Below are 72,089 nucleotides of genomic sequence, written 5' to 3'. Positions count from 1 at the left end.
GGAGTTCTGGTAACTGATGTGACTAGGGAGTTCTGGTAAGTGATGTGACTAGGGAGTTCTGGTAAGTGATGTGACTAGGGAGTTCTGGTAACTGTGATGTCCGATGTGACTAGGGAGTTCTTGTAAGTGATGTGACTAGGGAGTTCTGGTAACTGTGATGTCTGATGTGACTAGGGAATTCTGGTAAGTGATGTGACTAGGGAGTTCTGGTAACTGATGTGACTAGGAAGTTCTGGTAACTGTGATGTCTGATGTGACTAGGGAGTTCTGGTAACTGATGTGACTAGGGAGTTCTGGTAACTGATGTGACTAGGCAGTTCTGGTAACTGTGATGTCTGATGTGACTAGCGAGTTCTGGTAACTGATGTGACTAGGGAGTTCTGGTAACTGATGTGACTAGGGAGTTCTGGTAAGTGATGTGACTAGGGAGTTCTGGTAAGTGATGTGACTAGGGAGTTCTGGTAAGTGATGTGACTAGGGAGTTCTGGTAACTGTGATGTCCGATGTGACTAGGGAGTTCTGGTAAGTGATGTGACTAGGGATTTCTGGTAACTGTGATGTCTGATGTGACTAGGGAGTTCTGGTAAGTGATGTGACTAGGGAGTTCTGGTAACTGATGTGACTAGGAAGTTCTGGTAACTGTAATGTCTGATGTGACTAGGGAGTTCTGGTAAGTGATGTGACTAGAGAGTTCTGGTAAGTGATGTGACTAGGGAGTTCTGGTAACTGATGTGACTAGGGAGTTCTGGTAACTGTGATGTCTGATGTGACTAGGGAGTTCTGGTAACTGATGTGACTAGGGAGTTCTGGTAACTGATGTGACTAGGGAGTTCTGGTAAGTGATGTGACTAGGGAGTTCTGGTAAGTGATGTGACTAGGGAGTTCTGGTAACTGATGTGACTAGGGAGTTCTGGTAACTGTGATGTCTGATGTGACTAGGGAGTTCTGGTAAGTGTGATGTCTGATGTGACTAGGGAGTTCTGGTAACTGATGTGACTAGGGAGTTCTGGTAACTGTGATGTCTGATGTGACTAGGGAGTTCTGGTAACTGATGTGACTAGGGAGTTCTGGTAAGTGATGTGACTAGGGAGTTCTGGTAAGTGATGTGACTAGGGAGTTCTGGTAAGTGATGTGACTAGGGAGGTCTGGTAACTGTGATGTCCGATGTGACTAGGGAGTTCTTGTAAGTGATGTGACTAGGGAGTTCTGGTAACTGTGATGTCTGATGTGACTAGGGAATTCTGGTAAGTGATGTGACTAGGGAGTTCTGGTAACTGATGTGACTAGGAAGTTCTGGTAACTGTGATGTCTGATGTGACTAGGGAGTTCTGGTAACTGATGTGACTAGGGAGTTCTGGTAACTGATGTGACTAGGGAGTTCTGGTAACTGATGTGACTAGGGAGTTCTGGTAACTGATGTGACTAGGGAGTTCTGGTAACTGATGTGACTAGGGAGTTCTGGTAACTGATGTGACTAGGGAGTTCTGGTAAGTGATGTGACTAGGGAGTTCTGGTAAGTGATGTGACTAGGGAGTTCTGGTAAGTGATGTGACTAGGGAGTTCTGGTAAGTGATGTGACTAGGGAGTTCTGGTAACTGTGATGTCTGATGTGACTAGGGAGTTCTGGTAACTGTGATGTCTGATGTGACTAGGGAGTTCTGGTAAGTGATGTGACATGGGAGTTCTGGTAACTGTGATGTCTGATGTGACTAGGAAGTTCTGGTAACTGTGATGTCTGATGTGACTAGGAAGTTCTGGTAACTGTGATGTCTGATGTGACTAGGGAGTTCTGGTAAGTGATGTGACTAGGGAGTTCTGGTAAGTGATGTGACTAGGGAGTTCTGGTAAGTGATGTGACTAGGGAGTTCTGGTAAGTGATGTGACTAGGGAGTTCTGGTAAGTGATGTGACTAGGGAGTTCTGGTAAGTGATGTGACTAGGGAGTTCTGGTAAGTGATGTGACTAGGGAGTTCTGGTAAGTGATGTGACTAGGGAGTTCTGGTAAGTGATGTGACTAGGGAGTTCTGGTAAGTGATGTGACTAGGGAGTTCTGGTAAGTGATGTGACTAGGGAGTTCTGGTAAGTGATGTGACTAGGGAGTTCTGGTAAGTGATGTGACTAGGGAGTTCTGGTAACTGATGTGACTAGGGAGTTCTGGTAAATGATGTGACTAGGCAGTTCTGGTAACTGTGATGTCTGATGTGACTAGCGAGTTCTGGTAAGTGATGTGACTAGGGAGTTCTGGTAAGTGATGTGACATAGGGAGTTCTGGTAACTGTGATGTCCGATGTGACTAGGGAGTTCTGGTAAGTGATGTGACTAGGGAGTTCTGGTAACTGATGTGACTAGGAAGTTCTGGTAACTGTGATGTCTGATGTGACTAGGGAGTTCTGGTAACTGATGTGACTAGGGAGTTCTGGTAACTGATGTGACTAGGGAGTTCTGGTAACTGATGTGACTAGGGAGTTCTGGTAACTGATGTGACTAGGGAGTTCTGGTAACTGATGTGACTAGGGAGTTCTGGTAACTGATGTGACTAGGGAGTTCTGGTAACTGATGTGACTAGGGAGTTCTGGTAACTGATGTGACTAGGGAGTTCTGGTAAGTGATGTGACTAGGGAGTTCTGGTAAGTGATGTGACTAGGGAGTTCTGGTAAGTGATGTGACTAGGGAGTTCTGGTAACTGTGATGTCTGATGTGACTAGGGAGTTCTGGTAACTGTGATGTCTGATGTGACTAGGGAGTTCTGGTAAGTGATGTGACTAGGGAGTTCTGGTAAGTGATGTGACATGGGAGTTCTGGTAACTGTGATGTCTGATGTGACTAGGAAGTTCTGGTAACTGTGATGTCTGATGTGACTAGGAAGTTCTGGTAACTGTGATGTCTGATGTGACTAGGGAGTTCTGGTAAGTGATGTGACTAGGGAGTTCTGGTAAGTGATGTGACTAGGGAGTTCTGGTAAGTGATGTGACTAGGGAGTTCTGGTAAGTGATGTGACTAGGGAGTTCTGGTAAGTGATGTGACTAGGGAGTTCTGGTAAGTGATGTGACTAGGGAGTTCTGGTAAGTGATGTGACTAGGGAGTTCTGGTAAGTGATGTGACTAGGGAGTTCTGGTAAGTGATGTGACTAGGGAGTTCTGGTAAGTGATGTGACTAGGGAGTTCTGGTAAGTGATGTGACTAGGGAGTTCTGGTAAGTGATGTGACTAGGGAGTTCTGGTAAGTGATGTGACTAGGGAGTTCTGGTAAGTGATGTGACTAGGGAGTTCTGGTAACTGATGTGACTAGGGAGTTCTGGTAACTGATGTGACTAGGCAGTTCTGGTAACTGTGATGTCTGATGTGACTTGCGAGTTCTGGTAACTGATGTGACTAGGGAGTTCTGGTAAGTGATGTGACTAGGGAGTTCTGGTAAGTGATGTGACTAGGGAGTTCTGGTAAGTGATGTGACTAGGGAGTTCTGGTAACTGTGATGTCCGATGTGACTAGGGAGTTCTGGTAAGTGATGTGACTAGGGAGTTCTGGTAACTGTGATGTCTGATGTGACTAGGGAGTTCTGGTAAGTGATGTGACTAGGGAGTTCTGGTAACTGATGTGACTAGGAAGTTCTGGTAACTGTAATGTCTGATGTGACTAGGGAGTTCTGGTAAGTGATGTGATTTGAGAGTTCTGGTAACTGATGTGACTAGGGAGTTCTGGTAACTGTGATGTCTGATGTGACTAGGGAGTTCTGGTAACTGATGTGACTAGGGAGTTCTGGTAACTGATGTGACTAGGGAGTTCTGGTAACTGATGTGACTAGGGAGTTCTGGTAACTGATGTGACTAGGGAGTTCTGGTAACTGATGTGACTAGGGAGTTCTGGTAACTGATGTGACTAGGGAGTTCTGGTAACTGATGTGACTAGGGAGTTCTGGTAACTGATGTGACTAGGGAGTTCTGGTAACTGATGTGACTAGGGAGTTCTGGTAACTGATGTGACTAGGGAGTTCTGGTAAGTGATGTGACTAGGTAGTTCTTGTAACTGTGATGTCTGATGTGACTAGGGAGTTCTGGTAAGTGTGATGTGACTAGGGAGTTCTGGTAAGTGATGTGACTAGGGAGTTCTGGTAAGTGATGTGACTAGGGAGTTCTGGTAAGTGATGTGACTAGGGAGTTCTGGTAAGTGATGTGACTAGGGAGTTCTGGTAACTGTGATGTCTGATGTGACTAGGGAGTTCTGGTAACTGATGTGACTAGGGAGTTCTGGTAACTGATGTGACTAGGGAGTTCTGGTAAGTGATGTGACTAGGGAGTTCTGGTAAGTGATGTGACTAGGGAGTTCTGGTAAGTGATGTGACTAGGGAGTTCTGGTAAGTGATGTGACTAGGGAGTTCTGGTAACTGATGTGACTAGGGAGTTCTGGTAACTGATGTGACTAGGGAGTTCTGGTAACTGATGTGACTAGGGAGTTCTGGTAACTGATGTGACTAGGGAGTTCTGGTAAGTGATGTGACTAGGGAGTTCTGGTAACTGATGTGACTAGGGAGTTCTGGTAACTGATGTGACTAGGGAGTTCTGGTAAGTGATGTGACTAGGGAGTTCTGGTAAGTGATGTGACTAGGGAGTTCTGGTAAGTGATGTGACTAGGGAGTTCTGGTAACTGATGTGACAAGGGAGTTCTGGTAACTGATGTGACTAGGGAGTTCTGGTAAGTGATGTGACTAGGGAGTTCTGGTAAGTGATGTGACTAGGGAGTTCTGGTAACTGATGTGACTAGGGAGTTCTGGTAAGTGATGTGACTAGGGAGTTCTGGTAAGTGATGTGACTAGGGAGTTCTGGTAAGTGATGTGACTAGGGAGTTCTGGTAAGTGATGTGACTAGGGAGTTCTGGTAACTGTGATGTCTGATGTGACTAGGGAGTTCTGGTAAGTGATGTGACTAGGGAGTTCTGGTAACTGTGATGTCTGATGTGACTAGGGAGTTCTGTTAAGTGATGTGACTAGGGAGTTCTGGTAACTGTGATGTCTGATGTGACTAGGGAGTTCTGGCAACTGATGTGACTAGGGAGTTCTGGTAAGTGATGTGACTAGGGAGTTCTGGTAAGTGATGTGACTAGGGAGTTCTGGTAAGTGATGTGACTAGGGAGTTCTGGTAAGTGATGTGACTAGGGAGTTCTGGTAAGTGATGTGACTAGGGAGTTCTGGTAAGTGATGTGACTAGGGAGTTCTGGTAAGTGATGTGACTAGGGAGTTCTGGTAACTGTGATGTCCGATGTGACTAGGGAGTTCTGGTAAGTGATGTGACTAGGGAGTTCTGGTAACTGTGATGTCTGATGTGACTAGGGAGTTCTAGTAAGTGATGTGACTAGGGAGTTCTGGTAACTGATGTGACTAGGGAGTTCTGGTAACTGTGAGATCTGATGTGACTAGGGAGTTCTGGTAAGTGATGTGACTAGGGAGTTCTGGTAAGTGATGTGACTAGGTAGTTCTTGTAACTGTGATGTCTGATGTGACTAGGGAGTTCTGGTAAGTGATGTGACTAGGGAGTTCTGGTAAGTGATGTGACTAGGGAGTTCTGGTAAGTGATGTGACTAGGGAGTTCTGGTAAGTGATGTGACTAGGGAGTTCTGGTAAGTGATGTGACTAGGGAGTTCTGGTAAGTGATGTGACTAGGGAGTTCTGGTAACTGTGATGTCTGATGTGACTAGGGAGTTCTGGTAACTGATGTGACTAGGGAGTTCTGGTAACTGATGTGACTAGGGAGTTCTGGTAACTGATGTGACTAGGGAGTTCTGGTAACTGATGTGACTAGGGAGTTCTGGTAACTGATGTGACTAGGGAGTTCTGGTAACTGATGTGACAAGGGAGTTCTGGTAAGTGATGTGACTAGGGAGTTCTGGTAACTGATGTGACTAGGGAGTTCTGGTAACTGATGTGACTAGGGAGTTCTGGTAAGTGATGTGACTAGGGAGTTCTGGTAAGTGATGTGACTAGGGAGTTCTGGTAAGTGATGTGACTATGGAGTTCTGGTAACTGATGTGACAAGGGAGTTCTGGTAACTGATGTGACTAGGGAGTTCTGGTAAGTGATGTGACTAGGGTGTTCTGGTAAGTGATGTGACTAGGGAGTTCTGGTAAGTGATGTGACTAGGGAGTTCTGGTAACTGTGATGTCTGATGTGACTAGGGAGTTCTGGTAACTGATGTGACTAGGGAGTTCTGGTAACTGTGATGTCTGATGTGACTAGGGAGTTCTGGTAACTGATGTGACTAGGGAGTTCTGGTAACTGTGATGTCTGATGTGACTAGGGAGTTCTGGCAACTGATGTGACTAGGGAGTTCTGGTAACTGATGTGACTAGGGAGTTCTGGTAAGTGATGTGACTAGGGAGTTCTGGTAAGTGATGTGACTAGGGAGTTCTGGTAAGTGATGTGACTAGGGAGTTCTGGTAAGTGATGTGACTAGGGAGTTCTGGTAAGTGATGTGACTAGGGAGTTCTGGTAAGTGATGTGACTAGGGAGTTCTGGTAACTGATGTGACTAGGGAGTTCTGGTAACTGATGTGACTAGGGAGTTCTGGTAACTGATGTGACTAGGCAGTTCTGGTAACTGATGTGACTAGGCAGTTCTGGTAACTGATGTGACTAGGGAGTTCTGGTAACTGATGTGACTAGGGAGTTCTGGTAACTGATGTGACTAGGGAGTTCTGGTAACTGATGTGACTAGGGAGTTCTGGTAACTGATGTGACTAGGGAGTTCTGGTAACTGATGTGACTAGGGAGTTCTGGTAACTGATGTGACTAGGGAGTTCTGGTAACTGATGTGACTAGGGAGTTCTGGTAACTGATGTGACTAGGGAGTTCTGGTAACTGATGTGACTAGGGAGTTCTGGTAACTGATGTGACTAGGGAGTTCTGGTAACTGATGTGACTAGGGAGTTCTGGTAACTGATGTGACTAGGGAGTTCTGGTAACTGATGTGACTAGGGAGTTCTGGTAACTGATGTGACTAGGGAGTTCTGGTAACTGTGATGTCTGATGTGACTAGGGAGTTCTGGTAACTGATGTGATTAGGGAGTTCTGGTAACTGTGACGTCTGATGTGACTAGGGAGTTCTGGTAAGTGATGTGACTAGGGAGTTCTGGTAACTGATGTGACTAGGAAGTTCTGGTAACTGTGATGTCTGATGTGACTAGGGAGATCTGGTAAGTGATGTGACTAGGGAGTTATGGTAACTGATGTGACTAGGGAGTTCTGGTAAGTGATGTGACTAGGGAGTTCTGGTAAGTGTGATGTCTGATGTGACTAGGGAGTTCTGGTAAGTGATGGAGTTCTGGTAAGTGATGTGACTAGGGAGTTCTGGTAACTGTGATGTCTGATGTGACTAGGGAGTTCTGTTAAGTGATGTGACTAGGGAGTTCTGGTAACTGATGTGACTAGGGAGTTCTGGTAACTGTGATGTCTGATGTGACTAGGGAGTTCTGGCAACTGATGTGACTAGGGAGTTCTGGTAAGTGATGTGACTAGGGAGTTCTGGTAAGTGATGTGACTAGGGAGTTCTGGTAACTGATGTGACTAGGGAGTTCTGGTAACTGATGTGACTAGGGAGTTCTGGTAACTGATGTGACTAGGGAGTTCTGGTAACTGATGTGACTAGGGAGTTCTGGTAACTGATGTGACTAGGGAGTTCTGGTAACTGATGTGACTAGGGAGTTCTGGTAACTGATGTGACTAGGGAGTTCTGGTAACATATGTGACTAGGGAGTTCTGGTAACTGTGATGTCTATTGTGACTAGGGAGTTCTGGTAACTGATGTGACTAGGGAGTTCTGGTAACTGATGTGACTAGGGAGTTCTGGTAACTGATGTGACTAGGGAGTTCTGGTAACTGATGTGACTAGGGAGTTCTGGTAACTGATGTGACTAGGGAGTTCTGGTAACTGATGTGACTAGGGAGTTCTGGTAACTGATGTGACTAGGGAGTTCTGGTAACTGATGTGACTAGGGAGTTCTGGTAACTGATGTGACTAGGGAGTTCTGGTAACTGATGTGACTAGGGAGTTCTGGTAACTGATGTGACTAGGGAGTTCTGGTAACTGATGTGACTAGGGAGTTCTGGTAACTGTGATGTCTGATGTGACTAGGGAGTTCTGGTAACTGATGTGATTAGGGAGTTCTGGTAACTGTGACGTCTGATGTGACTAGGGAGTTCTGGTAAGTGATGTGACTAGGGAGTTCTGGTAACTGATGTGACTAGGAAGTTCTGGTAACTGTGATGTGACTAGGGAGTTCTGGTAAGTGATGTGACTAGGGAGTTCTGGTAAGTGATGTGACTAGGGAGTTCTGGTAACTGATGTGACTAGGGAGTTCTGGTAAGTGATGTGACTAGGGAGTTCTGGTAAGTGTGATGTCTGATGTGACTAGGGAGTTCTGGTAAGTGATGTGACTAGGGAGTTCTGGTAAGTGATGTGACTAGGGAGTTCTGGTAAGTGATGTGACTAGGGAGTTCTGGTAAGTGACGTGACTAGGGAGTTCTGGTAAGTGACGTGACTAGGGAGTTCTGTTAACTGATGTGACTAGGGAGTTCTGGTAACTGTGATGTCTGATGTGACTAGGGAGTTCTGGTAACTGATGTGACTAGGGAGTTCTGGTAACTGATGTGACTTGGGAGTTCTGGTAACTGATGTGACTTGGGAGTTCTGGAAAGTGATGTGACTAGGGAGTTCTGGTAAGTGATGTGACTAGGGAGTTCTGGTAACTGTGATGTCTGATGTGACTAGGGAGTTCTGGTAACTGATGTGACTAGGGAGTTCTGGTAACTGTGATGTCTGATATGACTAGGGAGTTCTGGTAACTGATGTGACTAGGGAGTTCTGGTAACTGATGTGACTAGGGAGTTCTGGTAACTGATGTGACTAGGGAGTTCTGGTAACTGTGATGTCTGATGTGACTAGGGAGTTCTGCTAAGTGATGTGACTAGGGAGTTCTGGTAACTGTGATGTCTGATGTGACTAGGGAGTTCTGCTAAGTGATGTGACTAGGGAGTTCTGGTAACTGTGATGTCTGATGTGACTAGGGAGTTCTGGTAAGTGATGTGACTAGGGAGTTCTGGTAAGTGATGTGACTAGGGAGTTCTGGTAAGTGATGTGACTAGGGAGTTCTGGTAACTGATGTGACTAGGGAGTTCTGGTAACTGATGTGACTAGGGAGTTCTGGTAACTGATGTGACTAGGGAGTTCTGGTAACTGATGTGACTAGGCAGTTCTGGTAACTGATGTGACTAGGCAGTTCTGGTAACATATGTGACTAGGCAGTTCTGGTAACTGATGTGACTAGGGAGTTCTGGTAACTGATGTGACTAGGGAGTTCTGGTAACTGATGTGACTAGGGAGTTCTGGTAACTGATGTGACTAGGGAGTTCTGGTAACTGATGTGACTAGGGAGTTCTGGTAACTGATGTGACTAGGGAGTTCTGGTAACTGATGTGACTAGGGAGTTCTGGTAACTGATGTGACTAGGGAGTTCTGGTAACTGATGTGACTAGGGAGTTCTGGTAACTGATGTGACTAGGGAGTTCTGGTAACTGATGTGACTAGGGAGTTCTGGTAAGTGATGTGACTAGGTAGTTCTTGTAACTGTGATGTCTGATGTGACTAGGGAGTTCTGGTAAGTGTGATGTGACTAGGGAGTTCTGGTAAGTGATGTGACTAGGGAGTTCTGGTAAGTGATGTGACTAGGGAGTTCTGGTAAGTGATGTGACTAGGGAGTTCTGGTAAGTGATGTGACTAGGGAGTTCTGGTAACTGTGATGTCTGATGTGACTAGGGAGTTCTGGTAACTGATGTGACTAGGGAGTTCTGGTAACTGATGTGACTAGGGAGTTCTGGTAACTGATGTGACTAGGGAGTTCTGGTAACTGATGTGACTAGGGAGTTCTGGTAACTGATGTGACTAGGGAGTTCTGGTAACTGATGTGACTAGGGAGTTCTGGTAACTGATGTGACTAGGGAGTTCTGGTAACTGATGTGACTAGGGAGTTCTGGTAACTGATGTGACAAGGGAGTTCTGGTAACTGATGTGACAAGGGAGTTCTGGTAAGTGATGTGACTAGGGAGTTCTGGTAACTGATGTGACTAGGGAGTTCTGGTAACTGATGTGACTAGGGAGTTCTGGTAAGTGATGTGACTAGGGAGTTCTGGTAAGTGATGTGACTAGGGAGTTCTGGTAAGTGATGTGACTATGGAGTTCTGGTAACTGATGTGACAAGGGAGTTCTGGTAACTGATGTGACTAGGGAGTTCTGGTAAGTGATGTGACTAGGGAGTTCTGGTAAGTGATGTGACTAGGGAGTTCTGGTAACTGATGTGACTAGGGAGTTCTGGTAAGTGATGTGACTAGGGAGTTCTGGTAACTGATGTGACTAGGGAGTTCTGGTAAGTGATGTGACTAGGGAGTTCTGGTAAGTGATGTGACTAGGGAGTTCTGGTAACTGTGATGTCTGATGTGACTAGGGAGTTCTGGTAAGTGATGTGACTAGGGAGTTCTGGTAACTGTGATGTCTGATGTGACTAGGGAGTTCTGTTAAGTGATGTGACTAGGGAGTTCTGGTAACTGATGTGACTAGGGAGTTCTGGTAACTGTGATGTCTGATGTGACTAGGGAGTTCTGGCAACTGATGTGACTAGGGAGTTCTGGTAAGTGATGTGACTAGGGAGTTCTGGTAAGTGATGTGACTAGGGAGTTCTGGTAACTGATGTGACTAGGGAGTTCTGGTAACTGATGTGACTAGGGAGTTCTGGTAACTGATGTGACTAGGGAGTTCTGGTAACTGATGTGACTAGGGAGTTCTGGTAACTGATGTGACTAGGGAGTTCTGGTAACTGATGTGACTAGGGAGTTCTGGTAACTGATGTGACTAGGGAGTTCTGGTAACATATGTGACTAGGGAGTTCTGGTAACTGTGATGTCTATTGTGACTAGGGAGTTCTGGTAACTGATGTGACTAGGGAGTTCTGGTAACTGATGTGACTAGGGAGTTCTGGTAACTGATGTGACTAGGGAGTTCTGGTAACTGATGTGACTAGGGAGTTCTGGTAACTGATGTGACTAGGGAGTTCTGGTAACTGATGTGACTAGGGAGTTCTGGTAACTGATGTGACTAGGGAGTTCTGGTAACTGATGTGACTAGGGAGTTCTGGTAACTGATGTGACTAGGGAGTTCTGGTAACTGATGTGACTAGGGAGTTCTGGTAACTGATGTGACTAGGGAGTTCTGGTAACTGATGTGACTAGGGAGTTCTGGTAACTGATGTGACTAGGGAGTTCTGGTAACTGTGATGTCTGATGTGACTAGGGAGTTCTGGTAACTGATGTGATTAGGGAGTTCTGGTAACTGTGACGTCTGATGTGACTAGGGAGTTCTGGTAAGTGATGTGACTAGGGAGTTCTGGTAACTGATGTGACTAGGAAGTTCTGGTAACTGTGATGTGACTAGGGAGTTCTGGTAAGTGATGTGACTAGGGAGTTCTGGTAAGTGATGTGACTAGGGAGTTCTGGTAACTGATGTGACTAGGGAGTTCTGGTAAGTGATGTGACTAGGGAGTTCTGGTAAGTGTGATGTCTGATGTGACTAGGGAGTTCTGGTAAGTGATGTGACTAGGGAGTTCTGGTAAGTGATGTGACTAGGGAGTTCTGGTAAGTGATGTGACTAGGGAGTTCTGGTAAGTGACGTGACTAGGGAGTTCTGGTAAGTGACGTGACTAGGGAGTTCTGTTAACTGATGTGACTAGGGAGTTCTGGTAACTGTGATGTCTGATGTGACTAGGGAGTTCTGGTAACTGATGTGACTAGGGAGTTCTGGTAACTGATGTGACTTGGGAGTTCTGGTAACTGATGTGACTTGGGAGTTCTGGAAAGTGATGTGACTAGGGAGTTCTGGTAAGTGATGTGACTAGGGAGTTCTGGTAACTGTGATGTCTGATGTGACTAGGGAGTTCTGGTAACTGATGTGACTAGGGAGTTCTGGTAACTGTGATGTCTGATATGACTAGGGAGTTCTGGTAACTGATGTGACTAGGGAGTTCTGGTAACTGATGTGACTAGGGAGTTCTGGTAACTGATGTGACTAGGGAGTTCTGGTAACTGTGATGTCTGATGTGACTAGGGAGTTCTGCTAAGTGATGTGACTAGGGAGTTCTGGTAACTGTGATGTCTGATGTGACTAGGGAGTTCTGCTAAGTGATGTGACTAGGGAGTTCTGGTAACTGTGATGTCTGATGTGACTAGGGAGTTCTGGTAAGTGATGTGACTAGGGAGTTCTGGTAAGTGATGTGACTAGGGAGTTCTGGTAACTGATGTGACTAGGGAGTTCTGGTAACTGATGTGACTAGGGAGTTCTGGTAACTGATGTGACTAGGGAGTTCTGGTAACTGATGTGAAGAGGGAGTTCTGGTAAGTGATGTGACTAGGGAGTTCTGGTAACTGATGTGACTAGGGAGTTCTGGTAAGTGATGTGACTAGGGAGTTCTGGTAAGTGATGTGACTAGGGAGTTCTGGTAACTGTGATGTCTGATGTGACTAGGGAGTTCTGGTAATTGATGTGACTAGGGAGTTCTGGTAACTGTGATGTCTGATGTGACCAGGGAGTTCTGGTAACTGATGTGACTAGGGAGTTCTGGTAACTGATGTGACTAGGGAGTTCTGGTAAGTGATGTGACTAGGGAGTTCTGGTAACTGTGATGTCTGATGTGACTAGGGAGTTCTGGTAACTGTGACGTCTGATGTGACTAGGGAGTTCTGGTAAGTGATGTGACTAGGGAGTTCTGGTAAGTGATGTGACTAGGGAGTTCTGGTAAGTGATGTGACTAGGGAGTTCTGGTAAGTGATGTGACTAGGGAGTTCTGGTAAGTGATGTGACTAGGGAGTTCTGGTAAGTGATGTGACTAGGGAGTTCTGGTAAGTGATGTGACTAGGGAGTTCTGGTAAGTGATGTGACTAGGGAGTTCTGGTAACTGTGATGTCTGATGTGACTAGGGAGTTCTGGTAAGTGATGTGACTAGGGAGTTCTGGTAACTGTGATGTCTGATGTGACTAGGGAGTTCTGGTAAGTGATGTGACTAGGGAGTTCTGGTAACTGATGTGATTAGGGAGTTCTGGTAACTGTGATGTCTGATGTGACTAGGGAGTTCTGGTAAGTGATGTGACTAGGGAGTTCTGGTAACTGATGTGACTAGGAAGTTCTGGTAACTGTGATGTCTGATGTGACTAGGGAATTCTGGTAAGTGATGTGACTAGGGAGTTCTGGTAACTGATGTGACTAGGGAGTTCTGGTAAGTGATGTGACTAGGGAGTTCTGGTAAGTGTGATGTCTGATGTGACTAGGGAGTTCTGGTAAGTGATGTGACTAGGGAGTTCTGGTAAGTGATGTGACTAGGGAGTTCTGGTAAGTGATGTGACTAGGGAGTTCTGGTAAGTGACGTGACTAGGGAGTTCTGGTAAGTGACGTGACTAGGGAGTTCTGGTAACTGATGTGACTAGGGAGTTCTGGTAACTGATGTGACTAGGGAGTTCTGGTAACTGTGATGTGACTAGGGAGTTCTGGTAACTGTGATGTCTGATGTGACTAGGGAGTTCTGGTAACTGATGTGACTAGGGAGTTCTGGTAACTGTGATGTCTGATATGACTAGGGAGTTCTGGTAACTGATGTGACTAGGGAGTTCTGGTAAGTGATGTGACTAGGGAGTTCTGGTAAGTGATGTGACTAGGGAGTTCTGGTAACTGATGTGACTAGGGAGTTCTGGTAACTGATGTGACTAGGGAGTTCTGGTAACTGTGATGTCTGATGTGACTAGGGAGTTCTGCTAAGTGATGTGACTAGGGAGTTCTGGTAACTGTGATGTCTGATGTGACTAGGGAGTTCTGCTAAGTGATGTGACTAGGGAGTTCTGGTAACTGTGATGTCTGATGTGACTAGGCAGTTCTGGTAAGTGATGTGACTAGGGAGTTCTGGTAAGTGATGTGACTAGGGAGTTCTGGTAAGTGATGTGACTAGGGAGTTCTGGTAACTGATGTGACTAGGGAGTTCTGGTAACTGATGTGACTAGGGAGTTCTGGTAACTGATGTGACTAGGGAGTTCTGGTAACTGATGTGAAGAGGGAGTTCTGGTAAGTATGTGACTAGGGAGTTCTGGTAACTGATGTGACTAGGGAGTTCTGGTAAGTGATGTGACTAGGGAGTTCTGGTAAGTGATGTGACTAGGGAGTTCTGGTAACTGTGATGTCTGATGTGACTAGGGAGTTCTGGTAATTGATGTGACTAGGGAGTTCTGGTAACTGTGATGTCTGATGTGACTAGGGAGTTCTGGTAACTGATGTGACTAGGGAGTTCTGGTAACTGATGTGACTAGGGAGTTCTGGTAACTGATGTGACTAGGGAGTTCTGGTAAGTGATGTGACTAGGGAGTTCTGGTAACTGATGTGACTAGGGAGTTCTGGTAACTGATGTGACTAGGGAGTTCTGGTAACTGTGATGTCTGATGTGACTAGGGAGTTCTGGTAACTGATGTGACTAGGGAGTTCTGGTAACTGTGACGTCTGATGTGACTAGGGAGTTCTGGCTAAGTGATGTGACTAGGGAGTTCTGGTAAGTGATGTGACTAGGGAGTTCTGGTAAGTGATGTGACTAGGGAGTTCTGGTAAGTGATGTGACTAGGGAGTTCTGGTAACTGATGTGACTAGGGAGTTCTGGTAAGTGATGTGACTAGGGAGTTCTGGTAACTGTGATGTGACTAGGGAGTTCTGGTAACTGATGTGACTAGGGAGTTCTGGTAAGTGATGTGACTAGGGAGTTCTGGTAAGTGATGTGACTAGGGAGTTCTGTTAAGTGATGTGACTAGGGAGTTCTGTTAAGTGATGTGACTAGGGAGTTCTGTTAAGTGATGTGACTAGGGAGTTCTGGTAACTGTGATGTCTGATGTGACTAGGGAGTTCTGGTAACTGATGTGACTAGGGAGTTCTGGTAACTGATGTGACTAGGGAGTTCTGGTAACTGTGATGTCTGATGTGACTAGGGAGTTCTGGTAACTGATGTGACTAGGGAGTTCTGGTAACTGATGTGACTAGGGAGTTCTGGTAAGTGATGTGACTAGGGAGTTCTGGTAAGTGATGTGACTAGGGAGTTCTGGTAAGTGATGTGACTAGGGAGTTCTGGTAAGTGACGTGACTAGGGAGTTCTGGTAAGTGACGTGACTAGGGAGTTCTGGTAACTGATGTGACTAGGGAGTTCTGGTAACTGTGATGTCTGATGTGACTAGGGAGTTCTGGTAAGTGATGTGACTAGGGAGTTCTGGTAACGTGATGTGACTAGGGAGTTCTGGTAACTGATGTGACTAGGGAGTTCTGGTAAGTGATGTGACTAGGGAGTTCTGGAAAGTGATGTGACTAGGGAGTTCTGGTAACTGTGATGTCTGATGTGACTAGGGAGTTCTGGTAACTGATGTGACTAGGGAGTTCTGGTAACTGTGATGTCTGATATGACTAGGGAGTTCTGGTAAGTGATGTGACTAGGGAGTTCTGGTAACTGATGTGACTAGGGAGTTCTGGTAACTGTGATGTCTGATGTGACTAGGGAGTTCTGGTAACTGATGTGACTAGGGAGTTCTGGTAAGTGATGTGACTAGGGAGTTCTGGTAAGTGATGTGACTAGGGAGTTCTGGTAAGTGATGTGACTAGGGAGTTCTGGTAACTGATGTGACTAGGGAGTTCTGGTAAGTGACTGTGACTAGGGAGTTCTGGTAAGTGACGTGACTAGGGAGTTCTGGTAACTGATGTGACTAGGGAGTTCTGGTAAGTGATGCTGACTGGAGTGTGGTCTGATGTGACTAGGGAGTTCTGGTAAGTGATGTGACTAGGGAGTTCTGGTAAGTGATGTGACTAGGGAGTTCTGGTAACTGATGTGACTAGGGAGTTCTGGTAACTGATGTGACTAGGGAGTTCTGGTAACGTGATGTGACTAGGGAGTTCTGGTAACTGTGATGTCTGATGTGACTAGGGAGTTCTGGTAACTGATGTGACTAGGGAGTTCTGGTAACTGTGATGTCTGATATGACTAGGGAGTTCTGGTAACTGATGTGACTAGGGAGTTCTGGTAAGTGATGTGACTAGGGAGTTCTGGTAAGTGATGTGACTAGGGAGTTCTGGTAACTGATGTGACTAGGGAGTTCTGGTAACTGATGTGACTAGGGAGTTCTGGTAACTGTGATGTCTGATGTGACTAGGGAGTTCTGCTAAGTGATGTGACTAGGGAGTTCTGGTAACTGTGATGTCTGATGTGACTAGGGAGTTCTGCTAAGTGATGTGACTAGGGAGTTCTGGTAACTGTGATGTCTGATGTGACTAGGGAGTTCTGGTAAGTGATGTGACTAGGGAGTTCTGGTAAGTGATGTGACTAGGGAGTTCTGGTAAGTGATGTGACTAGGGAGTTCTGGTAACTGATGTGACTAGGGAGTTCTGGTAACTGATGTGACTAGGGAGTTCTGGTAACTGATGTGACTAGGGAGTTCTGGTAAGTGATGTGACTAGGGAGTTCTGGTAAGTGATGTGACTAGGGAGTTCTGGTAAGTGATGTGACTAGGGAGTTCTGGTAAGTGATGTGACTAGGGAGTTCTGGTAACTGTGATGTCTGATGTGACTAGGGAGTTCTGGTAATGCTGATGTGACTAGGGAGTTCTGGTAACTGTTTTGTCTGATGTGACTAGGGAGTTCTGGTAACTGATGTGACTAGGGAGTTCTGGTAACTGATGTGACTAGGGAGTTCTGGTAACTGATGTGACTAGGGAGTTCTGGTAACTGATGTGACTAGGGAGTTCTGGTAACTGTGATGTCTGATGTGACTAGGGAGTTCTGGTAACTGATGTGACTAGGGAGTTCTGGTAACTGTGACGTCTGATGTGACTAGGGAGTTCTGGTAAGTGATGTGACTAGGGAGTTCTGGTAAGTGATGTGACTAGGGAGTTCTGGTAAGTGATGTGACTAGGGAGTTCTGGTAAGTGATGTGACTAGGGAGTTCTGGTAACTGTGATGTCTGATGTGACTAGGGAGTTCTGGTAAGTGATGTGACTAGGGAGTTCTGGTAACTGTGATGTGACTAGGGAGTTCTGGTAAGTGATGTGACTAGGGAGTTCTGGTAAGTGATGTGACTAGGGAGTTCTGTTAAGTGATGTGACTAGGGAGTTCTGTTAAGTGATGTGACTAGGGAGTTCTGTTAAGTGATGTGACTAGGGAGTTCTGGTAACTGTGATGTCTGATGTGACTAGGGAGTTCTGGTAACTGATGTGACTAGGGAGTTCTGGTAACTGATGTGACTAGGGAGTTCTGGTAACTGTGATGTCTGATGTGACTAGGGAGTTCTGGTAACTGATGTGACTAGGGAGTTCTGGTAACTGATGTGACTAGGGAGTTCTGGTAACTGATGTGACTAGGGAGTTCTGGTAACTGATGTGACTAGGGAGTTCTGGTAACTGATGTGACTAGGGAGTTCTGGTAACGTGACTGTGACTAGGGAGTTCTGGTAAGCTGACTGTGACTAGGGAGTTCTGGTAACTGATGTGACTAGGGAGTTCTGGTAACTGTGATGTCTGATATGACTAGGGAGTTCTGGTAACTGATGTGACTAGGGAGTTCTGGTAAGTGATGTGACTAGGGAGTTCTGGTAAGTGATGTGACTAGGGAGTTCTGGTAACTGATGTGACTAGGGAGTTCTGGTAACTGATGTGACTAGGGAGTTCTGGTAACTGTGATGTCTGATGTGACTAGGGAGTTCTGGTAAGTGATGTGACTAGGGAGTTCTGGTAACTGTGATGTCTGATGTGACTAGGGAGTTCTGGTAACTGATGTGACTAGGGAGTTCTGGTAAGTGATGTGACTAGGGAGTTCTGGTAACTGTGATGTCTGATGTGACTAGGGAGTTCTGGCTAAGCTGATGTGACTAGGAGAGTTCTGGTAAGTGATGTGACTAGGGAGTTCTGGCTAACGTGATGTGACTAGGGAGTTCTGGTAACTGATGTGACTAGGGAGTTCTGGTAAGTGATGTGACTAGGGAGTTCTGGTAAGTGATGTGACTAGGGAGTTCTGGTAACTGATGTGACTAGGGAGTTCTGGTAACTGATGTGACTAGGGAGTTCTGGTAAGTGATGTGACTAGGGAGTTCTGGTAAGTGATGTGACTAGGGAGTTCTGGTAAGTGATGTGACTAGGGAGTTCTGGTAAGTGATGTGACTAGGGAGTTCTGGTAAGTGATGTGACTAGGGAGTTCTGGTAAGTGATGTGACTAGGGAGTTCTGGTAACTGTGATGTCTGATGTGACTAGGGAGTTCTGGTAACTGATGTGACTAGGGAGTTCTGGTAACTGATGTGACTAGGGAGTTCTGGTAACTGATGTGACTAGGGAGTTCTGGTAACTGATGTGACTAGGGAGTTCTGGTAACTGATGTGACTAGGGAGGTCTGGTAACTGATGTGACTAGGGAGTTCTGGTAAGTGATGTGACTAGGGAGTTCTGGTAAGTGATGTGACTAGGGAGTTCTGGTAAGTGATGTGACTAGGGAGTTCTGGTAAGTGATGTGACTAGGGAGTTCTGGTAAGTGATGTGACTAGGGAGTTCTGGTAACTGTGATGTCTGATGTGACTAGGGAGTTCTGGTAACTGTGATGTCTGATGTGACTAGGGAGTTCTGGTAAGTGATGTGACTAGGGAGTTCTGGTAAGTGATGTGACTAGGGAGTTCTGGTAAGTGATGTGACTAGGGAGTTCTGGTAAGTGATGTGACTAGGGAGTTCTGGTAAGTGATGTGACTAGGGAGTTCTGGTAACTGATGTGACTAGGGAGTTCTGGTAACTGATGTGACTAGGGAGTTCTGGTAACTGATGTGACTAGGGAGTTCTGGTAACTGATGTGACTAGGGAGTTCTGGTAACTGATGTGACTAGGGAGTTCTGGTAACTGATGTGACTAGGGAGTTCTGGTAACTGATGTGACTAGGGAGTTCTGGTAACTGATGTGACTAGGGAGTTCTGGTAACTGATGTGACTAGGGAGTTCTGGTAACTGATGTGACTAGAGAGTTCTGGTAACTGTGATGTCTGATGTGACTAGGGAGTTCTGGTAACGTGATGTGACTAGGGAGTTCTGGTAACTGTGATGTCTGATGTGACTAGGGAGTTCTGGTAACTGTGATGTCTGATGTGACTAGGGAGTTCTGGTAAGTGATGTGACTAGGGAGTTCTGGTAAGTGATGTGACTAGGGAGTTCTGGTAACTGATGTGACTAGGGAGTTCTGGTAAGCTGATGTGACTAGGGAGTTCTGGTAAGTGATGTGACTAGGGAGTTCTGGTAAGTGATGTGACTAGGGAGTTCTGGTAAGTGATGTGACTAGGGAGTTCTGGTAAGTGATGTGACTAGGGAGTTCTGGTAAGTGATGTGACTAGGGAGTTCTGGTAAGTGATGTGACTAGGGAGTTCTGGTAAGTGATGTGACTAGGGAGTTCTGGTAAGTGATGTGACTAGGGAGTTCTGGTAAGTGATGTGACTAGGGAGTTCTGGTAAGTGATGTGACTAGGGAGTTCTGGTAACTGATGTGACTAGGGAGTTCTGGTAACTGATGTGACTAGGGAGTTCTGGTAACTGATGTGACTAGGGAGTTCTGGTAACTGATGTGACTAGGGAGTTCTGGTAAGTGATGTGACTAGGGAGTTCTGGTAAGTGATGTGACTAGGGAGTTCTGGTAAGTGATGTGACTAGGGAGTTCTGGTAAGTGATGTGACTAGGGAGTTCTGGTAAGTGATGTGACTAGGGAGTTCTGGTAACGTGATGTGACTAGGGAGTTCTGGTAAGTGATGTGACTAGGGAGTTCTGGTAACTGTGATGTCTGATGTGATTAGGGAGTTCTGGTAACTGATGTGACTAGGGAGTTCTGGTAACTGTGATGTCTGATATGACTAGGGAGTTCTGGTAACTGATGTGACTAGGGAGTTCTGGTAAGTGATGTGACTAGGGAGTTCTGGTAAGTGATGTGACTAGGGAGTTCTGGTAACTGTGATGTCTGATGTGACTAGGGAGTTCTGCTAAGTGATGTGACTAGGGAGTTCTGGTAACTGTGATGTCTGATGTGACTAGGGAGTTCTGCTAAGTGATGTGACTAGGGAGTTCTGGTAACTGTGATGTCTGATGTGACTAGGGAGTTCTGGTAAGTGATGTGACTAGGGAGTTCTGGTAAGTGATGTGACTAGGGAGTTCTGGTAAGTGATGTGACTAGGGAGTTCTGGTAACTGATGTGACTAGGGAGTTCTGGTAACTGATGTGACTAGGGAGTTCTGGTAACTGATGTGACTAGGGAGTTCTGGTAACTGATGTGAAGAGGGAGTTCTGGTAAGTTATGTGACTAGGGAGTTCTGGTAACTGATGTGACTAGGGAGTTCTGGTAAGTGATGTGACTAGGGAGTTCTGGTAAGTGATGTGACTAGGGAGTTCTGGTAACTGTGATGTCTGATGTGACTAGGGAGTTCTGGTAATTGATGTGACTAGGGAGTTCTGGTAACTGTTTTGTCTGATGTGACTAGGGAGTTCTGGTAACTGATGTGACTAGGGAGTTCTGGTAACTGATGTCACTAGGGAGTTCTGGTAACTGATGTGACTAGGGAGTTCTGGTAACTGTGATGTCTGATGTGACTAGGGAGTTCTGGTAACTGATGTGACTAGGGAGTTCTGGTAACTGTGACGTCTGATGTGACTAGGGAGTTCTGGTAAGTGATGTGACTAGGGAGTTCTGGTAAGTGATGTGACTAGGGAGTTCTGGTAAGTGATGTGACTAGGGAGTTCTGGTAAGTGATGTGACTAGGGAGTTCTGGTAACTGTGATGTCTGATGTGACTAGGGAGTTCTGGTAACTGATGTGACTAGGGAGTTCTGGTAACGTGATGTGACTAGGGAGTTCTGGTAAGTGATGTGACTAGGGAGTTCTGGTAAGTGCTGTGACTAGGGAGTTCTGTTAAGTGATGTGACTAGGGAGTTCTGGTAAGTGATGTGACTAGGGAGTTCTGGTAACGGCTGATGTGACTAGGGAGTTCTGGTAACTGTGATGTCTGATGTGACTAGGGAGTTCTGGTAACTGATGTGACTAGGGAGTTCTGGTAACTGATGTGACTAGGGAGTTCTGGTAACTGTGATGTCTGATGTGACTAGGGAGTTCTGGTAACTGATGTGACTAGGGAGTTCTGGTAACGTGACGTCGTGGACTAGGGAGTTCTGGTAAGTGATGTGACTAGGGAGTTCTGGTAAGTGATGTGACTAGGGAGTTCTGGTAACTGATGTGACTAGGGAGTTCTGGTAACTGATGTGACTAGGGAGTTCTGGTAACGTGATGTCGAGGCTAGGGAGTTCTGGTAAGTGATGTGACTAGGGAGTTCTGGTAACGTGATGTGACTAGGGAGTTCTGGTAAGTGATGTGACTAGGGAGTTCTGGTAAGTGATGTGACTAGGGAGTTCTGGTAAGGCTGTGACAGGGGTCTGAGTGTGGACTAGGGAGTTCTGTTAAGTGATGTGACTAGGGAGTTCTGGTAACTGTGATGTCTGATGTGACTAGGGAGTTCTGGTAACTGATGTGACTAGGGAGTTCTGGTAACTGATGTGACTAGGGAGTTCTGGTAACTGTGATGTCTGATGTGACTAGGGAGTTCTGGTAACTGATGTGACTAGGGAGTTCTGGTAACTGATGTGACTAGGGAGTTCTGGTAACTGATGTGACTAGGGAGTTCTGGTAAGTGATGTGACTAGGGAGTTCTGGTAACTGATGTGACTAGGGAGTTCTGGTAACTGATGTGACTAGGGAGTTCTGGTAACTGATGTGACTAGGGAGTTCTGGTAACTGATGGACTAGGGAGTTCTGGTAACTGATGTGACTAGGGAGTTCTGGTAACTGTGACGTCTGATGTGACTAGGGAGTTCTGGTAACTGATGTGATTAGGGAGTTCTGGTAACTGTGACGTCTGATGTGACTAGGGAGTTCTGGTAAGTGATGTGACTAGGGAGTTCTGGTAACTGTGATGTCTGATATGACTAGGGAGTTCTGGTAACTGATGTGACTAGGGAGTTCTGGTAAGTGATGTGACTAGGGAGTTCTGGTAACTGATGTGACTAGGGAGTTCTGGTAACTGATGTGACTAGGGAGTTCTGGTAACTGTGATGTCTGATGTGACTAGGGAGTTCTGGTAAGTGATGTGACTAGGAAGTTCTGGTAACTGTGATGTCTGATGTGACTAGGGAGTTCTGGTAACTGATGTGACTAGGGAGTTCTGGTAAGTGATGTGACTAGGGAGTTCTGGTAACTGTGATGTCTGATGTGACTAGGGAGTTCTGCTAAGTGATGTGACTAGGGAGTTCTGGTAACTGTGATGTCTGATGTGACTAGGGAGTTCTGGTAAGTGATGTGACTAGGGAGTTCTGGTAAGTGATGTGACTAGGGAGTTCTGGTAACTGATGTGACTAGGGAGTTCTGGTAACTGATGTGACTAGGGAGTTCTGGTAACTGATGTGACTAGGGAGTTCTGGTAACTGATGTGACTAGGGAGTTCTGGTAACTGATGTGACTAGGGAGTTCTGGTAACTGATGTGACTAGGGAGTTCTGGTAACTGATGTGACTAGGGAGTTCTGGTAAGTGATGTGACTAGGGAGTTCTGGTAAGTGATGTGACTAGGGAGTTCTGGTAAGTGATGTGACTAGGGAGTTCTGGTAAGTGATGTGACTAGGGAGTTCTGGTAACTGTGATGTCTGATGTGACTAGGGAGTTCTGGTAACTGATGTGACTAGGGAGTTCTGGTAACTGATGTGACTAGGGAGTTCTGGTAACTGATGTGACTAGGGAGTTCTGGTAAGTGATGTGACTAGGGAGTTCTGGTAAGTGATGTGACTAGGAGTTCTGGTAACTGTGATGTCTGATGTGACTAGGGAGTTCTGGTAACTGTGATGTCTGATGTGACTAGGGAGTTCTGGTAAGTGATGTGACTAGGGAGTTCTGGTAAGTGATGTGACTAGGGAGTTCTGGTAAGTGATGTGACTAGGGAGTTCTGGTAAGTGATGTGACTAGGGAGTTCTGGTAACTGATGTGACTAGGAAGTTCTGGTAACTGATGTCTGATGTGACTAGGGAGTTCTGGTAAGTGATGTGACTAGGGAGTTCTTGTAAGTGATGTGACTAGGGAGTTCTGGTAAGTGATGTGACTAGGGAGTTCTGGTAAGTGATGTGACTAGGGAGTTCTGGTAAGTGATGTGACTAGGGAGTTCTGGTAAGTGATGTGACTAGGGAGTTCTGGTAAGTGATGTGACTAGGGAGTTCTGGTAAGTGATGTGACTAGGGAGTTCTGGTAACTGATGTGACTAGGGAGTTTTGGTAACTGATGTGACTAGGGAGGTCTGGTAAGTGATGTGACTAGGGAGTTCTGGTAAGTGATGTGACTAGGGAGTTCTGGTAAGTGATGTGACTAGGGAGTTCTGGTAACTGATGTGACTAGGGAGTTCTGGTAAGTGATGTGACTAGGGAGTTCTGGTAAGTGATGTGACTAGGGAGTTCTGGTAACTGTGATGTCTGATGTGACTAGGGAGTTCTGGTAACTGTGATGTCTGATGTGACTAGGGAGTTCTGGTAAGTGATGTGACTAGGGAGTTCTGGTAAGTGATGTGACTAGGGAGTTCTGGTAAGTGATGTGACTAGGGAGTTCTGGTAAGTGATGTGACTAGGGAGTTCTGGTAACTGATGTGACTAGGGAGTTCTGGTAACTGATGTGACTAGGGAGTTCTGGTAACTGATGTGACTAGGGAGTTCTGGTAACTGATGTGACTAGGGAGTTCTGGTAACTGATGTGACTAGGGAGTTCTGGTAACTGATGTGACTAGGGAGTTCTGGTAACTGATGTGACTAGGGAGTTCTGGTAACTGATGTGACTAGAGAGTTCTGGTAAGTGATGTGACTAGGGAGTTCTGGTAAGTGATGTGACTAGGGAGTTCTGGTAACTGTGATGTCTGATGTGACTATGGAGTTCTGGTAACTGTGATGTCTGATGTGACTAGGGAGTTCTGGTAACTGTGATGTCTGATGTGACTAGGGAGTTCTGGTAAATGTGATGTCTGATGTGACTAGGGAGTTCTGGTAACTGATGTGACTAGGAAGTTCTGGTAACTGATGTCTGATGTGACTAGGGAGTTCTGGTAAGTGATGTGACTAGGGAGTTCTTGTAAGTGATGTGACTAGGGAGTTCTGGTAAGTGATGTGACTAGGGAGTTCTGGTAAGTGATGTGACTAGGGAGTTCTGGTAAGTGATGTGACTAGGGAGTTCTGGTAAGTGATGTGACTAGGGAGTTCTGGTAAGTGATGTGACTAGGGAGTTCTGGTAAGTGATGTGACTAGGGAGTTCTGGTAAGTGATGTGACTAGGGAGTTCTGGTAAGTGATGTGACTAGGGAGTTCTGGTAAGTGATGTGACTAGGGAGTTCTGGTAACTGATGTGACTAGGGAGTTCTGGTAACTGATGTGACTAGGGAGTTCTGGTAACTGATGTGACTAGGGAGTTCTGGTAACTGATGTGACTAGGGAGTTCTGGTAAGTGATGTGACTAGGGAGTTCTGGTAAGTGATGTGACTAGGGAGATCTGGTAAGTGATGTGACTAGGGAGTTCTGGTAAGTGATGTGACTAGGGAGATCTGGTAAGTGATGTGACTAGGGAGTTCTGGTAACTGTGATGTCCGATGTGACTAGGGAGTTCTGGTAAGTGATGTGACTAGGGAGTTCTGGTAACTGTGATGTCTGATGTGATTAGGGAGTTCTGGTAACTGATGTGACTAGGAAGTTCTGGTAACTGTGATGTCTGATGTGACTAGGGAGTTCTGGTAAGTGATGTGACTAGGGAGTTCTGGTAACTGATGTGACTAGGGAGTTCTGGTAACTGTGATGTCTGATGTGACTAGGGAGTTCTGGTAAGTGTGATGTCTGATGTGACTAGGGAGTTCTGGTAACTGATGTGACTAGGGAGTTCTGGTAACTGTGATGTCTGATGTGACTAGGGAGTTCTGGTAACTGATGTGACTAGGGAGTTCTGGTAACTGATGTGACTAGGGAGTTCTGGTAAGTGATGTGACTAGGGAGTTCTGGTAAGTGATGTGACTAGGGAGTTCTTGTAACTGTGATGTCCGATGTGACTAGGGAGTTCTGGTAAGTGATGTGACTAGGGAGTTCTGGTAACTGTGATGTCTGATGTGACTAGGGAGTTCTGGTAAGTGATGTGACTAGGGAGTTCTGGTAACTGATGTGACTAGGGAGTTCTGGTAAGTGTGATGTCTGATGTGACTAGGGAGTTCTGGTAAGTGATGTGACTAGGGATTTCTGGTAAGTGATGTGACTAGGGAGTTCTGGTAAGTGATGTGACTAGGGAGGTCTGGTAAGTGATGTGACTAGGGAGTTCTGGTAAGTGATGTGACTAGGGAGTTCTGGTAAGTGATGTGACTAGGGAGTTCTGGTAACTGATGTGACTAGGGAGTTCTGGTAACTGATGTGACTAGGGAGTTCTGGTAACTGATGTGACTAGGGAGTTCTGGTAACTGATGTGACTAGGGAGTTCTGGTAACTGATGTGACTAGGGAGTTCTGGTAACTGATGTGACTAGGAAGTTCTGGTAACTGATGTGACTAGGAAGTTCTGGTAACTGTGATGTCTGATGTGACTAGGGAGTTCTGGTAAGTGATGTGACTAGGGAGTTCTGGTAACTGATGTGACTAGGGAGTTCTGGTAAGTGTGATGTCTGATGTGACTAGGGAGTTCTGGTAACTGATGTGACTAGGGAGTTCTGGTAACTGTGATGTCTGATGTGACTAGGGAGTTCTGGTAACTGATGTGACTAGGGAGTTCTGGTAAGTGATGTGACTAGGGAGTTCTGGTAAGTGATGTGACTAGGGAGTTCTGGTAAGTGATGTGACTAGGGAGTTCTGGTAACTGTGATGTCCGATGTGACTAGGGAGTTCTGGTAAGTGATGTGACTAGGGAGTTCTGGTAACTGTGATGTCTGATGTGACTAGGGAGTTCTGGTAAGTGATGTGACTAGGGAGTTCTGGTAACTGATGTGACTAGGGAGTTCTGGTAAGTGATGTGACTAGGGAGTTCTGGTAAGTGATGTGACTAGGGAGGTCTGGTAAGTGATGTGACTAGGGAGTTCTGGTATGTGATGTGACTAGGGAGTTCTGGTAAGTGATGTGACTAGGGAGTTCTGGTAAGTGATGTGACTAGGGAGTTCTGGTAAGTGATGTGACTAGGGAGTTCTGGTAACTGATGTGACTAGGGAGTTCTGGTAAGTGTGATGTCTGATGTGACTAGGGAGTTCTGGTAACTGATGTGACTAGGGAGTTCTGGTAACTGTGATGTCTGATGTGACTAGGGAGTTCTGGTAACTGATGTGACTAGGGAGTTCTGGTAAGTGATGTGACTAGGGAGTTCTGGTAAGTGATGTGACTAGGGAGTTCTGGTAAGTGATGTGACTAGGGAGTTCTGGTAACTGTGATGTCCGATGTGACTAGGGAGTTCTGGTAAGTGATGTGACTAGGGAGTTCTGGTAACTGTGATGTCTGATGTGACTAGGGAGTTCTGGTAAGTGATGTGACTAGGGAGTTCTGGTAACTGATGTGACTAGGGAGTTCTGGTAAGTGATGTGACTAGGGAGTTCTGGTAAGTGATGTGACTAGGGAGGTCTGGTAAGTGATGTGACTAGGGAGTTCTGGTATGTGATGTGTCTAGGGAGTTCTGGTAAGTGATGTGACTAGGGAGTTCTGGTAAGTGATGTGACTAGGGAGTTCTGGTAAGTGATGTGACTAGGGAGTTGTGGTAACTGTGATGTCTGATGTGACTAGGGAGTTGTGGTAACTGATGTGACTAGGGAGTTCTGGTAACTGATGTGACTAGTGAGTTCTGGTAACTGATGTGACTAGGGAGTTCTGGTAACTGATGTGACTAGGGAGTTCTGGTAACTGATGTGACTAGGGAGTTCTGGTAAGTGATGTGACTAGAGAGTTCTGGTAAGTGATGTGACTAGAGAGTTCTGGTAAGTGATGTGACTAGGGAGTTCTGGTAAGTGATGTGACTAGGGAGTTCTGGTAACTGTGATGTCTGATGTGACTAGGGAGTTCTGGTAAGTGATGTGTCTAGGGAGTTCTGGTAAGTGATGTGACTAGGGAGTTCTGGTAAGTGATGTGACTAGGGAGTTCTGGTAAGTGATGTGACTATGGAGTTCTGGTAAGTGATGTGACTAGGGAGTTCTTGTAAGTGATGTGACTAGGGAGTTCTTGTAAGTGATGTGACTAGGGAGTTCTTGTAAGTGATGTGACTAGGGAGTTCTGGTAAGTGATGTGACTAGGGAGTTCTGGTAACTGATGTGACTAGGGAGTTCTGGTAACTGATGTGACTAGGGAGTTCTGGTAACTGTGATGTCTGATGTGACTAGGGAGTTCTGGTAACTGATGTGACTAGGGAGTTCTGGTAACTGATGTGACTAGGGAGTTCTGGTAACTGATGTGACTGGGGAGTTCTGGTAACTGATGTGACTAGGGAGTTCTGGTAAGTGATGTGACTAGAGAGTTCTGGTAAGTGATGTGACTAGGGAGTTCTGGTAAGTGATGTGACTAGGGAGTTCTGGTAAGTGATGTGACTAGGGAGTTCTGGTAAGTGATGTGACTAGGGAGTTCTGGTAACTGTGATGTCTGATGTGACTAGGGAGTTCTGGTAACTGTGATGTCTGATGTGACTAGGGAGTTCTTGTAAGTGATGTCTGATGTGACTAGGGAGTTCTGGTAAGTGATGTGACTAGGGAGTTCTGGTAACTGTGATGTCTGATGTGACTAGGGAGTTCTGGTAAGTGATGTGACTAGGGAGTTCTGGTAAGTGATGTGACTAGGGAGTTCTGGTAAGTGATGTGACTAGGGAGTTCTGGTAACTGATGTGACTAGGAAGTTCTGGTAACTGTGATGTCTGATGTGACTAGGGAGTTCTGGTAAGTGATGTGACTAGGTAGTTCTTGTAAGTGATGTGACTAGGGAGTTCTGGTAAGTGATGTGACTAGGGAGTTCTGGTAAGTGATGTGACTAGGGAGTTCTGGTAAGTGATGTGACTAGGGAGTTCTGGTAACTGATGTGACTAGGGAGTTCTGGTAACTGATGTGACTAGGGAGTTCTGGTAAGTGATGTGACTAGGGAGTTCTGGTAAGTGATGTGACTAGGGAGTTCTGGTAAGTGATGTGACTAGGGAGTTCTGGTAAGTGATGTGACTAGGGAGTTCTGGTAAGTGATGTGACTAGGGAGTTCTGGTAACTGTGATGTCCGATGTGACTAGGGAGTTCTGGTAAGTGATGTGACTAGGGAGTTCTGGTAACTGTGATGTCTGATGTGACTAGGGAGTTCTGGTAAGTGATGTGACTAGGGAGTTCTGGTAACTGATGTGACTAGGGAGTTCTGGTAAGTGATGTGACTAGGGAGTTCTGGTAAGTGATGTGACTAGGGAGGTCTGGTAAGTGATGTGACTAGGGAGGTCTGGTAAGTGATGTGACTAGGGAGTTCTGGTATGTGATGTGACTAGGGAGTTCTGGTAAGTGATGTGACTAGGGAGTTCTGGTAAGTGATGTGACTAGGGAGTTCTGGTAAGTGATGTGACTAGGGAGTTGTGGTAACTGTGATGTCTGATGTGACTAGGGAGTTGTGGTAACTGATGTGACTAGGGAGTTCTGGTAACTGATGTGACTAGGGAGTTCTGGTAACTGATGTGACTAGGGAGTTCTGGTAACTGATGTGACTAGGGAGTTCTGGTAACTGATGTGACTAGGGAGTTCTGGTAAGTGATGTGACTAGAGAGTTCTGGTAAGTGATGTGACTAGAGAGTTCTGGTAAGTGATGTGACTAGGGAGTTCTGGTAACTGTGATGTCTGATGTGACTAGGGAGTTCTGGTAAGTGATGTGTCTAGGGAGTTCTGGTAAGTGATGTGACTAGGGAGTTCTGGTAAGTGATGTGACTAGGGAGTTCTGGTAAGTGATGTGACTAGGGAGTTCTGGTAAGTGATGTGACTAGGGAGTTCTGGTAAGTGATGTGACTAGGGAGTTCTGGTAAGTGATGTGACTAGGGAGTTCTGGTAAGTGATGTGACTAGGGAGTTCTTGTAAGTGATGTGACTAGGGAGTTCTTGTAAGTGATGTGACTAGGGAGTTCTTGTAAGTGATGTGACTAGGGAGTTCTGGTAAGTGATGTGACTAGGGAGTTCTGGTAACTGATGTGACTAGGGAGTTCTGGTAACTGATGTGACTAGGGAGTTCTGGTAACTGTGATGTCTGATGTGACTAGGGAGTTCTGGTAACTGATGTGACTAGGGAGTTCTGGTAACTGATGTGACTAGGGAGTTCTGGTAACTGATGTGACTGGGGAGTTCTGGTAACTGATGTGACTAGGGAGTTCTGGTAAGTGATGTGACTAGAGAGTTCTGGTAAGTGATGTGACTAGGGAGTTCTGGTAAGTGATGTGACTAGGGAGTTCTGGTAAGTGATGTGACTAGGGAGTTCTGGTAAGTGATGTGACTAGGGAGTTCTGGTAACTGTGATGTCTGATGTGACTAGGGAGTTCTGGTAACTGTGATGTCTGATGTGACTAGGGAGTTCTGGTAAGTGATGTCTGATGTGACTAGGGAGTTCTGGTAAGTGATGTGACTAGGGAGTTCTGGTAACTGTGATGTCTGATGTGACTAGGGAGTTCTGGTAAGTGATGTGACTAGGGAGTTCTGGTAAGTGATGTGACTAGGGAGTTCTGGTAAGTGATGTGACTAGGAAGTTCTGGTAACTGTGATGTCTGATGTGACTAGGGAGTTCTGGTAAGTGATGTGACTAGGTAGTTCTTGTAAGTGATGTGACTAGGGAGTTCTGGTAAGTGATGTGACTAGGGAGTTCTGGTAAGTGATGTGACTAGGGAGTTCTGGTAAGTGATGTGACTAGGGAGTTCTGGTAAGTGATGTGACTAGGGAGTTCTGGTAAGTGATGTGACTAGGGAGTTCTGGTAACTGATGTGACTAGGGAGTTCTGGTAAGTGATGTGACTAGGGAGTTCTGGTAAGTGATGTGACTAGGGAGTTCTGGTAAGTGATGTGACTAGGGAGTTCTGGTAAGTGATGTGACTAGGGAGTTCTGGTAAGTGATGTGACTAGGGAGTTCTGGTAAGTGATGTGACTAGGGAGTTCTGGTAACTGTGATGTCTGATGTGACTAGGGAGTTCTGGTAAGTGATGTGACTAGGGAGTTCTGGTAACTGATGTGACTAGGGAGTTCTGGTAAGTGATGTGACTAGGGAGTTCTGGTAAGTGATGTGACTAGGGAGTTCTGGTAACTGATGTGACTAGGGAGTTCTGGTAACTGATGTGACTAGGGAGTTCTGGTAAGTGATGTGACTAGGGAGTTCTGGTAAGTGATGTGACTAGGGAGTTCTGGTAAGTGATGTGACTAGGGAGTTCTGGTAAGTGATGTGACTAGGGAGTTCTGGTAAGTGATGTGACTAGGGAGTTCTGGTAACTGTGATGTCTGATGTGACTAGGGAGTTCTGGTAAGTGATGTGACTAGGGAGTTCTGGTAACTGATGTGACTAGGGAGTTCTGGTAACTGTGATGTCTGATGTGACTAGGGAGTTCTGGTAAGTGATGTGACTAGGGAGTTCTGGTAACTGATGTGACTAGGGAGTTCTGGTAACTGATGTGACTAGGGAGTTCTGGTAACTGTGATGTCTGATGTGACTAGGGAGTTCTGGTAAGTGTGATGTCTGATGTGACTAGGGAGTTCTGGTAACTGATGTGACTAGGGAGTTCTGGTAACTGTGATGTCTGATGTGACTAGGGAGTTCTGGTAACTGATGTGACTAGGGAGTTCTGGTAAGTGATGTGACTAGGGAGTTCTGGTAAGTGATGTGACTAGGGAGTTCTGGTAAATGATGTGACTAGGGAGTTCTGGTAACTGTGATGTCCGATGTGACTAGGGAGTTCTGGTAAGTGATGTGACTAGGGAGTTCTGGTAACTGTGATGTCTGATGTGACTAGGGAGTTCTGGTAAGTGATGTGACTAGGGAGTTCTGGTAACTGATGTGACTAGGAAGTTCTGGTAACTGTGATGTCTGATGTGACTAGGGAGTTCTGGTAAGTGATGTGACTAGGGAGTTCTGGTAACTGATGTGACTAGGGAGTTCTTGTAACTGTGATGTCTGATGTGACTAGGGAGTTCTGGTAAGTGATGTGACTAGGGAGTTCTGGTAAGTGATGTGACTAGGGAGTTCTGGTAAGTGATGTGACTAGGGAGTTCTGGTAAGTGATGTGACTAGGGAGTTCTGGTAAGTGATGTGACTAGGGAGTTCTGGTAAGTGATGTGACTAGGGAGTTCTGGTAACTGATGTGACTAGGGAGTTCTGGTAACTGATGTGACTAGGGAGTTCTGGTAACTGATGTGACTAGGGAGTTCTGGTAACTGATGTGACTAGGGAGTTCTGGTAACTGATGTGACTAGGGAGTTCTGGTAAGTGATGTGACTAGGGAGTTCTGGTAAGTGATGTGACTAGAGAGTTCTGGTAAGTGATGTGACTAGGGAGTTCTGGTAAGTGATGTGACTAGAGAGTTCTGGTAAGTGATGTGACTAGGGAGTTCTGGTAACTGTGATGTCTGATGTGACTAGGGAGTTCTGGTAACTGTGATGTCTGATGTGACTAGGGAGTTCTGGTAAGTGATGTGACTAGGGAGTTCTGGTAACTGTGATGTCTGATGTGACTAGGAAGTTCTGGTAACTGTGATGTCTGATGTGACTAGGGAGTTCTGGTAAGTGATGTGACTAGGGAGTTCTGGTAAGTGATGTGACTAGGGAGTTCTGGTAACTGTGATGTCTGATGTGACTAGGAAGTTCTGGTAACTGTGATGTCTGATGTGACTAGGGAGTTCTGGTAAGTGATGTGACTAGGGAGTTCTGGTAAGTGATGTGACTAGGGAGTTCTGGTAAGTGATGTGACTAGGGAGTTCTGGTAAGTGATGTGACTAGGGAGTTCTGGTAAGTGATGTGACTAGGGAGTTCTGGTAAGTGATGTGACTAGGGAGTTCTGGTAAGTGATGTGACTAGGGAGTTCTGGTAAGTGATGTGACTAGGGAGTTCTGGTAAGTGATGTGACTAGGGAGTTCTGGTAAGTGATGTGACTAGGGAGTTCTGGTAAGTGATGTGACTAGGGAGTTCTGGTAAGTGATGTGACTAGGGAGTTCTGGTAAGTGATGTGACTAGGGAGTTCTGGTAAGTGATGTGACTAGGGAGTTCTGGTAAGTGATGTGACTAGGGAGTTCTGGTAAGTGATGTGACTAGGGAGTTCTGGTAACTGATGTGACTAGGGAGTTCTGGTAACTGATGTGACTAGGGAGTTCTGGTAACTGATGTGACTAGGGAGTTCTGGTAACTGATGTGACTAGGCAGTTCTGGTAACTGTGATGTCTGATGTGACTAGCGAGTTCTGGTAACTGATGTGACTAGGGAGTTCTGGTAACTGATGTGACTAGGGAGTTCTGGTAAGTGATGTGACTAGGGAGTTCTGGTAAGTGATGTGACTAGGGAGTTCTGGTAACTGTGATGTCCGATGTGACTAGGGAGTTCTGGTAAGTGATGTGACTAGGGAGTTCTGGTAACTGTGATGTCTGATGTGACTAGGGAGTTCTGGTAAGTGATGTGACTAGGGAGTTCTGGTAACTGATGTGACTAGGAAGTTCTGGTAACTGTAATGTCTGATGTGACTAGGGAGTTCTGGTAAGTGATGTGACTAGAGAGTTCTGGTAACTGATGTGACTAGGGAGTTCTGGTAACTGATGTGACTAGGGAGTTCTGGTAACTGTGATGTCTGATGTGACTAGGGAGTTCTGGTAACTGATGTGACTAGGGAGTTCTGGTAACTGATGTGACTAGGGAGTTCTGGTAACTGATGTGACTAGGGAGTTCTGGTAAGTGATGTGACTAGGGAGTTCTGGTAACTGATGTGACTAGGGAGTTCTGGTAACTGTGATGTCTGATGTGACTAGGGAGTTCTGGTAAGTGTGATGTCTGATGTGACTAGGGAGTTCTGGTAACTGATGTGACTAGGGAGTTCTGGTAACTGTGATGTCTGATGTGACTAGGGAGTTCTGGTAACTGATGTGACTAGGGAGTTCTGGTAAGTGATGTGACTAGGGAGTTCTGGTAAGTGATGTGACTAGGGAGTTCTGGTAACTGTGATGTCCGATGTGACTAGGGAGTTCTGGTAAGTGATGTGACTAGGGAGTTCTGGTAACTGTGATGTCTGATGTGACTAGGGAGTTCTGGTAAGTGATGTGACTAGGGAGTTCTGGTAACTGATGTGACTAGGAAGTTCTGGTAACTGTGATGTCTGATGTGACTAGGGAGTTCTGGTAAGTGATGTGACTAGGGAGTTCTGGTAAGTGATGTGACTAGGGAGTTCTGGTAACTGATGTGACTAGGGAGTTCTGGTAACTGATGTGACTAGGGAGTTCTGGTAACTGATGTGACTAGGGAGTTCTGGTAACTGATGTGACTAGGGAGTTCTGGTAACTGATGTGACTAGGGAGTTCTGGTAACTGATGTGACTAGGGAGTTCTGGTAACTGATGTGACTAGGGAGTTCTGGTAACTGATGTGACTAGGGAGTTCTGGTAAGTGATGTGACTAGGGAGTTCTGGTAAGTGATGTGACTAGAGAGTTCTGGTAAGTGATGTGACTAGGGAGTTCTGGTAAGTGATGTGACTAGAGAGTTCTGGTAAGTGATGTGACTAGGGAGTTCTGGTAACTGTGATGTCTGATGTGACTAGGGAGTTCTGGTAACTGTGATGTCTGATGTGACTAGGGAGTTCTGGTAACTGTGATGTCTGATGTGACTAGGGAGTTCTGGTAACTGTGATGTCTGATGTGACTAGGAAGTTCTGGTAACTGTGATGTCTGATGTGACTAGGAAGTTCTGGTAACTGTGATGTCTGATGTGACTAGGAAGTTCTGGTAACTGTGATGTCTGATGTGACTAGGGAGTTCTGGTAAGTGATGTGACTAGGGAGTTCTGGTAAGTGATGTGACTAGGGAGTTCTGGTAAGTGATGTGACTAGGGAGTTCTGGTAAGTGATGTGACTAGGGAGTTCTGGTAAGTGATGTGACTAGGGAGTTCTGGTAAGTGATGTGACTAGGGAGTTCTGGTAAGTGATGTGACTAGGGAGTTCTGGTAAGTGATGTGACTAGGGAGTTCTGGTAAGTGATGTGACTAGGGAGTTCTGGTAAGTGATGTGACTAGGGAGTTCTGGTAAGTGATGTGACTAGGGAGTTCTGGTAAGTGATGTGACTAGGGAGTTCTGGTAAGTGATGTGACTAGGGAGTTCTGGTAAGTGATGTGACTAGGGAGTTCTGGTAAGTGATGTGACTAGGGAGTTCTGGTAAGTGATGTGACTAGGGAGTTCTGGTAAGTGATGTGACTAGGGAGTTCTGGTAAGTGATGTGACTAGGGAGTTCTGGTAACTGATGTGACTAGGGAGTTCTGGTAACTGATGTGACTAGGGAGTTCTGGTAACTGATGTGACTAGGGAGTTCTGGTAAGTGATGTGACTAGGGAGTTCTGGTAAGTGATGTGACTAGGGAGTTCTGGTAAGTGATGTGACTAGGGAGTTCTGGTAACTGATGTGACTAGGGAGTTCTGGTAACTGATGTGACTAGGGAGTTCTGGTAACTGATGTGACTAGGCAGTTCTGGTAACTGTGATGTCTGATGTGACTAGCGAGTTCTGGTAACTGATGTGACTAGGGAGTTCTGGTAACTGATGTGACTAGGGAGTTCTGGTAAGTGATGTGACTAGGGAGTTCTGGTAAGTGATGTGACTAGGGAGTTCTGGTAACTGTGATGTCCGATGTGACTAGGGAGTTCTGGTAAGTGATGTGACTAGGGAGTTCTGGTAACTGTGATGTCTGATGTGACTAGGGAGTTCTGGTAAGTGATGTGACTAGGGAGTTCTGGTAACTGATGTGACTAGGAAGTTCTGGTAACTGTAATGTCTGATGTGACTAGGGAGTTCTGGTAAGTGATGTGACTAGAGAGTTCTGGTAACTGATGTGACTAGGGAGTTCTGGTAACTGATGTGACTAGGGAGTTCTGGTAACTGTGATGTCTGATGTGACTAGGGAGTTCTGGTAACTGATGTGACTAGGGAGTTCTGGTAACTGATGTGACTAGGGAGTTCTGGTAACTGATGTGACTAGGGAGTTCTGGTAAGTGATGTGACTAGGGAGTTCTGGTAACTGTGATGTCTGATGTGACTAGGGAGTTCTGGTAAGTGTGATGTCTGATGTGACTAGGGAGTTCTGGTAACTGATGTGACTAGGGAGTTCTGGTAACTGTGATGTCTGATGTGACTAGGGAGTTCTGGTAACTGATGTGACTAGGGAGTTCTGGTAACTGATGTGACTAGGGAGTTCTGGTAAGTGATGTGACTAGGGAGTTCTGGTAAGTGATGTGACTAGGGAGTTCTGGTAAGTGATGTGACTAGGGAGTTCTGGTAACTGTGATGTCCGATGTGACTAGGGAGTTCTGGTAAGTGATGTGACTAGGGAGTTCTGGTAACTGTGATGTCTGATGTGACTAGGGAGTTCTGGTAAGTGATGTGACTAGGGAGTTCTGGTAACTGATGTGACTAGGAAGTTCTGGTAACTGTGATGTCTGATGTGACTAGGGAGTTCTGGTAAGTGATGTGACTAGGGAGTTCTGGTAAGTGATGTGACTAGGGAGTTCTGGTAACTGATGTGACTAGGGAGTTCTGGTAACTGATGTGACTAGGGAGTTCTGGTAACTGATGTGACTAGGGAGTTCTGGTAACTGATGTGACTAGGGAGTTCTGGTAACTGATGTGACTAGGGAGTTCTGGTAACTGATGTGACTAGGGAGTTCTGGTAACTGATGTGACTAGGGAGTTCTGGTAACTGATGTGACTAGGGAGTTCTGGTAAGTGATGTGACTAGGGAGTTCTGGTAAGTGATGTGACTAGAGAGTTCTGGTAAGTGATGTGACTAGGGAGTTCTGGTAAGTGATGTGACTAGAGAGTTCTGGTAAGTGATGTGACTAGGGAGTTCTGGTAACTGTGATGTCTGATGTGACTAGGGAGTTCTGGTAACTGTGATGTCTGATGTGACTAGGGAGTTCTGGTAACTGTGATGTCTGATGTGACTAGGGAGTTCTGGTAAGTGCTGTGACTAGGGAGTTCTGGTAAGTGATGTGACTAGGGAGTTCTGGTAAGTGCTGTGACTAGGGAGTTCTGGTAAGTGATGTGACTAGGGAGTTCTGGTAAGTGCTGTGACTAGGGAGTTCTGGTAAGTGATGTGACTAGGGAGTTCTGGTAAGTGCTGTGACTAGGGAGTTCTGGTAAGTGATGTGACTAGGGAGTTCTGGTAAGTGATGTGACTAGGGAGTTCTGGTAAGTGATGTGACTAGGGAGTTCTGGTAAGTGATGTGACTAGGGAGTTCTGGTAAGTGATGTGACTAGGGAGTTCTGGTAACTGATGTGACTAGGGAGTTCTGGTAACTGATGTGACTAGGGAGTTCTGGTAACTGATGTGACTAGGGAGTTCTGGTAAGTGATGTGACTAGGGAGTTCTGGTAAGTGATGTGACTAGGGAGTTCTGGTAAGTGATGTGACTAGGGAGTTCTGGTAACTGATGTGACTAGGGAGTTCTGGTAACTGATGTGACTAGGGAGTTCTGGTAACTGATGTGACTAGGCGAGTTCTGGTAACTGTGATGTCTGATGTGACTAGCGAGTTCTGGTAACTGATGTGACTAGGGAGTTCTGGTAACTGATGTGACTAGGGAGTTCTGGTAAGTGATGTGACTAGGGAGTTCTGGTAAGTGATGTGACTAGGGAGTTCTGGTAACTGTGATGTCCGATGTGACTAGGGAGTTCTGGTAAGTGATGTGACTAGGGAGTTCTGGTAACTGTGATGTCTGATGTGACTAGGGAGTTCTGGTAAGTGATGTGACTAGGGAGTTCTGGTAACTGATGTGACTAGGAAGTTCTGGTAACTGTAATGTCTGATGTGACTAGGGAGTTCTGGTAAGTGATGTGACTAGAGAGTTCTGGTAACTGATGTGACTAGGGAGTTCTGGTAACTGATGTGACTAGGGAGTTCTGGTAACTGTGATGTCTGATGTGACTAGGGAGTTCTGGTAACTGATGTGACTAGGGAGTTCTGGTAACTGATGTGACTAGGGAGTTCTGGTAACTGATGTGACTAGGGAGTTCTGGTAAGTGATGTGACTAGGGAGTTCTGGTAACTGATGTGACTAGGGAGTTCTGGTAACTGTGATGTCTGATGTGACTAGGGAGTTCTGGTAAGTGTGATGTCTGATGTGACTAGGGAGTTCTGGTAACTGATGTGCACTAGGGAGTTCTGGTAACTGTGATGTCTGATGTGACTAGGGAGTTCTGGTAACTGATGTGACTAGGGAGTTCTGGTAAGTGATGTGACTAGGGAGTTCTGGTAAGTGATGTGACTAGGGAGTTCTGGTAAGTGATGTGACTAGGGAGTTCTGGTAACTGTGATGTCCGATGTGACTAGGGAGTTCTGGTAAGTGATGTGACTAGGGAGTTCTGGTAACTGTGATGTCTGATGTGACTAGGGAGTTCTGGTAAGTGATGTGACTAGGGAGTTCTGGTAACTGATGTGACTAGGAAGTTCTGGTAACTGTGATGTCTGATGTGACTAGGGAGTTCTGGTAAGTGATGTGACTAGGGAGTTCTGGTAAGTGATGTGACTAGGGAGTTCTTGTAACTGTGATGTCTGATGTGACTAGGGAGTTCTGGTAAGTGTGATGTCTGATGTGACTAGGGAGTTCTGGTAAGTGATGTGACTAGAGAGTTCTGGTAAGTGATGTGACTAGGGAGTTCTGGTAAGTGATGTGACTAGGGAGTTCTGGTAACTGTGATGTCCGATGTGACTAGGGAGTTCTGGTAAGTGATGTGACTAGGGAGTTCTGGTAACTGATGTGACTAGGGAGTTCTGGTAACTGTGATGTCTGATGTGACTAGGGAGTTCTGGTAAGTGTGATGTCTGATGTGACTAGGGAGTTCTGGTAACTGATGTGACTAGGGAGTTCTGGTAACTGTGATGTCTGATGTGACTAGGGAGTTCTGGTAACTGATGTGACTAGGGAGTTCTGGTAACTGATGTGACTAGGGAGTTCTGGTAAGTGATGTGACTAGGGAGTTCTGGTAAGTGATGTGACTAGGTAGTTCTGGTAACTGTGATGTCCGATGTGACTAGGGAGTTCTGGTAAGTGATGTGACTAGGGAGTTCTGGTAACTGTGATGTCTGATGTGACTAGGGAGTTCTGGTAAGTGATGTGACTAGGGAGTTCTGGTAACTGATGTGACTAGGAAGTTCTGGTAGACTGTGATGTCTGATGTGACTAGGGAGTTCTGGTAAGTGATGTGACTAGGGAGTTCTGGTAAGTGATGTGACTAGGTAGTTCTTGTAACTGTGATGTCTGATGTGACTAGGGGAGTTCTGGTAAGTGTGATGTCTGATGTGACTAGGGAGTTCTGGTAAGTGATGTGACTAGGGAGTTCTGGTAACTGATGTGACTAGGGAGTTCTGGTAACTGTGATGTCTGATGTGACTAGGGAGTTCTGGTAAGTGATGTGACTAGGGAGTTCTGGTAAGTGATGTGACTAGGGAGTTCTGGTAACTGTGATGTCTGATGTGACTAGGGGAGTTCTGGTAACTGATGTGACTAGGGAGTTCTGGTAACTGATGTGACTAGGGAGTTCTGGTAACTGGTGTGACTAGGGAGTTCTGGTAAGTGATGTGACTAGGGAGTTCTGGTAACTGTGATGTCTGATGTGACTAGGGAGTTCTGGTAACTGTGATGTCTGATGTGACTAGGGAGTTCTGGTAAGTGATGTGACTAGGGAGTTCTGGTAAGTGATGTGACTAGGGAGTTCTGGTAACTGTGATGTCTGATGTGACTAGGGAGTTCTGGTAAGTGATGTGACTAGGGAGTTCTGGTAAGTGATGTGACTAGGGAGTTCTGGTAAGTGATGTGACTAGGGAGTTCTGGTAACTGTGATGTCTGATGTGACTAGGGAGTTCTGGTAAGTGATGTGACTAGGGAGTTCTGGTAAGTGATGTGACTAGGGAGTTCTGGTAAGTGACTGTGACTAGGGAGTTCTGGTAAGTGATGTGACTAGGGAGTTCTGGTAACTGATGTGACTAGGGAGTTCTGGTAACTGATGTGACTAGGGAGTTCTGGTAACTGTGATGTCTGATGTGACTAGGGAGTTCTGGTAAGTGATGTGACTAGGGAGTTCTGGTAACTGATGTGACTAGGGAGTTCTGGTAACTGATGTGACTAGGGAGTTCTGGTAACTGATGTGACTAGGGAGTTCTGGTAACTGTGATGTCTGATGTGACTAGGGAGTTCTGGTAACTGATGTGACTAGGGAGTTCTGGTAACTGATGTGACTAGGGAGTTCTGGTAACTGATGTGACTAGGGAGTTCTTGTAACGTGAGGTCGTGGACTAGGGAGTTCTGGTAAGTGATGTGACTAGGGAGTTCTGGTAACTGTGAGGTCTGATGTGACTAGGGAGTTCTGGTAACTGATGTGACTAGGGAGTTCTGGTAACTGTGATGTCTGATGTGACTAGGGAGTTCTGGTAACTGATGTGACTAGGGAGTTCTGGTAACTGATGTGACTAGGGCGTTTTGGCACTGATGTGACTAGGGAGTTTTGGTAACTGTGATGTCTGATGTTACCAGGGTGTTTTGGTAACTGTGATGTCTGATGTTACCAGGGTGTTTTGGTAACTGTGAAATCTGATGTTACCAGGGAGTTTTGGTAACTATGATATCTGATGTTACCAGGGAGTTTTGGTAACTGTGAAATCTGATGTTACCAGGGTGTTTTGGTAACTGTGAAATCTGATGTTACCAGGGAGTTTTGGTAAATGTGATATCTGATGTTACCAGGGTGTTTTGGTAACTGTGAAATCTGATGTTACCAGGGAGTTTTGGTAACTACGATATCTGATGTTACCAGGGAGTTTTGGTAACTACGATATCTGATGTTACCAGGGAGTTTTGGTAACTGTGAAATCTGATGTTACCAGGGTGTTTTGGTAACTGTGAAATCTGATGTTACCAGGGAGTTTTGGTAAATGTGATATCTGATGTTACCAGGGTGTTTTGGTAACTGTGAAATCTGATGTTACCAGGGAGTTTTGGTAACTACGATATCTGATGTTACCAGGGAGTTTTGGTAACTACGATATCTGATGTTACCCGGGAGTTTTGGTAACTGTGATATCTGATGTGACCAGGGCGTTTTGGTAACTGTGATATCTGATGTGACCAGGGCGTTTTGGTAACTACGATATCTGATGTTACCAGGGAGTTTTGGTAACTACGATATCTGATGTGACCAGGGCGTTTTGGTAACTGTGATATCTGATGTGACCAGGGCGTTTTGGTAACTGTGAAATCTGATGTGACCAAGGTGTTTTGGTAACTGATATCTGATGTGACCAGGGCGTTTTGGTAACTGACGTGACTAGGGCGTTTTGGTAACTGTGATATCGGATGTGACCAGGGCGTTTTGGTAACTGACGTGACCAGGGCGTTTTGGTAACTGTGATATTTGATGTGACCAGGACATTTTGGTAACTCTGATGTCTGATGTGACCAGGTTGTTTAGGTATGTCTCTCTAATTCTCCCTCCCTCCCTCCCTCCCTCCCTCCCTCCCTCCCTCCCTCCCTCCCTCCCTCCCTCCCTCCCTCCCTCCCTCCCTCCCTCCCTCCCTCCCTCCCTCCCTCCCTCCCTATGATCACACAGGCGAGAAGCCCTGCACACTGTAATGCCTCTTATACCCGCTATGATTGTAAGATCAGAATCAAATGTTGCACTTCCATTTTATCAGAAGTGTGATTTGTGTTGTGTTAGTTTTGTATAATCAAGCAGTTGCCCCACTCTTTCCTACTGCAGCTATGACAGGCAGAAGATAACCCTAAATGAGATCCAAAACTCTCAGTATGTTGCCTGTATGAAACCTACCTCTGAGAGCTTCACCATCAACCCTTAGAGACTACAGGTACTGACCAGGACTAGCTCAACTCCACTGGTATATTCCAGCTTAGACTCCAGGTACTGATTAGGAATGCAACAATCCAGGTACTGACTTGGAATGCTAGACTCCAGGTACTGACTAGGAATGCCTAGTCTCCAGGTACCGACTAGGAATGCCTTGACTCCAGGTACTGAGTAGGAATGCCTAGACTCCAGGTACCGAGTAGGAATGCCTAGACTCCAGGTACCGACTAGGAATGCCTAGACTCCAGGTACCGACTAGGAATGCCTAGACTCCAGGTACCGAGTAGGAATGCCTAGTCTCCAGGTACCGACTAGGAATGCCTAGACTCCAGGTACCGACTAGGAATGCCTAGACTCCAGGTACCGAGTAGGAATGCCTAGACTCCAGGTACTGAGTAGGAATGCCTAGACTCCAGGTACTGACTAGGAATGCCTAGTCTCCAGGTACTGACTAGGAATGCTAGTCTCCAGGTACTGACTAGGAATGCCTAGTCTCCAGGTACTGACTAGGAATGCTAGTCTCCAGGTACTGACTAGGAATGCTAGTCTCCAGGTGCTGACTAGGAATGCCTAGTCTCCAGGTACTGACTAGGAATGCCTAGTCTCCAGGTACTGACTAGGAATGCCTAGACTCCAGGTACTGACTAGGAATGCCTAGACTCCAGGTACTGACTAGGAATGTTGGACTCCAGGTACTGACTAGGAATGTTGGACTCCAGGTATTGACTAGAAATGCTACACTCTAGGTACTGACTAGGTCCCTATCTGTTTTTAACCCTCCAAAAAATGTAATTATCGTTTCAAACTTTAAATGTTTGAGGCTGCTTTCCTGGACACAGGTCAGGTCTAGTCCTGGACTAAAAATGTCTTTCATTGGAGAATCTCCATTTAGCATGTGTTTGAGTCCAAGACTAGGCTTAACCTGTGTCCAGGAAACCAGCCCCTACAGTCAATCAATCAATTGAATCTATTTATAAAGCCCTTTTTACATCAGCAGTTGTCCCAAAGAAACCCAGCCTAAAACCCCAAACATCAAGCAATGCAGATGTAGAAGCACGGTGGCTAGGAAAAATTCTAGAATGGCAGCAGCCAGGAAGAAACCAGGATCTGAGGGGTGGCCAGTCCTCTTCTGGCTGTGCCAGGTGGAGATTATAAGAGTACATGGCCAGATCGCTCTTCAAGATTTTCAAACGTTCGTAGATGACCAGCAGGGTCAAATAATAACCAAAGTGGTTGTAGAGGGTGCAACAGGTCAGCACCTCACGAGTAAATGTCAGTTGTCTTTACATAGCTGATCATTCAGATCATGTCAGGGTTCCATAGCTGCAGGCAGAACAGCAGAGACTCGATCAGCACCACGCCAAGGTAGCATGTCTGGTGAACAGGTCAGGGTTCCATAGCTGCAGGCAGAACAGCAGAAACTGGATCAGCAGCACGACAAGGTACAGTAGCGTTGGAGTGTAGCCCAATAACAAGGCATAGCCTACAGTCGGGAACACGCAGCAAATATGTCAGTGCACAAACAGCATACAGACAAAAAGGCCTTTTGCAATATTTCAAATAGTCTGCAATCACAGGAAAACATACAGCAGCAAATGGCTGCTGCTGAAAAGAGAAGACTGTAATCTGTCTGCTGTAGGCTACCAAAATATTTTATCAACATCCAAATATTGTTTTACAAAGTAAAACAAGAGAGAGGCTTTTGGCACCAGCGCATATGCCATCACCAGCAATTGAGCTGCGCATCATTGGGTGAGTCAGTGAAACTGGAAAGCATTTTTAGGACTATAATTTCCTCCTCATACTGTAGCCTACAATATGTCTCCACACTCCTAGGCCTAGGCTGATGGATTCAAAGCAAGGTCGTTTTCATTGATCTCAGATTCCTCAGTTGTCAATGTCAAAGTAGCCTTTCATTTCTATCATTTGTGCGGTATTATGGTGCTTTCAAGACAACTGGGAACTCTGAAAAGAATCGAGGTCGAATCATGAATCACGGTTCGAAAGTCAGAGCTCTAGAAAGAGGCAAGAGTTCCTCACTTGGAATTCCGAGTTGGATGACCGTTCAATGCGAATGTTCCCAGTCGGAGTTCGTTTTTTCCCGATTTCCCAGTTGTCTTGAACACATTGAAGTTGGAGATTTCCCAGCTCAGTTCCCAGTTGTTTTGAACGTGGCATTAAAAAACATTATGCCAAAGTCTCCAGTCATGTAGAATTGCATGAAATACGTTCATAAAAGGCCCCAAACTTCCCAGACCCTAGGCCACCAAAACAAAAAATAATGTGCAACTTCTGTAAGTGCATCTACTCTACTGCTCTATGCCTCTAAGCAAATGTGATTATATGCAACGCTTTATTATAAACAAGAGCGGAAAAATATGATTTGTCCCCCCCAATATATCACTGAAACATAACTATGTAATTTAAATAATATTAATAATACGCAATGAAAGCAATTGTGCTGATTATAGACACTTAATAGCGCATTTTTAAGTTTCAAAAGATTGCGACCCCCCCGCCCTTTGCCTCACAATGGTTTGATCCACTGCCAGTTCCTTAGTTTGCACGTAACTGCCGTGAGGTTCATCCAGTCAATCGTGCACACACACACTAGCTGAATATGCAGAGCTAGCGTGCAAATATTAACTATTAAGCTAGCTAGTACCTATTCCATTTATGTGGCGTCATCAAAGATGGAATCAGCATGCAGATGATGTAAGTTAGTGCTTCAAAGTCCCTGTGATAAGGTTAGCGATAAACTGAAATCCAAACTGAACAGAACTACACTCTCTTCTACCATTGTCTTAAATATATTTAATGGTCTCGTTGCAAAAGCTAAATTGTCGCAAGGGAACTTTTATTTATTTATTTTATTTCACCTTTATTTAACCCGGGTAGCAAAGATTATAGCAAACACCACTGAAACTGAATTGGTGCTCGCTAGCTTTGCAAATTCAGCTATTGTTGGAAGCCAGCCAATATGAAACAAACTATTAAAATTACAAAAGGTTGCAGCATATGTTGTGTAAATGGTGAACTCATACAGCTGTCAACTCTTGTCATTTTAATCCGTTTCACATTTGCTAGCTACCTTTTAGATCGAAGCCCAAATAGAATGATAGAAGATAAGATGATAGAAGCCCATCTCCTACTGTAAATAACCTACACACTGTGTGTGTGTGTGTGGCCAGCCAGGTAGAAAAATGGCAGAAAAATAAAAGACGGACATCAGAGTATTTTTCAATACACCAAAACGCATAGTAAGAACCCTAGTAGCCTTATATCTCAAAGACTAGTTGATAAAATGTTCATAAGAAAGAAATGAAATTCTAATGGAAATGTTTCACAATGATGTCATTAGGCAGAGCAGGCAACAGATGGCACACAGACAGCAGAGCTGGGGACAGATATGCAGGGACAGACTGGCAGAGACAGGGAGTCTCAGGTAAGTTTGTTGAGTCTTTGTTTGGCAACATTATGAAAGGTTCTCCATTTTTTTGACTTGTAAAATAGGAACATAATTGGAAAATGCCATGGATACCCCCACTCTCAACTTAAACTGGTGACTGAACTAAAATTTGTTAAAGGCAATGGTATTGCTGTTGTGATTAGTTGTGTAGTTTTGGGTACTGGTAGTTAGGAGTACGGCAAACACCTTATTTCTTTGGTTCCTCAATATACATTTACCATATTACAATGTAGGCTATGTGTTACAGCACTACTTTTGGTGTCCCCCTCAGGAATTGCTCTTGAGAAAATTTCATGTAATTGTCCCCTCCAAAGTGGATATCAGATTTTCGCCCCTGATTATAAAGGGGATTTTTTTTTTTACCTCAGGGCTCCCCAGGTCAGCGCTCACTTCCGATTTACAAATGAAGCACTGCTTACACTCGTAACAACTAAAGCATAAAAAAACTTCTATTCGATCAGAATAAACCTCACGTAGCAAATAAGACATAATTCTTTGTTGTTGGCCAAATTCGACACACTCATTGACCTCCATACAGCACTCCTTGCTTGGTGGGCGAAACAACAAAAAATGCCACATGCTGGAGGAAGACAGTTTTTCCGCTGAGTTGGGCCTCTCTCTTCCTCTTCCATAACCAAATAGCTAGCTACCTTTGTTTGCCTGTACCATCCATAATAAGTTAACTAGCTAGCTTTTAGCTGACAGGTACAGAGACTATCTACTGGACAAGAAAGCTAAGGTTAGCTAGGTAATGCTAGGTAATCAAAATAGCTGTTTGCATTTATTGATTAACCTCAGTTTGAATACCACCATACAGTTAGCTGTGTGATTAAACATTGATTTAAGGTTAGGGTTAGATTTAACATGTTAGTGCAGTGGGCTAAATCAGGGTCGCACAGTGTTTCTTGGTAGTCTTCAGCAAATCTGCTTTGAAACAAAAGTATACACCTCACACACTGTATGGGCTTTAAATAAAAAAGACACTTGTACCATGTCAGTTATAGAGTTGAAATGTACTCAATTTTGAGTTTGCATCCCAATATTACACTTTATATATATCACAGAAGACTGAAATATAACAAAACCATTTGACATAAAAACATAGGATTTTTTGTGGAAGATATTTTTATAATGTTTTATTTTCAGAATTCTGAAAAATATGAATAACATTCCACCCATGAGACCACTAGAGGGTGATTTGGTCATCTGACTGCAGGAAAGGGTTTTAACCACACTGCTAACCTAACCTTAAATTGAGACCAAAAAGCTAATTTTTTCTTTCATGATTTTTTAAAATAGACAATTCTGACTTTGTAGCTGGCCTATCTAAGGGGAAATCGCTCAGTTCTGCCTCCAGGACAAGACTCATGACAATAAATGTCAACCTGCTCTGATTACACCTCTACACAATCAGATATACCTTAAAGCAGTCAGGTATGTATTCACCCCACCACTCTTCCTCCTGACCAAGGTGCTATTAGGGCCCAGGACTAGCAGTCATCTGTCAATGTGTTTGGCTGTATAGCACAGCAACATCCATCTCCGACTAACACTGCTGTCCCACCTATTGATTACCACCTAAATACATCTGTTTCAAAACAAAGTTTCCAGAACAGCTTGAGCTGGACCACTTTGGGATGATCGGTTTTTGGTAGCTAAGCAATGTAATCGAAAAGGCTTCATTTGAGTGCAACAGCTAAAATGTATCCTTTTCTGTGTGGAATTAATTTGGTGTTGAAATAAAATAAGATCTTAGGATACAGATGCTCTAAATCCAAAACATGGTATTTAATGTAAGGTGAGTATTGGTTAAGTGGGACACGTAGCAAAGTGGGAGACTTAAGCTTTGTAATGGATATCTTTAAATGTGCACAATAACACAACCTACAATTACTGCCTGTGTTAGTGAGAAAGTATGTGATGATAAACCATTGGTTCAATGGGTACGACGTCATCATTGTGGGCGTGGCACCCCGTGTAATGACCTGCGTCTCCAGAGGCATAACAGTAAGTCAAATGACATAGCGTTCGGAGGTAAATAATGTGAAGGTTATAAAAAAAATAAGAAAGCATATTCAGTGTCTTATTACAACATATTTTGTATGTAATTGTGAATCAAAATGACTGTAAATGGTTTTCTTATTTTGAATGTTGACAGTGTCCCAGTATGCCAATGGCCTACTGTGAAACGGGGACATCCTGTTACTGTCAAACTGGGACATCCTGTTACTGTCAAACTGGGACATCCTGTTACTGTCAGACTGGGACACCCTGTTACTGTCAAACTGGGACACCCTGTTACTGTCAAACTGGGACACCCTGTTACTGTCAAACTGGGACACCCTGTTACTGTCAAACTGGGACATCCTGTTACTGTCAAACTGGGACATCCTGTTACTGTCAAACGGGGACATCCTGTTACTGTCAAACTGGGACACTGCTCTAGGTCATTTTAATTTAGATTTTTTTTGGGGGGGGGATTATGAAATGCATGCTTTTGTAACAGAAATCAATTTTCTAAATAGGATCAAATGTTCAATTTCATGAATCAAATCTGCTATCAGCTAGCTTAAAAGCGAAAGCTAGCATAGCTGCATATTAACTTTTTTTTTTTTTAACCTCTACAGGATCGGTGGGTCCCCTGCGGGACGGTTGAGCTAACGTAGGCTAATGCGATTAGCATGAGGTTGTAAGTAAGAAGAACATTTCCCAGGACATAGACATATCTGATATTGGCAGAAAGCTTAAATTCTTGTTAATATAATTGCAGTAGCTATTACAGTGAAATAATACCATGCTATTGTTTGAGGAGAGTGCACAGTTATGAACTTGAAAAGTTATTAATGAACCAATTAGGCACATTTGGGCAGTCTTGATACAACATGTTGAACAGAAATCAATGGTTCATTGGATCAGTCTAAAATGTTTGTCTGAAATCACAACACACTGAATGTTGCCGTTATCTGCTACTAAAGGCCATAAGCCATGGCACAATATATCCAAGGTGCCACAGTATCAAAGCTGATTCTGAATGAACAACATATTGGATAACTGGGCTAGTGTAACCTGAGGGATGAACCCAGGCTTAATGCTGGAGAAACCAACGTCTTGACCATTAGACCATTAGACCAAGAGGAAATTCCCTATTTGCCCGAGGGCCAACACTGATTTTGAAGTCGCAGGCTGGGCTACCCATCACAATGAGCATCCGCGACCGACTCATGTCTGCTACACTAGCAGGCACCAGATTTGCTTTGAAGGCCACATTTTCTCAGACGACATAACAGGTGTCAAAATGGACACTCTCTTACTGCCAAATGGTGCACTATTCCCCACATAGTACACTACTTTTGACCTGTCCTACGGGTCCTTGTCAAAAGTAGTGCACTACATTGGGAATAGGGTGCCGTTTGGCATACAGGCCATCTCTGAGATTATTAGAAAATATAGATATTTTACCTTTATTTAACTAGGCAAGTCAGTTAAGAACAAATTCTTATTTTCAATGACGGCCTAGGAACAGTGGGTTAACTGTCTTGTTCAGGGGCAGAACGACTGATGATGATCCGTGAGGGTGAAGGAGGAAAGATAAGAAACGTGATTTATAATAACAAATGACAAAAAATGGAGATCACAACCATTTGTACCTGTATTGTTTAGCAAATGACTTCCTTCTTCAGCAGTAATTGCAGCGATCACTTATGCGGCGTGGCGAACTGTCACGTCGGCCTGCGTGTAATTACACAGAGAACAACGCTTCATTGCCCCCCTAATGAATTCTCTGTGTAAGCACATACAGGTTAGTGTTTAGTTAACATAATGAAGGACATTCGTTTTTGGGGGGGCAGAATCTGAGGAGATAATTGGTTGTGACCGGAGTAATAGGAAGAGAAAAACACATTACGTGTTGTTAGTGTGAATGAGGGGCACAACAGTATAATAATGACAGGATTCTTTCTTTGTGTGTTGGAGATACAGTGAAAGGATAGGTTGGGCTGTGTGAGTGGAGATACAGTGATATGATAGGTTGGGCTGTGTGAGTGGAGATACAGTGATATGATAGGTTTGGCTGTGTGAGTGGAGATGTGAAGATACACTATTTGACCAAAGTATGTGGACACCTGCTCATCGAACATCTCATTCCTAAATCATGGGCATTAATATGGAGTTGGTCCCCCTCTTTGCTGCTAATTTCAGCCTCCACTCTTCTTGGAAGGCTTTCCACTAGATGTTGGAACATTGCTGTGGGGACTTGCTTCCATTCAGCCACAAGAGCATAAGTGAGGTCGGGCACTGATGTTGGGCGATTAGGCCTGGCTCACAGTTGGCATTTCAATTCATCCGAAAGGTGTTCGATGGGTTGAGGTCAGGGCTCTGTGCAGGCCAGTCAAGTTCTTCCACACAGATCTCGACAAACTATTTCTGTATGGACCTCGCTTTGTGCACGGGGGAATTGTCATGCTGAAACAGGAAAGAGCCTTCCCCAAACTGTTGCCTCAAAGTTGGAAGCATAGAATTGTCTACAATGTCATTGTATACTATAGGATTAAGATTTCCCTTCACAGGAACTAAGGGGCCAAGCCCAAACCATGAAAAACAGCCACAGACCATTATTTATCCTCCACCAAACTTTACACTTGGCATTATGCATTTGGGCAGGTAGCCTTCTCCTGGTGTCCGCCAAACCCAGTTTCGTCTGTCGGACTGCCAGAGAGTGAAGCGTGATTCATCAATACAGAGAATGCATTTTCACTGCTCATTTCCGCTGCTCCAGAGTCCAATGGCAGCAAGCTTTACACCACTCCAGCCGACGCTTGGCATTGTGCAAGGTGATCTTAGGTTTGTGTGCGGCTACTTGGCCATGGAAAACCATTTCATGAAGCTCCTGAAGAACAGTTGTTGTGCTGACATTGCTTTCAGAGGCAGTTTGAAACTCGGTAGTGAGTGTTGCAACCGAGGACTCGCTTTCAGCACTCGGTGGTCCCATTCTGTGAGCTTGTGTGGCCTACCACTTCGCGGCTGAGCCGTTGTTGCTTCTAGACGTTTCACAATAACAGCACTTACAGTTAACGGGGGAATCTCTAGCAAGGGAATTATGCACTGTTTCCCGGGACGCATTTGAGGGGAAAATAGTTAGTCAACGTCAGACGCCGATGTAAAATGCTGTTTTTATATATAAATATGACCTTTATTGAACAAAAGAATGCATGCTGTGTGTAACATGATGTCCTAGGTGTGTCATCTGATGAAGTTTGTATAAGGTTAGTGCTGCATTTAGCTGTCTTCTGGGTTTTTGTGACATTATATGCTAGCTTGAAAAATGGGTGTCTAATTATTTCTGGCTTGGTACTGTGCTGACATAATCTAATGTTTTGCTTTAGCTGTAAAGCCTTTTTGAAATTGGACAGTGTGGTTAGATAAAGGAGAGTCTTGTCTTTAAAATGCTGTGAAATAGTCATATGTTTGAAAAATTGAAGTTTTTGTATTTTTGAGGAGTTTGTAATTCGCGCCACGCCTATCATTGGATATTGGAGCAGGTGTTCCGCTAGCGGAACGTCTAGATGTAAGAGGATATAACAACCCTTTAATAACACACACAACCCAAACCATAAGAAACAAATACCCCTCTGCCACGTCCTGACCAAACTACAATACAAATACTCTCTCTACTGGTCAGGACGTGACACGGAGATTGTTTTATTGTATGTTTGTGTAAGTCATGTGTCGGTGCGCGACGGGTTTTGTACCCACTTATATTATTTTTTGTATATTTTGGTTTTGGAGTTTTATGAGCACTTGTTGAACAACTCTGTTTATACCAAGTTCGTTTTCCTGCGCCTGACTTCCCTGCCACCGACATGCAGCCATTACACTGTGTCTGGAATAAATACAGGCTGCAGTAGCCTACCTTCATCTGAATCTGTGTCTGGAATAAATACAGGCTGCGGTAGTCTACCTTCATCTGAATCTGTGTCTGGAATAAATACAGGCTGCATTAGCCTACCTTCATCTGAATCTGTGTCTGGAATAAATACTGGCTGCATTAGTCTACCTTCATCTGAATCTGTGTCTGGAATAAATACAGGCCGCAGTAGCCTACCTTCATCTGAATCTGTGTCTGGAATAAATACAGGCTGCATTAGCCTACCTTCATCTAAATCTGTGTCTGGAATAAATACAGGCTGCAGTAGCCTACCCTCATCTGAATCTGTGTCTGGAATAAATACAGGCTGCATTAGCCTACCTTCATCTAAATCTGTGTCTGGAATAAATACAGGCTGCATTAGCCTACCTTCATCTAAATCTGTGTCTGGAATAAATACAGGCTGCATTAGCCTACCTTCATCTGAATCTGTGTCTGGAATAAATACAGGCTGCATTAGCCTACCTTCATCTAAATCTGTGTCTGGAATAAATACAGGCTGCAGTAGCCTAACTTCATCTGAATCTGTGTCTGGAATAAATACAGGCTGCAGTAGCCTACCCTCATCTGAATCTGTGTCTGGAATAAATACAGGCTGCAGTAGCCTACCTTCATCTGAATCTGTATCTGGAATAAATACAGGCTGCAGTAGCCTACCTTCATCTGAATCTGTATCTGGAATAAATACAGGCTGTATTAGCCTACCTTCATCTGAATCTGTGTCTGGAATAAATACAGGCTGCATTAGCCTACCTTCATCTGAATCTGTGTCTGGAATAAATACAGGCTGCAGTAGCCAGCCATGCATTAGGCAATTTTTTGGCCTATTTCATTGATAGTTAAATAGGACTAAGTAAGTAAATCATGTGCATTTTCATCTGTCGGGGTCATTTATCTTTGAACAATGTGTGAATGAGTGAAGGAACATAATGATGCACTCTAAGTGATAGAGCAGTAATGTAGACCTGAGGCATAGCCTTTACCGGCATTTAAAGTGCACTTCCGGGTTTTCCGATCGCCAGTAAATCCGATTACGAGTATCGAGTGTGATAAAACGGATACGATTACGAATACGAGTATGACGAGATCGGCACACTCCTAGTTACTAGGTTTGGCTGCATGGTGACAGTGCATTCAGAACCATCCAGTGGCTAGACACACTACAACCTTAATTTTACCAGGTTCCTGTGAAGCAACTGTAATGACAGTCCACCACAACCACCCGATTAAACTATCGGGTGCCACCACATACCCAACAGTTTGAGATCATTGTGAGGGGATTTTGCCAGTGGTTCGTATGGGGAAACAGGCTTCCCAGGAAAATGTTGACTGAGGTTGCAACAGTAACCAAGGGGGGGCGGAGCATAGTGAAGGGTAAAATCATTCCGGAGTAAATCCTGATTCCTCCAACCTGGATTTGTGGAAAACCTGGGGATTTTTGGAAGGTTTTGGGAATTTGAGCATTACTTTGGTGTTGGCTTCCATGTAGTTGCAGAGCACGTTTACAGAGATGACCAGGTCTCCTGTGTTGAAGGGTTAAGATCTGTTCCAGCCCTGGGGATCAAACTTCCTGCGCTCCGTCACACAGGCATGGAGGTAGCAGAGGGAGAAGAACAGATTGTTGAACTCCTGCTCCCGAGAACACATCTCCAGGGTATCCTGTAAACAGAGACAGAGAGAGAGCAATAGCTATCAAAATCAAATGTTATTTGTCACATGCGCTGAACACAACAGGTGTAGGTGAAAAGCAGCTGCTGTAAGAGCTTCACTACAGGTGAAAGGCAGCTGCTGTAAGAGCTTCACTACAGGTGAAAGGCATCTGCTGTAAGAAAGCTTCACTACAGGTGAAAGGCAGCTGCTGTAAGAAAGCTTCACTACAGGTGAAAGGCAGCTGCTGTAAGAAAGCTTCACTACAGGTGAAAGGCAGCTGCTGTAAGAGCTTCACTACAGGTGAAAGGCAGCTGCCTTAAGAGGGCTTCACTACAGGTGAAAGGCAGCTGCTGTAAATATTAACTACTGTAGGGCACTGAGTTTTCCTTCACCGCATGACCTTGACCAGGAAAAACTCTGAACCCTGCTCATTTCACAAGGCATCACTTAAATTCTATATCTTCAAAACAACTTTTTTTAATCAGCCATATGTTTGCCTCTGACCTGGTTGAAGTTGTGGAAGGCAGCGTGCAGACTGGCATGCCTGCCGGAGGGTAGCTCGTTGGGGATCTTGCTGGCGTCCTCCAGGATGTCTCTGGGGATGATGTGCTGGTCAGGGATGGGCGCTGGCTCCCCGCTGATGAACACCCGGTAGTCATCGTGGCCGCCCCGGTCCTCTTCAGGAGGGCTTCCAGAGAGGGCAACCAACGCGCCACCAGGTGCACTTTCTGACTGAAACAATACACACACACACACACACACACTATACAGTATATATTGTATTTTATGTGTTCATTAACGTTTCTTAATGAGGGGAAATGTTTCTAGAAACAAGACCTAAACACTTTTGTTCCAGCCAAGAAACGAAGCAGCTGATTGAGCTGATCTAATCTAATCACGCTTTAGATTGAACCAAATTGATTGAACCAAATTCATTGAACCAAATTGATAGAACCAAATTGAACCAAATTGCCTTAGGTTCACTGGCTCAGATCAAGAAGGGAGATAATCATGTTGAATCAGGTGCTCTATTCTATTGTCGCTGGCTGGCTGCTGGAACAACATCATACAGTCACTATGACCCTCCAGACTACCACTAGTCTAGTCTGGCTGCTGACTGGAACAACATCATACAGTCACTATGACCCTCCAGACTACCACTAGTCTAGTCTGGCTGCTGGAACAACATCATACAGTCACTATGACCCTCCAGACTACCACTAGTCTAGTCTGGCTGCTGACTGGAACAACATCATACAGTCACTATGACCCTCCAGACTACCACTAGTCTAGTCTGGCTGCTGGAACAACATCATACAGTCACTATGACCCTCCAGACTACCACTAGTCTAGTCTGGCTGCTGACTGGAACAACATCATACAGTCACTATGACCCTCCAGACTACCACTAGTCTAGTCTGGCTGCTGTAACAACATCATAGAGTCACTATGACCCTCCAGACTACCACTAGTCTAGTCTGGCTGCTGACTGGAACAACATCATACAGTCACTATGACCCTCCAGACTACCACTAGTCTAGTCTGGCTGCTGACTGGAACAACATCATACAGTCACTATGACCCTCCAGACTACCACTAGTCTAGTCTGGCTGCTGACTGGAACAACATCATACAGTCACTATGACCCTCCAGACTACCACTAGTCTAGTCTGGCTGCTGACTGGAACAACATCATACAGTCACTATGACCCTCCAGACTACCACTAGTCTAGTCTGGCTGCTGACTGGAACAACATCATACAGTCACTATGACCCTCCAGACTACCACTAGTCTAGTCTGGCTGCTGACTGGAACAACATCATACAGTCACTATGACCCTCCAGACTACCACTAGTCTAGTCTGGCTGCTGACTGGAACAACATCATACAGTCACTATGACCCTCCAGACTACCACTAGTCTAGTCTGGCTGCTGACTGGAACAACATCATACAGTCACTATGACCCTCCAGACTACCACTAGTCTAGTCTGGCTGCTGACTGGAACAACATCATACAGTCACTATGACCCTCCAGACTACCACTAGTCTAGTCTGGCTGCTGACTGGAACAACATCATACAGTCACTATGACCCTCCAGACTACCACTAGTCTAGTCTGGCTGCTGACTGGAACAACATCATACAGTCACTATGACCCTCCAGACTACCACTAGTCTAGTCTGGCTGCTGGAACAACATCATACAGTCACTATGACCCTCCAGACTACCACTAGTGTAGTCTGGCTGCTGGAACAACATCATACAGTCACTATGACCCTCCAGACTACCACTAGTCTAGTCTGGCTGCTGTAACAACATCATACAGTCACTATGACCCTCCAGACTACCACTAGTCTAGTCTGGCTGCTGACTGGAACAACATCATACAGGCACTATGACCCTCCAGACTACCACTAGTCTAGTCTGGCTGCTGGAACAACATCATACAGTCACTATGACCCTCCAGACTACCACTAGTCTAGTCTGGCTGCTGACTGGAACAACATCATACAGTCACTATGACCCTCCAGACTACCACTAGTCTAGTCTGGCTGCTGTAACAACATCATACAGTCACTATGACCCTCCAGACTACCACTAGTCTAGTCTGGCTGCTGTAACAACATCATACAGTCACTATGACCCTCCAGACTACCACTAGTCTAGTCTGGCTGCTGGAACAACATCATACAGTCACTATGACCCTCCAGACTACCACTAGTCTAGTCTGGCTGCTGGAACAACATCATACAGTCACTATGACCCTCCAGACTACCACTAGTGTAGTCTGGCTGCTGGAACAACATCATACAGTCACTATGACCCTCCAGACTACCACTAGTCTAGTCTGGCTGCTGACTGGAACAACATCATACAGTCACTATGACCCTCCAGACTACCACTAGTCTAGTCTGGCTGCTGTAACAACATCATACAGTCACTATGACCCTCCAGACTACCACTAGTCTAGTCTGGCTGCTGGAACAACATCATACAGTCACTATGACCCTCCAGACTACCACTAGTCTAGTCTGGCTGCTGACTGGAACAACATCATACAGTCACTATGACCCTCCAGACTACCACTAGTCTAGTCTGGCTGCTGACTGGAACAACATCATACAGTCACTATGACCCTCCAGACTACCACTAGTCTAGTCTGGCTGCTGTAACAACATCATACAGTCACTATGACCCTCCAGACTACCACTAGTCTAGTCTGGCTGCTGGAACAACATCATACAGTCACTATGACCCTCCAGACTACCACTAGTCTAGTCTGGCTGCTGTAACAACATCATACAGTCACTATGACCCTCCAGACTACCACTAGTCTAGTCTGGCTGCTGACTGGAACAACATCATACAGTCACTATGACCCTCCAGACTACCACTAGTCTAGTCTGGCTGCTGGAACAACATCATACAGTCACTATGACCCTCCAGACTACCACTAGTCTAGTCTGGCTGCTGACTGGAACAACATCATATAGTCACTATGACCCTCCAGACTACCACTAGTCTAGTCTGGCTGCTGTAACAACATCATACAGTCACTATGACCCTCCAGACTACCACTAGTCTAGTCTGGCTGCTGACTGGAACAACATCATACAGTCACTATGACCCTCCAGACTACCACTAGTCTAGTCTGGCTGCTGTAACAACATCATACAGTCACTATGACCCTCCAGACTACCACTAGTCTAGGCTTCTCTACTGTATTACCGTGTACAGCAGGATGCTCAATTCCTGTCCTGGAGGGCCGAAAGACTTGGTTTTCGTTCTCACCTTCTAATCAAAGGGAAAGACCCAGTTAGTTGTACAACTTAATGCCTTCAACTGACATGTTTGTTTGGCATCTAACCCAACCCCTCTGAGTCAGAGAAATACTTCCATACTGACAAATGCTGTTCCCTACCTGCAGGATGACCCAGTGTCTGCTGTTCCCTACCTGCAGGATGACCCAGTGTCTGCTGTTCCCTACCTGCAGGATGACCCAGTGTCTGCTGTTCCCTACCTGCAGGATGACCCAGTGTCTGCTGTTCCCTACCTGCAGGATGACCCAGTGTCTGCTGTTCCCTACCTGCAGGATGACCCAGTGTCTGCTGTTCCCTACATGCAGGATGACCCAGTGTCTGCTGTTCCCTACCTGCAGGATGACCCAGTGTCTGCTGTTCCCTACATGCAGGATGACCCAGTGTCTGCTGTTCCCTACATGCAGGATGACCCAGTGTCTGCTGTTCCCTACATGCAGGATGACCCAGTGTCTGCTGTTCCCTACCTGCAGGTTGACCCAGTGTCTGCTGTTCCCTACCTGCAGGATGACCCAGTGTCTGCTGTTCCCTACCTGCAGGATGACCCAGTGTCTGCTGTTCCCTACCTGCAGGATGACCCAGTGTCTGCTGTTCCCTACATGCAGGATGACCCAGTGTCTGCTGTTCCCTACATGCAGGATGACCCAGTGTCTGCTGTTCCCTACCTGCAGGTTGACCCAGTGTCTGCTGTTCCCTACCTGCAGGATGACCCAGTGTCTGCTGTTCCCTACCTGCAGGTTGACCCAGTGTCTGCTGTTCCCTACCTGCAGGATGACCCAGTGTCTGCTGTTCCCTACCTGCAGGATGACCCAGTGTCTGCTGTTCCCTACCTGCAGGTTGACCCAGTGTCTGCTGTTCCCTACATGCAGGATGACCCAGTGTCTGCTGTTCCCTACCTGCAGGATGACCCAGTGTCTGCTGTTCCCTACCTGCAGGATGACCCAGTGTCTGCTGTTCCCTACCTGCAGGTTGACCCAGTGTCTGCTGTTCCCTACCTGCAGGATGACCCAGTGTCTGCTGTTCCCTACCTGCAGGATGACCCAGTGTCTGCTGTTCCCTACCTGCAGGTTGACCCAGTGTCTGCTGTTCCCTACCTGCAGGATGACCCAGTGTCTGCTGTTCCCTACCTGCAGGTTGACCCAGTGTCTGTTGTTCCCTACCTGCAGGTTGACCCAGTGTCTGCTGTTCCCTACCTGCAGGATGACCCAGTGTCTGCTGTTCCCTACCTGCAGGTTGACCCAGTGTCTGCTGTTCCCTACCTGCAGGATGACCCAGTGTCTGCTGTTCCCTACCTGCAGGATGACCCAGTGTCTGCTGTTCCCTACCTGCAGGATGACCCAGTGTCTGCTGTTCCCTACCTGCAGGATGACCCAGTGTCTGCTGTTCCCTACCTGCAGGATGACCCAGTGTCTGCTGTTCCCTACCTGCAGGATGACCCAGTGTCTGCTGTTCCCTACCTGCAGGTTGACCCAGTGTCTGCTGTTCCCTACCTGCAGGATGACCCAGTGTCTGTGTTGAGAGGCAATCTGCAGGGCCCCTGTCAGCCACCTCCTCCTGACCCAGAGACATGTTGTGTAGTGTCCCCAACTCTATGGAGAAACCCAGCCTCAAACCCATAACACAGGACACAAGACACTCTGAATATCTCTCCACAGTCCCCACGTGCTTCTTATCATCAGGATGCATCTGAATCAGGTGGTTACAGTGAGAATAGGATTGGAGTCTGCTGCTCAACCCAGTAGCTCTCCAGGAGGAAAGTTGGCAACTCGGTGTTTGTGTAGTGTTGTGTAGCCAGGTTCTCCACATTGTTGAGTGGGTCCACTCCAGGAGAGAGGATGCAGAACACAGGGGTGGAGGGGCTGCTCTCCAGCTTGGCAGCGTCCACATACCTCGCTCCCAAGCTCTCCTCCACAAAGCTCATGTCACAGTTCAAGTCACAGATTTAGTTACCTACTCACTATGGGACTGATAGAGGTGAAATACACTATGTTACTATCACTTCCTTACTGTCAAAGCTTGAAGTGCATAAAACTGTTGCATTTACATTCACCAAGTCCAAGTCCGTTTACAAACATGTGCAGGGGCTACACTTCCTCACCGGAAATGAAAGAATACTGTAGAATATGTAGTGCTGATGTCTCAGTCCCAAATGGAACCCTTTTCCCTACATAGTATGCTACTTTTGACAAGAACCCCATGGTCCCTGGTCAGAAGTAGTGCACTATATAAGGAATAATAGGGGGCCATTTGGGACACAACTGATGTCTCACCTGAGGGCGTAGGTCATTCTGTCAGGGTATATGGCTCTCAGCATAATGAGTTTCTGCAGGGAGGTTTGAGGAAACCCCTCTCTCTCAGGACACTCTGAGTCTACCATCTTCCTCCAGTGCTTGGCTGAGCCCTTAATGTCCTGGTCCAACCCCCCGGAACTCATCCAGGGTAGACAGGGTCTGAGGAGATCATCATCATCACACCACCCTAAGCTGCCAATGTCCCAGTGCAGGCTCCCTATTCCCTATGGGCCCTGGTCAAAAGTAATGTACTACATAGGGAATAAGCTGCCAGTTGGATCGCACACACAATGTGCTACTGTACTTCTTAGTGCACTCATTTTAGTGCACTCTATGGGGAAAAGGGTGTGATTAGTGCACTATGGGGAATAGGGTGTGATTAGTGCACTCTATGGGGAATAGGGTGTGATTAGTGCACTCTATGGGGAATAGGGTGTGATTAGTGCACTCTATGGGGAATAGGGTGTGATTATTACACTCTGTGGGGAATAGGGTGTGATTATTACACTCTATGGGGAATAGGGTGTGATTATTGCACTCTATGGGGAATAGGGTGTGATTAGTGCACTCAATGGGGAATAGGGTGTGATTATTACACTCTATGGGGAATAGGGTGTGATTATTGCACTCTATGGGTTATAGGGTGTGATTATTACACCCTATGGGGAATAAGGTGTGATTATTGCACTCTATGGGGAATAGGGTGTGATTATTACACTCTGTGGGGAATAGGGTGTGATTATTACACTCTATGGGGAATAGGGTGTGATTATTACACTCTATGGGGAATAGGGTGTGATTATTGCACTCTATGGGTTATAGGGTGTGATTATTACACCCTATGGGGAATAAGGTGTGATTATTGCACTCTATGGGGAATAGGGTGTGATTATTACACTCTGTGGGGAATAGGGTGTGATTATTACACTCTATGGGGAATAGGGTGTGATTAGTGCACTCTATGGGGAATAGGGTGTGATTAGTGCACTCTATGGGGAATAGGCTGTGATTAGTGCACTCTATGGGGAATAGGGTGTGATTATTACACTCTCTGGGGAATAAGGTGTGATTATTACACTCTATGGGGAATAGGGTGTGATTATTACACTTTATGGGGAATACGGTGTGATTATTACACTCTATGGGGAATAGGGTGTGATTATTGCACTCTATGGGGAATAGGGTGTGATTATTACACTCTATGGGGAATAGGGTGTGATTATTGCACTCTATGGGGAATAGGGTGTGATTTAAGGTGCAGCCTTGGAGATGTGTGTTACCCTGACGATTCCCCAGGCTTGTGGGGACAGGAACGAGACAGGGCTGGCTACGCTGGGCTCCACTGAGAAATACAACAGGAAGTCCAACTCCTGGGCCTCAATCTGCCCACGGGTCAGCAGAATCTGGAGAGGAGAGACAGAGATATAACAACAGGTATAGATTAGAAAAGGTGATTTTTCAGATCAGAACTTCTATCCTATCAATAAAGTTTTTGATCAAACAAGATTATGGCCTCGGCTACCAGAAACATTAATCTGAGACATGTGAAGTCACGACCATGCGAATGACAGCCTTACTATAGACACTTTCTCACAGTGGAGTTGAGAACAGTTGGCGACAGGCAGGTGGCTATGACAGTTATTAGCATTCTGCCGTCAGGCCACACCCGCTGTCAGAGGTAACAGTCTGAACAGCTTTGGCCAGGCCAGGTGGGAGAGCTAATCAAAAGCAGCGTATGGTCCTTCTGTCCCGCTGACGGCCTCTAATTGAAGCTAATGTGGGGCCAGAATAAGTGCTTTGATTTATGAGAATGACACGGGGGGCCAACCTTTTGGGGCTGCCCTGGGCCACTTACCTGGAAGGCATTGTGTAACAGGAAGGTTGACTTGTCTCTCTGGAAGAGGCTCCGGCTGGTGTAGAGGAATGCTGAGTAGGTGACGGCCTCGGTCAAGGAGAGCACTCTGGCCCTCACGTCCTCATCCCACTCCGCTCGCTCTATTGCTTTGTGGAAGACTGTGTTGAAGGTCTCGAGCACAGGTACAGGGAGACAGGTACAGGGAGACAGATGCAGGGAGACAGATACAGAGAGACAGATACAGGGAGACAGATGCAGGGAGATAGATACAGGGAGACAGATACAGGGAGACAGGTACAGGGAGACAGATACAGGGAGATGATACAGGGAGACAGATACGGGGAGACAGGTACAGGGAGACAGATACAGGGAGACAGATACAGGGAGACAGATGCAGAGAGACAGGTGCAGAGAGACAGGTGCAGGGAGACAGATGCAGGGAGACAGATGCAGGGAGACAGATACAGGGAGACAGGTACAGGGAGACAGATGCAGGGAGACAGATGCAGGGAGATAGATACAGGGAGACAGATACAGGGAGACAGATACAGGGAGACAGATACAGGGAGATAGATACAGGGAGACAGATGCAGAGAGACAGATGCAGGGAGACAGATGCAGGGAGACAGATGCAGGGAGACAGATACAGGGAGACAGGTACAGGGAGGCAGGAACAGGTAGACAGGTACAGGGAGACAGGTACAGGGAGACAGGAACAGAGAGACAGGAACAGAGAGACAGGTACAGAAAGACAGGTACAGAGAGACAGGAACATGGAGACAGGAACATGGAGACAGGTACAGGGAGACAGGTACAGGGAGACAGGTACAGAGAGACAGGAACCGAGAGACAGGTCCAGGGAGACAGGAACAGAGAGACAGGAACCGAGAGACAGGAACCGAGAGACAGGTCCAGGGAGACAGGTCCAGGGAGACAGGAACAGAGAGACAGGAACAGAGAGACAGGAACCGAGAGACAGGTCCAGGGAGACAGGTCCAGGGAGACAGGAACAGAGAGACAGGTCCAGGGAGACAGGTCCAGGGAGACAGGAACAGAGAGACAGGAACCGAGAGACAGGTACAGGGAGACAGGTACAGAGAGACAGGAACCGAGAGACAGGTCCAGGGAGACAGGAACAGAGAGACAGGAACCGAGAGACAGGTACAGGGAGACAGGTACAGGGAGACAGGTACAGGGAGACAGGAACAGGGAGACAGGAACCGAGAGACAGGAACCGAGAGACAGGAACCGGGAGACAGGAAAAGGGAGACAGGAACAGAGAAACAGGTACAGGGAAACAGGAACAGAGAGAAAGAAACAGAGTGACAGGTACAGGAAGACAGGTACAGGGATACAGATACAGGGAGACAGGTACAGGGAGAAAGATACAGGGAGACAGGAAAGGGAAGAAAGGTACAGGGAGACAGGTACAGAGAGACAGGTACAGAGAGACAGGTACAGAGAGAAAGGGGATTTCATAGGTCCATAGTGTGATTAACTGTTCTATTACACCCCAGGGAGTTTCCCCCATGTGTCTCAACCAGCTATGAGAGTAGTGAGTGACTACACAAACACTTGACAAGTATGACTCCAGATATTAAACACCCTAAAGGAGAACTGGTACATGGAGTTATAAGAGGTTCTAATCACCTTGAGGGAGAACTGGTACATGGGGTTATAACCACCTTGAGGGTGAACTGGTACATGGAGTTATATGAGGTTTTAATCACCTTAATGGAGAACTGGTACATGGAGTTTTAAGAGGTTTATAAGAGGTGATCTACTTCATTGAGAACTGGTGCGTGGGGTTATAAGTGATTATAATCACCTTCAGGGAGAACTGGTATGTGGGGTTATAAGATGTTATAATCACCTTGAGGGAGAAATAGTACATGGGGTTATAAGCGATTATAATCACCTTCAGGGAGAACTGGTATGTGGGGTTATAAGATGTTATAATCACCTTGAGGGAGAACTGGTACATGGGGTTATAAGAGGTTTATAAGAGGTTATCAACTTCATTGAGAACTGGTACATGGGGTTATAATCACCTTGAGGGAGAACTGGTACATGGGGTTGTAATCATCTTGAGGGAGAACTGGTACATGGAGATATATGAGGTTTTAATCACCTTGAGGGTGAACTGGTACATGGAGTTATAAGAGGTTTATAAGAGGTTATCAACTTCATTGAGAAATGGTACATGGGGTTTTAAGTGATTATAATCACCTTCAGGGAGAACTGGTACATGGTGTTATAAGCGATTATAATCACCTTGAGGGAGAACTAGTACATGGGGTTATAAGCGATTATAATCACCTTCAGGGAGAACTGGTATGTGGGGTTATAAGATGTTATAATCACCTTCAGGGAGAACTGGTACATGGGGTTATAATCACCTTCAGGAAGAACTGTTACATGGGTTATAAGCGATTATAATCACCTTCAGGGAGAACTGGTATGTGGGGTTATAAGATGTTATAATCACCTTGAGGGAGAACTGGTACATGGGGTTATAAGAGGTTTATAAGAGGTTATAATCACCTTCAGGGAGAACTGGTACATGGGGTTATAATCACCTTCAGGAAGAACTGTTACATGGGGTTATAAGCGATTATAATCACCTTCAGGGAGAACTGGTATGTGGGGTTATAAGATGTTATAATCACCTTGAGGGAGAACTGGTACATGGGGTTATAAGAGGTTTATAAGAGGTTATAATCACCTTGAGGGAGATCTGGTACATGGGTTTATAACAGGTTTATACAAGGTTATAATCACCTTGAGGGAGAACTGGTATGTGGGGTTATAAGATGTTATAATCACCTTGAGGGAGAACTGGTACATGGGGTTATAATCACCTTCAGGGAGAACTGGTACATGGGGTTATAATCACCTTCAGGAAGAACTGTTACATGGGGTTATAAGCGATTATAATTACCTTCAGGGAGAACTGGTATGTGGGGTTATAAGAGGTTTATAAGAGGTTATAATCACCTTGAGGGAGATCTGGTACATGGGTTTATAAGAGGTTTATACAAGGTTATAATCACCTTGCGGGAGAACTGGTACATGGGTTTATAAGAGGTTTATACAAGGTTATAATCACCTTGAGGGAGAACTGGTATGTGGGGTTATAAGATGTTATAATCACCTTGAGGGATAACTGGTACATGGGTTTATAAGAGGTTTATACAAGGTTATGATCACCTTGAGGGAGAACTGGTATGTGGGGTTATAAGAGGTTTATAAGAGGTTATAATCACCTTGAGGGAGAACTGGTACATGGGTTTATAAGAGGTTTATACAAGGTTATAATCACCTTGAGGGAGAACTGGTATGTGGGGTTATAAGAGGTTTATAAGAGGTTATAATCACCTTGAGGGAGAACTGGTACATGGGGTTGATTCTGTGCAGGTTGTAGATGATGAAGTAGAACAAAGAGGTTCTCTGGGCAGCAGGACGGTAGAGCTCTCTGGCCTCGTTGATCTTTGTCTTGATCTCTCTGGCCTCCACCACCTGTGTGTGTGTGTGTGTCAGTTAACACAATGAGTTATGAACTAGGGCCTCAGTCATGCTCCAGATTTCTCCCTATTTCAGCGTAGCCATAAGTACATTTCATTTGTAGCTAACATGGTGAAATGGAGTGCGCATTGCTCTACTAACTAGACTATAAAACAGTAGGCCTATATAATAACACATGGAATTTAAGTCTTGACGCTAGTAGACATCCTAAACCAGAGCTACTGTACAAACTACTGTACATCAGAGAGGCTGAACAGTATTTTTTTACCTTGTTGTTCTAACACCAGTGATACTAAACTACAGGCTACTGTATGATTCATTTGACCTGGTTATCATGAACATAATTATACACTAAGATAGACGCAATAACTAAGATAAGATAGACTTTATTAGTCCACATGGGATGGAAATATGCCTTCTGCTTTTCCCCCAACACCTCCGATATACACACACATACACAGGGGTGAAAGTTAGCCGGTGCGGTCCGGTACGGCGTCCCGGCAAAATAAATTAGCTGTATGCTAATAGATACCCATAGACTTCCAGTCATTGCACTAATGCCATGTTAGTATTGGCTCGCAAAACTACCTCTAACTTCCTTCATACTGGACACAGAGACATAGAAATGGTATCTATGAGTTCATCTGACTGGGGAAGTAGACACAATCCCAAAGTATCCCTTTAAACCAGAAGCCCTCTGGTCAGAAATCCTCATGCTTCTCCAAACTTTGAAAAGTTTCAAATGTTCACCACAAGGGAATAATCTTAACTGTATCCACGAGATAATCTATAGTCTCCCAAAGCAGCCAATACAGTATTTATCTGTTCCTCCATTTCAATTCAATTAGCAGAGGCTGGACAAACCCGACCCGGTGGCTTTTCATTTTTCACTAATTACCCTTCCCATGTCAGGCTACGGACCCAATTTTTTAGGGCCCAGGTTTCCCATGGCCCGGATCTTGTTACACTCTATATCTTCACAAGCAAAAATGAATGTACTATTGATAGAACCATTACTCCACCAAATGAAAGTCCTGGGCTGATGGATTGGTTTGTAGTCCTCCGTCAGCCATGAAAGGAAATAATTAGTATTCATTACTTCACACTCTACAACATTCCAATTATTAATGAACTTCAGCTGTGGAGCCTCACCGTATCCATCATGGCCATCACAGCAGGTTGTATTAATCACAAGCAAAAACAAGCGCAGGTCATCTACAGCGGATGAATTTCTAATCAGATTTACCACAGGGATGAATTGTCACGGGTCGACAGACAGCAGCAGCACTGGATCTGTTAGGAGTTCAATACATGTCCAGTCTTAGATGTTCAGTAATATTCACACACACTTTGGTTTCACAGGGAAAGGAAGGAACAAGAAAGATGTGTGTTGATGGTTGAGAAGAGGTCGATTTATAGTATTTTTATTTTTTCCGTTTGCACCGTAGATACTTCCTGTTACATTGTGATATGTTGTTCATTTAGAGGATTGAACTCAGATAATCATAACGGTGGTGTGGAGGTGAATGAATATGCTTGGGGATTGGATTATTTGCTCCATTGGTTCAAAGGGACTCAGTGTAATAGATTGAAATACATCCACATCCATTTCACATCATAGTGGATTCATCATTCTTCCCATAACCTACGCTACGGCAAATGACCAAATCAACTACAAACTACAGGCTTACGTAGCCTAATGCTAGACCTATGTAGCCTGATAATAAGCCTATGTAGACTAATGATCTGTATTGGAGATTGTCCTGGATACACTCCTGACCACTGTTGAGAGTGGTGGTGGTGTTGTGTTGTTCCCATTCGTTTTCAGAGAGGGAAAGGCACAAGTCCCTAACCCACAAGAGAGGCTGGCTGCCCACTTTTCAGGGCTAACCACTGAAGAATAACTGTTCAGTATTCACCACATAAAGACTATGAGCAGGCCAATGAACATCTATCACCAGACGTCAGAGGGGAGATCCATACATCTGCCTCAGGGACTCAGAACACGCAATACAAATGCATCTAGAATCTAAAGAGCAAGGAGCAATCCTCTCCCAGTCAGTCATGTCCCTGGAGCTGTCTACCGCTCAGTGAGACTCTAGCGTCAGTCAGGCAAATCCTCTGGCATTGTCTGTGTCCCAGATGGCACCCTAGTCCCTATGTAGTGCACTACTTTTGACCAGGGCCCATAGGGTTGTGCACTATATAGGGAATAGGGTTCGCAGCCATTCGGGATCGCAGATACTGTAAAATACTGTCCCACAGGCCCATATTTAGACACGTTGGGATAGTATTGACTTCTATATCAAAAGGGATATAAAACCATGGATCGATTAGTAATGTGTAGACAAGACTGGTTACAGGCTATAGGCACAACTATAGAATAAATAACTTTTGCAGAAAAAGCACATTGTGCACAGTATGATAATTGTATAGGGCTACTGTGTCTTAATGACAAAAATCTCACTGTTTGTCTCCTCCAGGGCTGGTTTCCTGGACACAGACTAAGGCTAATCCTAGACTAAAAAGCACTTTCAATGGACATTCTCAGTTGAAAGTGCTTTTTAGTCCAGGACTAGACTTAATCTGTGTCTGGGAAACTGCCCCACCTAGAGATTTCATTGGTGGATTCCTGAGCCAGTCGATCTGTATAGGGACAGGTCAAACCAAGGACCATTGTCACTACTTGCCTTCCTTCCTTGATGGTGTTTCTCCCCAGTAGTGGCTCCAGGACTGGGTCAACTCTCTCCTATAGGTTCTCAATCAGAACAGTCTCTTGTGTTTATCTCCCCAGTAGTGGCTCCAGGACTGGGTCAACTCTCTCCTATAGGTTCTCAATCAGAACAGTCTCTTGTGTTTATCTCCCCAGTAGTGGCTCCAGGACTGGGTCAACTCTCTCCTATAGGTTCTCAATCAGAACAGTCTCTTGTGTTTATCTCCCCAGTAGTGGCTCCAGGACTGGGTCAACTCTCTCCTATAGGTTCTCAATCAGAACAGTCTCTTGTGTTTATCTCCCCAGTAGTGGCTCCAGGACTGGCTCAACTCTCTCCTATAGGTTCTCAATCAGAACAGTCTCTTGTGTTTATCTCCCCAGTAGTGGCTCCAGGACTGGCTCAACTCTCTCCTATAGGTTCTCAATCAGAACAGTCTCTTGTGTTTATCTCCCCAGTAGTGGCTCCAGGACTGGCTCAACTCTCTCCTATAGGTTCTCAATCAGAACAGTCTCTTGTGTTTATCTCCCCAGTAGTGGCTCCAGGACTGGCTCAACTCTCTCCTATAGGTTCTCAATCAGAACAGTCTCTTGTGTTTATCTCCCCAGTAGTGGCTCCAGGACTGGCTCAACTCTCTCCTATAGGTTCTCAATCAGAACAGTCTCTTGTGTTTATCTCCCCAGTAGTGGCTCCAGGACTGGGTCAACACTCTCCTGTAGGTTCTCAATCAGAACAGTCTCTGCATAGGCAAGGGCTCGCTCTAACACAGCCAAATACCTGTGGAGAATGATGATGGTAACACTTTAGAGAAAATACATATGAATTATACTTTATAACATCCTGTATAATGACTTATAATACACTTACAATTATATTATAAGGCATTATAAAGGATGTTATAAAGCATTAAACGTACAGTAAGTATTTCATTTAAAGTGTAACCAGAATGATTCACTGGAAGAGGTAACTTGAATACTTTTTTACATTTTGTAACTGGCAAGCCCAAAGACACATGAATGGGCGGAGTTATGGGCGGAGTTAGGAAGTTGGCTGTCAGAAGTATTACAATGTAAATGTATTTTAATCCACCTGTCTGCATATTTCAAGACATGGCATATGAGGGTGCAGTGAGATAACCCATGGATTGGATGATACCTTTCTCGTCAATCAATTTGAAAAAAATATACAGTGCATTCGGAAAGTATTCAGACCCTTTGACTTTTTCCACATTTTGTAATGTTACAGCCTTATTCTAAAATGGATGAAATCTTTTTTTCCCTCATCAATCTACACACAATACCCCATAATGACAAAGCAAAAACAGGTTTTGTGGATGTTTTGCCCAAAAAAATATACATAAAAACTGAAATATAACGTTTACATAAGTATTTTGACCCTTTACTCAGTACTTTGTTGAAGCAGCTCAAGTCTTCTTGGGTATGACACTACAAGCTTGGCACACCTGTATTTGGGGAGTTTCTCCCATTCTTCTCTGCAGATCCTCTCAAGCTCTGTCAGGTTGGATAGGGAGCATTGCTGCACAGCTATTTTCAGGTCTCTCCAGAGATCAGGTTCAAGTCCGGGCTCTGGCTGGGCTACTCAAGCACATTCAGAGACTTGTCCCAAAGCCACTCCTGGGTTGTCTTGGCTGTGTGCTTATGTCGTTGTCCTGTTGAAAGGTGAACCTTCTCCCTAGTCTGAGGTCCTGAGCGCTCTGGAGCAGGTTTTCATCAAGGATCTCTCTATACATTGCTCCGTTAATCTTTCCCTCGATCCTGACAAGCCTTCCAGTCCCTGCCACTGAAAAACATCCCCACAGTATGATGCTGCCACCACCATGCTTCACCGTAGGGATGGTGCCAGGTTTCCTCCAGACATGACACTTGGCATTTAGGCCAAAGAGTTCTATCTTGGTTTCATCAGACCAGAGAATCTTGTTTCTAATGGTCTGAGAGTCCTTTAGGTACCTTTTGGCAAACTCCAAGTGGGCTGTCATGTGCCTTTTACTGAAGAGTGGCTTCCGTCTGGCCATTCTACCATAAAGGCCTGATTGGTGGAGTGCTGCAGAGATGGTTGTCTTTCTGGAAGGTTCTGCCATCCCCACAGAGGATCTCTGGAGCTCTGTCATAGTGACCATCTGGTTCTTGGTCACCTCCCTGACCAAAGCCCTTCTCCCTCGATTGCTTGTTCATTTTGGCTGGACGGTCAGCTCGTGGAATAGTCTTGGTGGTTCTAAACTTCTTCTATTTAAGAATGATTGGTTCCTTTCCAGCAGATCTGTGCCTCGACACGATCCTGTCTCGGAGCCCTACAGACAATAGACAATTCCTTCGACCTTATGGCTTGGTTTGTGATCTGACATGCACTGTCAACTGTGGGACCTTATATAGACAGGTGTGTGCCTTTCCATATCATGTCCAATTAGATGACTTTATCACAGGTGGACTCCAGTCAAGTTGTACAAACTTCTCAAAGATGATCATTGGAAACAGAAGGCTCCTGAGCTCAATTTCGAGTCTCATAGCAAAAGGTCTGAATATTTATATAAATAAGATATTTCAGTTTTTAAATTGTAATAAATCTGCAAAAATCTCTAAATACCTGTTTTCGCTTTGTCATTAGGGGGTATTGTGTGTAGATTGATGAGAAAAATATATAATTGAATCAATTTTAGAATAAGGCTGTAACGTTACAAAATGTGGAAAAAGTCAAGGGGTCTGAATACTTAGTAGTGACCAGTGATTAGCCTGGTCCCATCCTGTATCTACTGTCCAGACACCAAATCTTCTATGGTTATCATACCCTACTGTACATGTTTGGCTAAAGTACAAACAGACTGGACCACTTGGATAGACACTGTCCAGTGATACAAACCAAACCCTTGTGACCATCAATGTTCCAAGTCCAACTTGCTTCCATTCCTTTTTCACCCCCCCTCTGAAATCTCTACTATCATTAATGAAATGAGTCAAAACAACGCCCTCCCTCTCTCACTCCATCTGGTGGAGCTGCTCCACCCTGAGCTCTGGCCCACAGCGCCTGCGGATCCACTTGATGCCCTGCTGCTGGGCGTCCATCGTGAGTGGCCAGCACTCGCTGGTGGTCAGGATGGCAGCGTTCTCTGTGGACATCCTATCGTTTGGCAGGCTCTGGTTGTGCCAGGCAGCCACGGTGGCATCGTCTGTAAGCATGAGGACAGGGTCCAGGCCGTCTTTCTGGGGGATGGAGACCTGGAACACACGGAGAGACAGACAGATGGAACCCTGTTCACTATATAGTGCACTAAATAATAAATAGGGTGGCATTTGGAACCGACAGCAGTGAGGCGGTGATGTCACTCTGTTGGCTGTGTGTGGGGTACAGATTGTACAACTATGCAGGCCGATAGAGAGAGAGAGAGGCAACAGTGCTTCACAAAGATTCATTTCCAGGCGGGTTATCCTAATTAACATCCAAAATCAAAATGTTAAAATAAAATCAATTAAAGACCATGAATAAAAACAGTTTAGACATATTTACACGATAAAGGATAAAGGAGCAGCTTTATAATGCCCTACTGGTCAAAAGTAGTGAACTACATAGGGAATAGGGTGCCATTCGGGATCTTGCCCGTTGTGACTGTACGAAGGGTATCAAGGCTTCGTAGAGCAGTTGGTGTTGGTAGGGCCTGGTGAAGTGACCCACGTAGGAGACAGAATCTGAGGTGAGGAGAACATCACCACACAGAGTCTCCTGCCTGGGACCACCGCTCCTTTTCTGACTGGAACACACACACATACACCAGGCTTCTTCATGACAATATACACCACCAAAAGCAGCATGAAACGTAGTCTACAGTGTATGTATGTAGTAACCTTTAGAATAAACTGGAAACTTGGTATATGCATTTAACTTCAAAGCACCTCAAATATTTCAAACTATGGGATGAAAGGTTCATCAAGGCTGAAATATGTTTCTCCACTGAGTCTATCAGCCAAACTAGAAAAACATAAAGCAGTAAAGTATACAACACTAATTCCACCAAACTGGCTTTGAAAGTTTTCCTGCAAATTCATTCAGCATCTATTTAGCGTCCATTTAATCCTTCCATAGTATGACCAGCTGTGACAGCCTGAACACGGTAAATCACACGTGGCGTTTCTTCACAAGGGCCCATGGGGCCAGAATATGTGGCATAATAAATTCCCAGACAGATAAAAATCACTATAATTTTACCCTAATGCATTATGGGTTGTCTGTAATATCACTCAGTCTTGGGGTGAAGCGTTTTTAATTTCCAACAGCTGTTGAGCCTGTGAGGTAAGTTAATGATTAAATATAGTCTGATGTATTAGTCTAAACACTGTGGCTTCCAGATCAATGCCACAAAGACATATCATTTATCTTGATATGTGGAAAAGCCAAGCTGTCCCATGCTAGCCACATTTGTTTTGTTGAATAAGAAAGTATGGCCACCACAGAAACACATGACTCCTATTGGATTTCACATTATTAACGGACCGACGTAAACATTTTTGTATCCCCACAGAACCACTTTGTTTTAAGATGCAACACCTGGACTTGATGTGAGTAGAATAGAAGACACTGTAGCCAAAATATGAAGAGCAGCATCAATTACAATGTATACATATCTATACGTGTACCGAATACACACACACACACACACACACACACACACACACACACACACACACACACACACACACACACACACACACACACACACACACACACACACACACACACACACACACACACACACACACACACACACACACACACACACACACACACACACACACACACCTTCAGGCCAGTCTGCTGCCCAGCTTGAGTGTACGGTCCATGCAGCCTTCCTGCCATCTCTTCTCCACTGGGCCGTGGGCCAGACAGAGACAGTTGCCCAGTTTAATGGTGCGTTTGCTGTGGTCCATCCCACTCTCCCTCTCCATCCTCCCTGATCCCCAACAGGCTGGCTAGCCAGACCTGAAGCTCCTTCCCCTCCATCACACTACAGCCAGATCACAGGGACATTATAACAAGTCCTCATCCAGGTTACTGATGCACTTCTGTCAACCCCACCTCCTGGTAGACAGCGTTCCTCGGGCTCTGTGACAAGTCACTTCCATGCCAGGTGAGACACACTGATCCCTGATACACACTATATGGCCGAACCGTGCGTTGCTGGCTCAGGTATTTTCTTTTCCCATTTTCCTTTCCAGCACGGTTCCAGAAACTATGGTGGATGTGTAACCACTACCCAGCCCAAAGCAGCTGGGTTTGGCTCTATAGTGTGTATCAGGCATGACAGGACTGACCCCCACCGCAGCCCCTCCTCTCTGTACCTCCAGGCCCTTGACCAGCTGGTTGGCCTGCTCGATAGTCTGGTTGGTGTGGGTCACTTCCTCCTGGCACTGGACCTTGTCATCAGCAGCCATCTCAAACTGGACTGTGAGGCTCTGTAGGTTGATTTTCAACCCCTGTTAGAAACACCACAGAATCACAGATTAGATCAGCTTCATGACAAGACAAGGCTGAGTGGCATATGGTCATTGTGAGAGCTGGAGATTTCAAGCCAGCGTGGTGAATGATAATATAACACTTCTTACCTCCAGTTTTGTTAGCACAGCTGAAAACTGTTGTTCTGATTAAAGAAGCTATAAAAC

General features: G+C 45.4%; 1 pseudogene; it reads right to left on the bottom strand.

Annotated features, from left to right (window-relative positions):
- Nucleotides 1-45,528: 45,528 nt before the first annotated feature.
- On the bottom strand, nucleotides 45,529-64,873 carry LOC106573490 (dynein axonemal heavy chain 11-like; annotated as a pseudogene).
- Between the last annotated feature and the right edge of the window lie 7,216 nt (nucleotides 64,874-72,089).

The sequence above is a fragment of the Salmo salar genome, chromosome 05, assembly GCF_965601325.2.
Source record: "Salmo salar chromosome 05, fSalSal1, whole genome shotgun sequence".
Classification (NCBI taxonomy): domain Eukaryota; kingdom Metazoa; phylum Chordata; class Actinopteri; order Salmoniformes; family Salmonidae; genus Salmo; species Salmo salar.
The sequence above is the reverse complement of the archived record's forward strand: the minus strand, read 5'-3'. Positions and strand labels throughout refer to the sequence as shown.